This window comes from Narcine bancroftii, chromosome 7 (genome assembly GCF_036971445.1).
Source record: "Narcine bancroftii isolate sNarBan1 chromosome 7, sNarBan1.hap1, whole genome shotgun sequence".
NCBI lineage: Eukaryota > Metazoa > Chordata > Chondrichthyes > Torpediniformes > Narcinidae > Narcine > Narcine bancroftii.
In genome coordinates this window covers 25431925-25492872 of record NC_091475.1, presented here as the reverse complement: position 1 = coordinate 25492872, position 60948 = coordinate 25431925, and the positions used below count along the sequence as shown (strand labels likewise).

General features: G+C 42.5%; 1 long non-coding RNA gene across 1 annotated transcript; it reads right to left on the bottom strand.

The window, feature by feature from the left end:
• Window positions 1-10990: 10990 nt before the first annotated feature.
• LOC138738607 (uncharacterized) lies at window positions 10991-49500 on the bottom strand. The gene is made up of 2 exons (XR_011341620.1): window positions 49342-49500; window positions 10991-11285 (listed from the first exon to the last, which is right to left on the bottom strand). It is a non-coding gene; the product is annotated as an uncharacterized lncRNA (long non-coding RNA).
• Window positions 49501-60948: the final 11448 nt, after the last annotated feature.

The following is a 60948-nucleotide window of genomic DNA, read 5'->3' as shown; positions in this document are numbered from 1 at the left end:
TCTATATTTTGTCCATCTGTTTTACCTTCTATTTCTCTGTGAAGATCTTGGTCTTCTTATTCCTTTTCTTCTGTGTCTGTACCTGTGTTTGTGTCTTCTTCTTCTTCTTCTCTTCTTTGTATCTGTGTCTCTTCTGATTCTCCTGATGAGTTGCTTGTATCACTTTGTCAGGCCTCTTCTTGCTTGATCCTCCCCTCCTGGGCTGCTCATCTGTCGGGCCTCCTGCAGCTGCTCCTCTTGCCTTTCACCCCATCGACTTTCTTCCATTTTTACATTTTAAAAAATTTTTCACACTATGAACCATACTGACCAAAATTCACACAAACATTTCCCTCTTGAATATACACAGTGTCATTTTCTCCCCTCTTTCCCCCCTCCCTTCCCTCCTTCCTTCACCACCCCTCCCCACTCATTCAATGTTCAATATATATGATACATTAAACAATGACATCACACAATGAAAATAAACAAGAAATTTGTGTCTTCTACTTTTACATACTGGGTCAATTCATTTCATCTTCTTCTCTTGCTGTCATTTTAGGCGGAGGAGGTCCGCGATAGGACTTCTCCGTTGTGTTCCATGTACGATTCCCAAATTTGTTCAAATACTGTGATGTTATTTCTTAAATTATATGTCATTTTTTCCAATGGAATACATTTATTCATTTCTATGTACCATTACTGTACTCTCAGGCTCTTCTAATCTCCAGGTTGACAGAATACATTTTTTTGCTACAGCTAAAGCTATCATAATAAGGCTTTTTTGTGCTCCATCCAAATCGAGTCCAAGTTCTTGACTTCTTATATTACTTAGAAGAAAGATCTCTGGATTTTTTGGTATGTTGCTTTTTGTGATTTTATTTAATACTTGGTTTACATCTTCCCAAAACTTTTCCACTTTCTCACATGCCCAAAATGCATGTACTGTTGTTCCCGTTTCCTTCTTACAATGAAAACATCTATCTGATACTGTTGGGTCTTATTTATTTAACTTTTGGGGTTTGGTGTATAGCCTGTGTAACCAATTATATCGTATCATGCGTATCCTCGTGTTTATTGTATTTCTCATAGTTCCGGAGCATAGCTTTTCCCATGTGTCATTCTTTATCTTTATGTTTAGATCTTGTTCCCATTTTTGTTAAGGTTTACAGCTTGTTTCCTCGTTCTCTTTCTCTTGCAGTTTGATGTACATGTTTGTTATAAATCTTTTAATTATCATTGTGTCTGTAATCACATATTCAAAATTGCTTCCTTCTGGTAACCTCAGTCTGCTTCCCAATTTATCCTTCAAGTAGGTTTTCAGTTGGTGGTATGCAAACATTCTACCATGAGTTATACCATATTTGTCCTTCATTTGTTCAAAAGATAATAATTTATTTCCTGAAAAACAATTTTCTATTCTTTTGATCCCTTTGCTCTCCCATTCTCTAAAGGAAAGGTTATCTATTGTGAAAGGGATTATTTGATTTTGCGTCAATATTAATTTTGGTAGTTGATAATTTGTTTTATTCCTTTCTACGTGAATCTTCTTCCAAATGTTGAGGAGATGGTGCAGTACTGGTGAATTCTTATCTTGCACCAGCTTTTCATCCCACTTATATAGTATATGTTCAGGTACCTTCTCCCCTATTTTATCTAGCTCTAATCTGGTCCAATCTAGTTTTTCCCTTGTTTGATAAAAATCTGACAGGTATCTTAATTGTGCTGCTCTATAATAATTCTTAAAGTTTGGTAGCTGTAAGTCCCCTTGTTTGTACCATTCTTTTAATTTACCTAGCGCTATTCTCGGTTTCCCCCCTTTCCATAAGAATTTCCTTATTATTTTCTTTAGCTCCTTGAAGAATTTCTGTGTTTGGTGAATTGGTAATGATTGAAATAGGTATTGTATCCTTGGGAAGATATTCATTTTAATACTATTTACCCTTCCTATCAGTGTTAGTGGTAAGTCTTTCCTATGCTCTAAGTCGTCTTGTAATTTCATTAATGGTTGATAATTTAGTTTCTATAGATGGGCTAGATTATTATCTAGTTGAATACCTAGGTATTGGATTGCTGTGTTTGCCATCTAAATGGTGATTCTTTCTTAAACTTTGTGAAATCTGCATTATTCATTGGCATCACTTTACTTTTATTTGTGTTGATCTTGTACCCCGATGTTTCTACATATTCCTTCAATTTCTTATGTAATTCTTTTATTGATATTTCTGGTTCTGTTAAATATACCATGATGTCATCTGCAAATAGACTGATTTTATATTCCTTCTCTTTTATTTTTATACCTCTTATTTTCTGTTCTTATCAGTTCTGCCAGTGGTTCTATAGCTAACACGAACAGTGAGGGAGATAGTGGACATCCCTGCCTAGTTGATCTGCTTAATTTAAATTGGTTTGATATATATCCATTTACTGTCACCTTCGCCAATGGTCCCTTATATAATGCTTTAATCCAATTAATATATTTCTCTGGTAGGTTGAATTTTTGTAGTACTTTGAATAAATAATTCAATTATACTCTGTCAAAGGCTTTCTCTGCATCTAAGGCAACCACCACTTTTGGTGTCTTGTTTCCTTGTACTGCATGGATTAAGTTAATGAACTTACAGATATTGTCCGTTGTTCATCTTTTCTTAACAAATATAGTTTGATCTAGTTTTACTATTTCTGGTACACAGTCGGCCAATCTGTTTGCTAATAGTTTAGCTATTATCTTATAATCTGTGTTAAGTAGAGATATTGGTCTATAGGATGCTGGTGTTAGTGGATCTTTCCCCGTCTTTGGTATTACTGTAATTATTGCTGTTTTGCATGAATCTGGTTTTGTGTTTCTTCAATCTGGTTCATTACTTCCAGGAGAGGAGGAATTAATAAGTCTTTAAATGTTTTATGGAATTCTATTGGGAGTCCATCCTCTCCCGGCGTTTTATTGTTCAGTAGTTTTTTAAATATATCCTGTATTACCTCTATTTCAAATGGTTTTATTAATTTATTTTGCTCCTCATCTTGGAATTTCAGTAGTTCAGTTTTCGCTAGAAATTCATCTATTTTGTCTTCTTTCCCTTCGTTTTCAGTTCGATATAGTTGCTCGAAGAATTCCTTGAAGTTTTCATTGATCTCCGTTGGGTTATATGTAATTTGTTTGTCCTTTTTCCTTGATGCCAATACCGTTCTTTTAGTTTGTTCTGTCTTAAGCTGCCAAGCTAGTATTTTGTGCGTTTTTTCTCCTAGCTCATAATACTTCTGTTTTGTCTTCATTATGTTCTTCTCCACCTTATATGTTTGTAGTGTTTCTTATTTTTTTTTGTCCGCCAATTCTCTTCTTTTTGTTGTATCTTCCCTTATTCCTAATTATTCTTCTGTACTTGCTATTTCCCTTTCCAGCTGTTCTATTTCCCGATTGTAGTCCTTCTTCATCTTAGTTACATAACTTATTATCTGCCCTCTGATGAACACTTTCATTGCAACCCATAGTATGAACTTATCTTTCACTGATTCCGTATTTATTTCAAAGTACATTTTAATTTGTCGCTCAATTAATTCTCTAAAATCCTGTCTTTTAAGTAGCATGGAGTTTAATCTCCATCTATACGTTCTCGGTGGATGTCCTACAGCTCGATTGCCAATAACAGCGGTGAGTGATCCGATAACAATCTAGCTTTATATTCCGTTTTCCTAACTTTCCCTTGGATGTGGTCTATCCTTGAGTATGTTTTATGTCTTCCTGAATAATACGTGTATTCCTTCTCCTTTGGGTGTTGTCTCCTCCATATATCCAAAAGTTGCATTTCCTGCATCGATTTAACCATAAATTTGGTTACTTTGTTTTTCCTGCTAGTCTTTTTTCCAGTTTTATCCATCTTTGAGTCCAAATTAAGGTTAAAGTCCTCTCCTATCAGTATATGCCCCTGTGTATCTGCAATCTTCAAAAAGATATCTTGCATAAATTTTTGATCTTCTTCATTAGGTGCATAAACATTGAGCAAATTCCAAAATTCTGAATATATCTGACACTTTATCATTACATACCTCCCTGCTGGATCTATTATTTCCTCCTTTATTTTGATTGGTACATTTTTATTGATTAATATAGCTACTCCTCTGGCTTTTGAATTATATGATACTGCCGTTACGTGCCCTACCCAATCTCTCGTTAATTTCTTGTGTTCCACTTCAGTTACATGTGTTTCTTGCACAAATGCTATATCTATTTTTTTCTTTTTTCAGTAAATTTAATAGCCTCTTCCTTTTAATTTGGTTATGTATTTCATTAATGTTTATGGTCAACGTGGCCATCTTATATCTTGTTTACACCTCTTTTCCGCTTCCACACACCTCCATCCCCCTTTTCATCTCTCAGTTTTCCCTTTTTAAACTCAATGTTTGACAGCACATTTAAAACATAAAATACTCCAACAATTCCCACACCCAATATTACCTTAACCCCAAATGTCCCGCTCCCTGCCTCTCTGAGTTTCCCCTTATCCCTTGCTGGGTGACCACAACTTCCCTTTCCATTTAGGTTGTGAGCTTGCTTGCAAGTGTCAACTGATTTCGCTGTGACGGTTATTCTCTCCCCACCAACACCCCAGAAAACATTTTTTTTACACATGTAAAAAAGCTCTCCCTTTCCCCCCCCCTTACTTCTTTCCTTTCCCTCTATTTTCCCTCTTTAGTTCTTTACATATATATTGTTTTTACATCTTTATATATACTTTATCACCTTTCTTCATTCTTATTACATCTCTTCATCTCTCCTATTCTGCAAATGCTCTGCGAATTCTTGTGCTTTGTCCGGATCCGAGAACAGTCTGTTTTGTTCCCCGGGTATAAATATTTTCAGCACAGCTGGATGTCTTAACATGAATTTATAAGGTTTCTTCCATAGAATCGATTTTGCTGTATTAAACTCTTTCCTCTTCTTTAAGAGTTCAAAACTTATGCCTGGGTAAAACATTATTTTTTGACCCTTGTATTCCAATGGTTTATTATCTTCTCGAACTTTATTCCTTGCCCGCTCCAATATATTTTCTCTTGTCGTATATCTCAAAAATTTTATGAAGATGGATCTTGGTTTTTGATGTGTCTGCGGTTTCGGAGCTAGTGCCCTGTGTGTCCTTTATATTTCCATTTCTTCCTGCATTTCTGTCACTCCCAGGACCTTCGGGATCCATTCTTTTATAAATTCTTTCATGTCTGCGGCTTCTTCACTCTCCTTCAGGCCCACTATTTTTATGTTGTTTCATCAACTATAATTTTCCAACATATCAATTTTCTGAGCTAACAACAGAAGAGTTTCTAATTTTTTTGTCATTTTTTTCCAATTTTCCTCTTAAGTCATTTACTTCCATTTCTATAGCCATTTCTCGTTCTTCCACATTTTCTACTCTTTTCCCTATTTCTGTCATGATCCGTTCTAAAGTTTGGATTTTATCCTCAGTTCTTTTCATTTTTCTTTTAATTGCACTAAATTCTAATGACAACCACTCTTTTAATGCTCTCATTTGTTCTTCAAAAAAGGCTTTATCTATATTTTGTCCATCTGTTTTACCTTCTCTTTCTCTGTGAAGATCTTGGTCTTCTTATTCCTTTTCTTCTGTGTCTGTACCTGTGTTTGTGTCTTCTTCTTCTCTTCTTTGTATCTATGTCTCTTCTGATTCTCCTGATGAGTTGCTAGTATCACTTTGTCAGGCCTCTTCTTGCTTGGCCTCTTGTGGTTGATCCTCCCCTCCTGGGCTGCTCATCTGTCGGGTCTCCTGCAGCTGCTCCTCTTGCCTTTCACCCCGTCGACTTTCTTCCTTGCCTGGTTCCTCACTTCCTCTCCTGCTGCCTTCTTTATCTTCCAGCCGAGAGTCCTGGTGTCAGGGGTCCCTCAGCTGGTTGCGCTGTGGTTGCCCACTCCTTGGCTGAGCCCCCCTCCCATCAGTGTTTCCTTTTACCTTTGATTGTGCAGATGAGAGAGCCATTTTTGCAGTCCACTGGTTGGGGGGGGGGGGGGGCGGTCGCGACTCCGCGGGGCCGGCACCAACCTTGGAGATCGGGTGCTCTTCGCCACCATAGCTCCCTGTTCCTTCGGTGACTTTTCTTCTTCTTTTTCCCCGTTTGTTTTTACTTTTTCCTTCTTGGGTGCCATCTTCTTTCTCTTCTCTGCAACTTTATCTTCTATTTCTTATACTTTATATTTGTTAAGATTTGTCTTTTCTTTACTTTTTTTTCTTTTTTTCTGGAGAGGGCTGGTTTTACCCTACCGGCCACTACTCCATTACGTGACTCCCCCCTTTCTTTTTTTCTGGAGAGGGCTATTTTTATGTATGGATGTTCTTAACACAGGTGCTTCTGTTGTCTCTGCTGGTCCACTACTGTCTAGCACTGGTGGTGTTTCCTCTGCTGCTGTATAGGCTGGATTTTCTGTATTTGTCCGCTCTTGCAGTGTCTCTTCCATTTTCAGCAGGCCCTTTTGATTCCTTCTCAGTATTTGACCCTTCTCTGCTCTGACAGTGTAGGATCTTGGATTTACTTCCTCCAGAACAATAGCCTTTTTCTCCCAAGTGTTGGAATCTCTTGAGTCTCACTATGTCATGTTGTGCCGTGGACCTAAGCTTCTTGTTGACTTTCCATAGTTTGCTTTTTGGCTCCATTGCAGATGGTTTTGTTTCTGTTCGATATCTTCGACATCTATATTTTTGTTTGGGTTTGCAGAGTAGGGAAATGTGGTGCATAGTCTATGTCCCATCAGAATTTCAGCGAGTGACATGACATGTTCAAGTGGTGAAGCTCGATATAACTGAATAGAGCTAGGTATGGATCTGAGCCACTGTCTCGTGCTTTCTTCAGCAACTGTTTAACTATGTGAACTCCTTTCTCTGCTTTGCCATTTAACTGTGGATGCAGAGGACTTGAAGTCACATGTTGAAAATCATATTCTTCTGCAAAATTCTGAAACTCTCTACAGCTGTAGCATGGTCCATTGTCACTGTTGAACATTTGAGGAATTCTGTGTCTTGCAAAGATTGATTTCATATATTTGATGACACAAACAGCAGACATGCTAGGAAGCAACACATGCTCTGGATAGTTCATTAGATAATCAATACCCAGTAAGTAATTATTCCCATCCATGTGGAACAGATCAGTCCCAACTCTCTGCCATGGTTCTGCTGGTATGTCAGTTATTATCATGGGTCCTTTTACCTGCTTTGTTTCAAACCATCCTGTCAATGTCAGCATTTATTCCTGGCCAATAAACAGCAGTTCTGGCCCTCCTCTTGCATTTTTCCATTCCAAGGTGCCCCTCATCCACCCTTTTCAGCATCCCTGTGATTGAGGAATGACAATTCTGCACTGTCTGAGTAGAAGCCAATTGATAACATTCAGCTCAGCTCTGATGTTGATTTATGGCTGACATTCACCTCTTGGCCATCCCTTATTCAGATTCTTGATGACCCTCTGTAGAACTATGTGCTTTTCTCTTTCAGCTGCGATCTGCTTGGATTTTATGTCAGATACGGGATAATGCATCACCGAACATAATAGGTTTCCCTGGTGTGTACACCCTCTTGACTAGGCTTAAGTTTTCACATGCTTTGTCACCCAACAGTGATTCATGTCCATCTGGGTCTACTGTGAACCTGAGGTGATGCTCTTTATCTTTAACTTTCACCTTGAGTTTACAAATACCTTTTGTGCCTATGCTCTGACTATTGTAGGCTTTGAGCTGTACAAGGTTTGCATGGATGTATGGCTTTATCTTCACTGCCCTGATGTCGTGCTTACAGATCAAATTGTCCTTTGCCCATGTCCAGCTTGAAAGGAATATTTGTTACATTTGTATGCAATGACTCAGTCCTCTTATCCTGCTCAACTCTGTTCAGACTTGGCTGTTCAGTGTCTATTGGTTTTTAATCTTCCTGCATTACCTTGCCAACAAAAAGTGTATCACTAAGGGCAGTTTCTTCTATAGTATATATACTGTGTGTGTGCTTTCACTTCTGTTTTTGTTTCCTTTTGGAAAAACATCACTTTGCATAGTAATTCTTCCCTTTGCATTTATTACAGATGTTTCCAAATGTGGGGCATTGTTCTGGTGCACGATCAGTGCTATATTGTTTACATTTGAATGGCTCTCTATCTTTTTGTTGTTTCCTATATCTTGTTTTTTGTTTATGGATATGTATATACACTATGGGTACGCCCATACCTTCGTTTTCTCTGGCTTTTGCACTCTCACTGAACTTTTTCACAGAGCTAATTCACTGGCATGGCATATCTTCACAGTTCCAGTTAAGGTAAGCTCTGTCCCACACAGCAACCTCTCTCTCACCTTCTTATCAATAATCCCAAACACAATTTGATCACGGATCATTGAATTTTGCAGCGATTCAAAATTGCATATTCCTGCTTTTAATTTCAAGTCCGTTAAAAAGTATCATTGCTCTCTCCCTGCAGCTGGGTGAGTGAGTGAAACATATTCCTCTTGAATATTTCAGTTTTCTTTGGTGAATAGTGTTCATCAAACATCTCAATAATCTTGTCAGACTTGCCCTGGTCTTCTGTCTTGGCAAAACAAATGGATTGAAAACCTCTCGTGCTTGAGGTCCCACCTTAGTTAGTAGCAGTTCAATCTTCCATTCATCTATTGAGTCCAGTGGCTTGCAGGTACAGCATAAATCTTTGTTTGAACAGTAAGTTTACAACTTACAACTCTCCATATCTCTGCTAATAGTGACTAATACCAAATGATGTTTCATTTATTGTAATAATAAAGAAACTTGGGTTCTTTTAAAACAACTATAACTTATTAGTTAAAGCACAAGAAAATGTGGAGGTACCCATCTTGAATCCAACCAAAGCTGCCATTAATTAGTCTCCGACTCTCTCTAGTGGTCAGGAAGATCACTAACCCTCTATTATGACACCCACCACCCCTCCCTCATCCCTGTAATCCCTCCACCTTAACTCCTGGAACCCCTCCACCTTGACTCCTGGAACCCCTCCACCCACCCTCACCCTGTTATCCCTGACACCTGGAACCCCTCCTCCCACCCTGCCTCTTTAACAGCCTCACCCCACCCTGATCCTGAAGAGGAAACAGTAAAACACATTGGGATAGACTCAAAATAAAACACACACACACGTGGGGTGCAAGGGCACACAGACAGGGCGTACATTATATGCACACATGGAATACAAGACACACACATGGGGTATTCAGAAGACATACATAGAGTGTGCATAATACACGTGTATTATAAGACACATATATGGGGCAAACAGGACACACGTGAGGAGTGTTCAGGATCAGAGACACTGGGACCCTGCTCCACACAGGACAAGGATGGAGTGCACTCTCCTTTCTGTCCTCTGTGGTCAAGGCAGCGTTGTTTCCATGACAGGAGAGGTCCCATGGCCAGTACAGGAGTAAACGCTTCCTAGCTCTCTGGTTTAGAATGAATATTCCTTCTGATATTCTTGAATATAGATGTGCAAAGATATTTGTCAAAAAGTTCAATGCAACCTATTCTGAGCTACTAGTTTCAATTAGCTCCACTCATAAATAAACCCGTCTCAAGTGGGAATTTATTCAGTGTTAGGACACTATGCAGCATCTGAATAAATTGGTTATATTTTTATCACAAACAACATTACTTTTGCTAAATATATCGCAGTGTCTGATCATACATCAACAGAATGCTCACCTTATTGTCAGTGACCTTGTAATGTTTAGAAATGAGGAGGGGAGAGTTCAGAGCAGCATGTTCCTGTCCAAGAGAAGGGCTGGGATGGCAGGGGTAAAAATCCCTGTGTGACCAGGGATTTCAAAGCTCAATTTAGCGAAAAGGACACACACATCAGGTATCAGTTGCTGGACCAGACAAACCCCTTGAGGAAGTGCAATGTTAGTCAGGGTGCACTCAAGAAAATCAGGAGGGCAAATGAGGTTATGAAGTAGCTTTGCCAGAGAAGGTAAAGGAGTGTCCTGAGGGATGCAACAGAGTATAAGAGTAAAAGAATAGGTTGGGGAAAATAGATCCCAAACAATCAATGTGGAGTACAGGAGAAGAGCATAGTCTCAAGTGAATATTTCTTTCTGTATTCACTGTGAACAAGGCCATGGATGTTTGGGAATTGAGGAAATAAATAGTGACATCATGAAATGCGTCCATTTTGCAAAAGATGGTCTTAAAGTGGATTATGGTGACTAAATCCATGGAGTTTGATGAGGTGGGCCCCAAGGTCCTGTGGGAAGTGAGGGTAAACACTGCCTGGGCTCTCTGGGTGATGTCTGTCTCATCTTTAGCATGGGGGAGGCACTGGAAATAGACAGGGGAGCTTATGTTGTATTTTTATTTAAGAAGTGGGTCATTGGGTCACTGAGGAGCAGATAAGTTAGCAGATTTTGGAGAGGTACGAAAATAAGAGGGCTGTTGTGATGGGAGACTTCAACTTCCCTAATATTATCTGGCACCATATTACTGCAAGAGGGATAGGTGGGGCTGAATTTGTCAGGTGTGGGTTGGGCTTCAGTCAGACAGACAGGTCAGAGTGGGAGCTTTAAAGGGACAGGAGGCTGGGAGCTCAGGGTCTTCTTTTGTCTTGAGAGTTCAGAAGAATGAAGGTGGGTCTGAGTGGAACCTACGAATACGGTTAGTGGGTCAAGAACCGAGGGCACCATCTCAGTACTGAGTTCAGGAACCTGCGGATGGCTTTAACTGTAGTTCTAGCATCAATCCCTCTCTTATAGTAAAGCCAAGTGACCCACCTGGCTGCTCAACCATCGTATTATCACGTCCTTGTACTTCCAGTGAGCATTGAGATTCTCGTATACCTTTGTATTTCCTCAACAAATCACTTCCAATAAATGTAAGTACAGTCTTCATGTTAGCAGGGGCCTGCTACAAAAATGTTCTGTAATGGATTTCCTGATTTACAGAACACACAGGAGATTATTAGCTCACAAACCCTCTTTCATATCTATTGTAATTTAAGGGATAAACTGTTTACTTGTCAATATTTATTTATTTGCTTGCCTGGATTAGCAGGGAATCCACCAGATGGCAAATGTTGAACCAATATTGCTCGTACAATGGTCAAACACACAACTGGAGCCTGTCATTTCAGAGCATCAAATGATAAGGTGGCTTCTTTATGGTGCTTCATGGTTGCTCCTGCCTGTGTCACCACCAAATGATGCTGTGTCCTTCTCAACTCAACCATTTGTTCTGTAGAATTCTCTCCCTGCGGGGAACTGGTAGATGAGGGAGGGAGCTCCATCAGGACCACACGTATCACATCTGACAACAGGGAAACAACAGGTCTTATTCATTCATGAACAAGGAGTAACAACATCCTCGATCCAATCACAATCTTCCTCTAGTCAACAGGATATATTTTATATTTTAATTGCAAATTTATGTACTGTCATTCCATTTTCTCTCCTCAAAAGTAGGCAAGTAAATTTGTTGATTTGAGGCAATGCAAAGTGACCACCCCCCTCAGTACTGCCCCCTTTATTTTGCCTTTTTGGTAATAAATCAATACCACCCTATTATTAATCTAGCAGTTACAAATAGTACATTAGTTTACAATTCAGACTATTCATAAAACATACGTTATAAACTGAAACATGATTATCTCTATTGATACTGTCAAAACCTTGGGGAGCCAACCATTCCCAGAGACCCTCCAAACTGCCCATGAGCATTGAGTGCTCTTTCTCCAGGGATACAAGGGCACAAGGGTGTCCTCAGAAGAGGGGCTGAACGCTTGACTGCCCACTACCAGGACCCATGGATGGTCATCTTGGCCAGGCTCAGTACCAGACTGATAAAGACAACCTTCAACCAACCATCTCTCCTCAGTAACCGGGTGCCAAAAGATCAAAAGCAAGGGGGTGAAATGCAGCCAGAGCTTGAAGAGCAACCCCTTTAAGCATGTGAGCAGGGGCTGCACCCTCACACACTCCATATTTCTGTGAAACACAGTCTCAACCAAGCTGCTAAAGTGACAGACGGCTGGATTGACTCAACTTGTGATTAGACCCACCGCCTTCGTGTTTTGTAGGCACATCATGGATTTTTACAGTCACTGTAATGACCAAGATGCCATCACCACCCCCCCCCCCCCCCCACCAACTATTGCCTTTGTACATTTTCACTGTGATAGTTGGGGATAAGTATCATGACTGCATTCTCATCTTCCAGTGATGCAAATTAATTCCTGGCCACACAGGTCATTGAAGTCGCTGGCCCAGATCTCTTGGAAGATGGGTCTGGCATATTTATAAAAAACAAACCAACTAGACTACTGTATAAAACAATAGTCCACAACAGAAGAGGGCAAGTCTCATGTTGATTGAAGTCATGCCCCACCCACTGAGGGAGCTCCCCAGCACTGCTCCTCCCACTGAGGGAGCTCCGCATTGTCAGAGTGAACAGTCAGGTGTCCAGTGAGGATCAGATGCGAGCGGGTGTCCATGATGTCACTGTGGCAATGGACTGATGGGATGTTGGGGGAGCAAAGCCCTATGATGGGGTCCAACCATGATCCTAGAACTAACACATAAAATGAAAAATCCCCCCATTTATCTTTGACTATTTGTACCCAGATTTGCTGCAAAATTGCTAACTTACTACATTGGCTGTTGGTGCAAAATGATTAAATTAATATGTTCATTCTCTTTCTGCTCTGTGCTACCAAAGGCTTGCTGATCTCAGGCTGCCATCCTCTCCCTCCACATCGATCAGAGTATGCTTGAGATTGGCCATCGCTTGCATCTTATAAACAATTAAAAACCCAAACAGGCACTTAATAGACCATAAGGGAAACTTTTCATCATATTAGGAATCACATGCATGAGTCAGTTAATTGTTCTAATAGATTAAGAAAAGTAAACAGCACAAGCCAGCAGAATATTGATGAAAATCTGGTGTATAAAGCATTTGTTTGGGTTTAGATTTAACCCAACGTAGGCTCAAATATTGTCCACAGCTTCTAGTGGAAGAGAAAGGTAAATGAAGCCGTCTGAAAGCAACATCTGGATCACAAAGGTCAGAGGATGTCAGTGAGAAGAGTAGAAATGAGGGAGGGGGGAAGGAGGAGGGATTGGAAATGAGAGAGGGGTTAGGGAAGGGCGGGATGTGGAAGGAGAGGGGAATGGGGAAGGGGAGAAAGGGTGGGGGGCATGGGAAAGGAGGGGTGTTGGGGTGGGTATGGGAAAGGGAAGGAGAGGGATGGGGAAGGAGGGGGATGGGGAAAGGGAGGACAGGAAAGAAGAGGGGATGAGAAAGGAAGAGGAAATGGAAGGAGGGGGATAGGGAAGAAGGGGGGGACAGGGAAGTGGAGGAAGAAGGGGGGACAGGGAAGTGGAGGAAGGTTGGGGATGGGGAAGGTGAAGGGGATGGGGAGTGAGAGAGATGGGGAAGGTGGGGAATGGGGAAGGGAGGAGGGGGAAGAGGGGAAAGAGGGGGAAGAGGGGAAAGAGGGGGAAAAGGGGGAAAAGGGGGAAAAGGGGGAAGGGGAAGAGGGGAAAATGGGGAAGAAGGGAAGAAGGGGGAAGAGGGGGGAAAATGGGGAAGAAGGGTGAAGATGGGGAAGGGGAAGGAGAGGGATGGTGACAGGGAAAGTGGAGGGGGAGGGAATGTGGGGCATGGGGAAGGTGGGAGGGATGATGATAGGGAAGTGGGAGGGTGGTGATGGGGAATGAAGTGGAAGGATGGGTAATGAACAACCTTGAGAGTGAGAGTATGTGCATGGTATGAAGAAACATCTGTGAACTAATGTGATGGAGAGAGAGGGAATAATTCTGGAAGCAGTAATTAAATATAAAACTGACAAGCACTGTTGGAAATTTTGACACAAGTTTTATGTCAATGTCATTTGAGGCAGCTGAAATATTCAGAGCTGAGTCTGTGTGAATCTGCCTAATACTTGATTTGATTTATAATGCAAATAGAGTGACTCTTAATAGTGGAAAATCTGTGAAAAGAAGGACATATAATTAATGTTTGATATTTGGAAGTTCCCATTAGGCATTCTGCAATTGTTCATATCACTCAGATGTTTCTCCCAACAGTGTCTGAAGCACTGGCCAACAGTGTTTGCAACAAAGATTACTTCACGTGCATCTGTCTGAACCCCTCATACAGGCAGGAAACCAATTTTCTGAGACAAGCAGGCCATTCACCTCACATGCCAGCACTTGGCTTCATACATCCAACAATCACAATGACATCCACCTCGAATTTCTTCATGTTCATATTTATCCCTGTGCTCCCTTCACTGTGACCACCGGCTTTGGGAGTGAGGTTCACAATCTTCCCACTCTCTAAAGCTTGCTTTCAAATTCCTGTTCGGATGGATCCATGATGACCTTGGACTGAATCATGAAGAGCCTTGATGAGGGAGGTTCTGGATGGTTTTACCTTAACCAGGTCACTCTGACCCCAACCCCTCAGACCTTGTCCATATGGATGACAGCAGGAAGCGTGATCTCATGGGTAATCTTGTGGGCTGGTGGCAGCTGAGATAACTGAATCCAATCCCTTGCCTCCATGTTTCGCAGTGATCTACACTTGGCATTGATGGCAGCACAGCCTCAATCTGTTCCTCTGTCCACATGGAGTAATAGAGTTGTTTTGCATCGATGCAATCTATGCTGACCATAAGTACCTACCCACACTAATCCCATTGCAAACACTTCATCCGTAACCTCCTCTGCTTTGAGGTGTTGAGTGTCTCTGTCTCCCCGACCCCCTCAGGCAGTGTATCCCCAACCACCTCAGTATTTCCCTCATCCCCTTAGGCAGTGTGTTCCAGATCCCAACCCCTCCTTGGTGAATAGACACTTCCCTAGTTCCCGTCCAAATCTTCAACCCCTTCTCTCAAACTTACACCCTCTAAGACGGGGAAGAGTTTCCAATTCTCCACTCTACCTCCCACTCCATTTGAACATCTCCATCAGGGACCCTTCAGCCTTCTCTACTCCAGGGAAAACAGATGCAGCCTCTTCAGTCTCTCCTCATCGCTGAGATGCTCCATCTCAGGCACACCCTCTTCTTTTTCAAACTTTTTTATTATAATAAATACAGTACAATGAAGAAAAGGGAAGGAAATTGAAAATTCTATCACATATATATGTATATTGAGATAAAACTTCAAATAGTATAAACTCAGTCTCCCCTCCGCTTCATTGGGTGAAGACAGAAAAGACATCAAAAATGTTATATATATAAAACCCACCTAACCTATTCTATTTAAAAAAACAAAAAAAACCTGAGAAGCTTATCCAGAGGGTCACATATATTTTGTAGCTTTTGATTCATACGTGAATCAAAACACTATAATAAGACTATAATATCATCTGGAAGAGTGAATACATCTAATCACATTAAAAACATTTATATCAAATGAAAATAAGGTATAAAAGGTTGCCATGTATCTTCAAATTTCACTGATAACTGGGACACAACCTGGTACACAAAATGGCTGCTGAATACGGTGACTGCGCAGACCCCGCAGGGGCCAATGACCTTTATTGCAGATGATCACCTGCATGGTGGGAAACAGCAAGAAATGGCGGGAACGTTGCCCATTCAGAGATCAGGGCTTCCGTGACGTCATTCCTGACATCAGCAGCAAGGAGTGGATATAAACAGAGCTGCCAGTGCAATAAATCAGTCTTCAACTTCGACTCCTTGTGTGTGTGTCTTCCTTCAATACTTCGCAGTAGCGTGCACGCTACACTGGTGACCCTGACAGGTCCAACCAGCAGTTAGACTATTAATAGTGGAATAGTGGAATAGACTATTCTGCCCTAGCCAAGGCACAGCAGGAGGCGGACATCAAGGTGGAAACGCCACCCAGTCAGAAATCGGTGCTGCCATGATGTCACTCCCAGTGTTAGCAGTGAGGAGTGAATATAAATAGAGCAATCAGTGCAATAAATCAGTCTTTAACTTCAACTCTTTCCATGTTTGTGTGTCTTCTTTCCACACCGTGGTAGTGCGCAAGCTGCAATAAATAATAAATACTTTTTTCTGAACAGGACATAATATGAGAGAACCATTGAAACATTGTTGGAGGTCTAGAGTCTTTCCATTTGAATAAGATGGCTCTTCTAGTCAACAATGTAGAGAAGGCTACCTGTTGCACAGGTACAGAAAAACTCCCTATGCCTAGTTCAATAGCCCCAAAAAGAACAGTTATTGGATTGGGTCAAAGCTCCACCTGAAATACAGTTGAAAAGATATTAAAAAATTATTTCCAATAGATTTCTAAGGATGGACAAGACCAAAACGTGTGTCAAGCAATGCCCTCTTCAATGCAATCATGTCCTTTTTGGAGTGTGGTGACCAGAATTGGCCACAGCTCTCCAACTGAGATCCAAACAAACCATGCCATAACCTTGTCATTGAATCTCACTGGATGACTGAGCAGAGAGGGTATGGGGAATCAGCAGTGATGCAACCCCTTGTGCATGTGACAACAAACTCCCATCAACACAACTTTGGGGAAATTTATGTCATCTACACAACTCAACTCACACTCGCCTGCTTCCACTGAAACTCAATGTGTTCAGCTGAAGGTAAATGTTGATGCAGGAATTTAGATTTGGAGGGTTTTCTGAGGTGGTGTCAAACATCATCATTTTCTGCACATTCAACAAGATCAATATATTATGTACAAGAGCTGGAATGTTATGGTAAAGTTGTATAAGACATTGGTGAGATCAAATTTGGAGTATTGTATGCAGGTTTGGTTACCTAATTACAGGAAATCTATAAAAAAAGATAGGAAGAATTCAGAGATGATTTATTGAGATGTTGCTCAGACTTCAGGAACTGAGTGACATGGAAAATTACATTTTAAATTAGACATACAGGACTGTACAGGCTAATTTGGCCCTACGAGTCTGTGCCACCCATTTAACACCCCAGTACTCTTTTGAAGGGTGAGAGGAAACTGGAGTCCCTGGAGAAAGCCCATACAGAAAGGTTAGGCCTTTATTCCCGAGAGCGTAGAAGAATGAAGGAGATTTGATAAAATTATGAGGGAGATAGACAAGAGTAAATGTAGATAAACTTTTTGCACTGAGGGTAGGTGATAAATAAACCAGAAGACATGGGATAAGAGTGAAAGGGGAAAATTTTGGGGGAACATAAAGGGGAACTTCTTCACATAGAGTGGATGGAGTATGGAATGAGTTGCCAGATGAGGTGGTGAATGTAGGCTCATTTTTTAAATTTAAGAAGAATTTGGACAGGTACATGGATGGGAGGGCTGTGGACTGGGTGCTGGTCAGTGGGGCTAGGCTAAAAAAAAGGTTTGACTCAGACTAGAAGGGCTGAAGGGGCCTGTTTTTATGCTGTAGTGTTCTATAGTTCTAATGCATAAAATATCACTGAGAATGTGGACATAAACAGCTGGATAATCCACATCTCAGCAAGAATCAATTTTTGGACAATCAGAATAAATCCATGCACAAACCCAATCCAACCGCTCTCTGCAAAACCCCACCCTAGACCTCTCTCCACTTTCCCTCAGCTTCCCAGTACAGAAATCCAGTGGTCTCCATTCTCCCTGTCTGCCAATCTTACCTCTCTCCCCACCAGATTTACACAAGGATAAGCAGATTTGGAAACGTGACCTTTTTTCCCCTGTCTGAATTGTGGATGTGGATTGCACATTCCAACAAAAATCAACAAATGATGAATTTATTGTCATATATTCAAGTGCAATGTATAGATATACCAACTTTCTTCCTGTGTAAGTTACAACTGCTGTAGTAAAAATTAAAGACCACAAAATGCCAAGTCAGGAAAAGAGATTATAAATTTAAAAGGATAGATAAATGACTTTCCCCAATGCAGTCAAATAGCTTGGCCCAGAATACTGTAGGCTGGTGATGGATTGGCAGCTGGCATGTGGCTTTGTGCTGTCCACAAGTCCAGCCAGAGGGACCACCGGGCTGGGTGAATGAGCGATGGAGAAGATCGACATCACGCCAAGGGAATGGTAGAGAGTGAGAATAGAGAGAGGTTGATGAAGGGCTGAATGTCTACTCCAATGTGCTTATTTCTCCATTACCCACATGGGGGCAGCTGGGCAGACACATGGTGTGGCCCAGATTGTTCAAAATCAATGCAAGCACAGGCAGTGGGCAATTCCACTGCAACACAGGGCTTGAGTTATTGACCAGAACCTGTTAGTTATTGTGTGAGTTTGTCACTGAAGGCAGCTCTCTGCTTTCCCTGTGTGAACAAGGAGCCCAAGATCATCAATCCTTCCCCAGGTATCCACACTCACAAACACACCTTAACAGGCCTAGTTCACCCCTCCCTCTTGTACCCCTCCCTTCTCTCCTTCCTCTCCCTCTACCCATTCCATTTGTACCCCTCTCTCCCCCTCTCCATCCACCCCTTTCACACAAAGGTTCCAAATTTAATCCCTGCTCATAAACCTCATCATAAATGTCATCCAGTGTTTACTGGGACCCATCTCGTGTTTACTGAAACCCACTCTGTGTTCATCAGATCTCCGGACTCACTTGGAACTGTTTCTGTGCCATAGAATTCTATCACACGCACAAGCAAATACCAACACACACACACACACACACACACACACACACCCACACCCCTACACTCCACATCCACACCATCACACACACAAGTACACACCAATACACAAACACCAACACACTCACCACACACACACACCCACACTCCACATCCACACCATCACACACACAAGTACACACCAATACACAAACACCAACACACTCACCACACACACACACCCACACTCCACATCCACACCATCACACACACAAGTACACACCAATACACAAACACCAACACACTCACCACACACACACACACCATCACACACACAAGCAAGCACACACCAACACATAAACACCAACAAATGCACACTCACCCCACACATACACACGCAATAAAACATGCATCCACACACACCACCATACACATATACATTGAATTACACAGAAAATCATTCACAAATGTTCCTACTTTCACACAGTGAAAACTGTGTAAACTGCATTGTGAACCTGTCAGCTGTAAACGTGTTGAATTTACAAGCTACATTAACATCAACATTGTCACATTGTGTGATACTAATTGCTGAAATTTACATTCTCTTTAATGCTTCAGATTTACATAATTGAAAATGTCATGTCTGACCTTGTGATGTCCCATCGTGCTGACAGTGGACAGTACAGCAAGTTCTATTGAAGATCACAGAGCAGGTGGAAAACCTCACCGTTGGAGGAACTCTGTGGGTTAAGGAGATTGGTGGGTATGAGGGGGAGGAAGGAACTGTCAATGTTTCAGGTTAAGATCCTGCATTGGAGGAGAGTGGAGAGGGATTACAGAAAAGGAGAGGGGTGAGACAGAAGTCAGTTGGTGATTGGTGGACTGAGGAATGGTGAGGAATGATGGGAGTTGAGGGATGCTGCTTAACATGCTGGGTTCCTCCAGCAGATTGTTTTTCATTCCAGATTTCAATACCTGCAGGGACTGTGTTTATGAGGTTTCATCTCCCTCAATGATTCCCATGCTCACCTTCCTCAATGACCCAGGAACCTTCTCCTCCAGTCTCAGTCCTCCCTTTCACCCTCCCATCCCCCCATTTGAGGATGACCTGTCCCTCCCTCCAATGAGTCTTGTTTGATAGACATGACCTCCCCTGCATAAAGCCATGTACCCATGCCTTTCACATCTGAGGAATCCTATCCAAAAGAATCCTCTCCAATAGTTTCCCATCACTGATGGAGGCTCATCATAATTTCCTGGATCATCCAATGGCTCTTCTTGAACAAAGCAACAACATTGGCTACTCACCAGTCCTCTGGGACCTCTTCTATGATCTAAGAGGAGTATAAACATCTGAGTCAAGGTCCCAGCAATTTTTTGCCTCTCAATAACCTGGGATATGTCCAATCAAGTACATCTTAATGTTCTACAAAAGACCCAATAAACTTTCCTTCTCGATATCAACATGCCCATAAATCTCAGCATCGCACTGTCCTCCAGGTCATCTCCCTCATTAACACTAACACAAAGTATTCATTTGATACCTCACCCACTTCAATTAACTCCAAACATATATCTCTTCTTTGTCCTTTAATGGTCCAATCCTCTCCCTTGTCATCCTCTTATATTTAATTCAACTACAAAATGCCTTTGGATTTTCCTTATCCAGCTCACCAAGGGCATCTCATCATCTTATTTATCCCTCTTGATTCCTTTTGTAAATCACCTCCTGTATCCTTTATATTGCTCAAGGACCCCATCCGACACTTTCTGTGGGAAGCCAATGTCATTAGATTTCATCTATATTTTCAATTCCATGCACTGTTTCCATCAGTACAGAGGGTCCCACTGTGGGACTGGCAGTGGTAAGGGAAGGTTCCACTGTGTGTGTGAAGGGTATGAATGAGGTAATACCGCAGTGTTGTGAGGCCAGAACTTGGTTGACATCTAACTCAGAAGGACAAAACATTCATGATCATCATGCCTCAGCTTTCTTCCCTGCAGTTCCTGTTTATGAGTTCTGGGGAACAGAACAATGGTCCATTCATCTTTTGAAAGAGGATTTCCAATACTTTGACCAGAATATTTGCACAGTTCTCCCGTTAATGTTTTTCCACTCCGTCCAGGCCGTTCCACATAACCTGCAATACCACTGACCATGAAGTGCCTCAAGGATTCAGGGGACACTGTGATCTCCATTTCCAGGGGCTCACTGGCATGGAGATAGCCTCAGAAGAGGGTAGGCAGGAACCCTCAAGCACCTTCTGTCTGAACCACAATGATCACTGTGGAGCAGAGGGAGAGGGTGAACTCCATCCTTGGTCAGAGTTTATCCCTGATTAGCCCAGAGAGGAGAGGATCACCATGGGAGGTCTGGACTTATCCCATCCCAAACTAAGATTCCTAACCCCCATCCCAAACATCTCCAGCTCCTCCTACTTAGATCTCATGATATCTTCCCTCTTTCCACATCAGTGCAAATAGCGGTTTAAGTGGCTCAGAAGCAAAGTGGGACATTAAAGGTGCAAAATAAGTTGTTGTTATTGGATCAACTGGTGCTGTAACAGTGATAGGAAAATATCATGAATTGCATGGTGGTTACAATCAACTATCTGATACATCCATGACAACTTGTTCATAGGGAATTCATTCATGTATGATAATCTCATTAAATTGTATTAACAATCTGGAACAGAGTGTAGTGCCTCTAAGTAAAATTTTCTAATGTTACATTGTGGGATTGTTCCTGTGGGAATGTTCCCGTTGGATTTTTCCCATGGGAATATTCCTGTGTGGTGGGGTCTACCAGTAAGAACCCCAAGAGTAGGTTACCCTCTCCACTCACTGGTCCGTGGCTCCAGATCTGTTCTGATCTGCATTGTGTGGACTTCCAGTGGAACCAGTGCTCAGATGTAATATCTCTGATTGGCACTCATCAGATATTTTCCTCCAGGTCATCTGTTATCCTCATTCACTACCCAGTTACCTTGTTTGAGCCCTGGCAATTGGATTGGTTGGATTTGATCATGAATTTCCTCACACCATTAGAATCAAATTCTCAGGAGTGTCCATTTTCTTTGTCCACTTCTGCCCAGATGTAATACAAACCCTGAGGAGAAGGGGGCAGGTAGTGTGAATGGGCAGTGCACAGGGATGGCTGATGAGATCTGTGGGATGTGGACAATCTGAGTTGGTGGATTATTGGCCACCTTTAGTTCTTAGGGAAAGATCATGTGCTGATGGGAGCTCAGAGGTTGGATGAACAACAGCTATGATACAGTTTGGGTGTAGGCTGGGGAGAAGAGCACCAGTTCCTGAATAACTCTGCAGCATTTATAAGGTTGATTGCATGTGAGAGCACATGAACACACATACATGCGCATGACTTGACTATGCATATACATACATATGAACACACAGCATGCATACACACTCACATGGCATGTGTACACACATATGTGTATGGACACGCACACACACACACACACACACACACACACACACACACACATTCACACAAATGTCCACATGGCATGCGGATGCAGACACTCATGCGCGCGTGCGTACACACATGTACATATGCAAGTGCACACACATACAAGCATGCACACACACACATACAAGCATGCACACACGCACGTGTAAAAGCATGCACAAATACAAACACACACACAAGTGCACACATATGTACATGTACATATGCAAGCACACACACATATAAGTACACACACATACAAGCATGCACACACGTACATGTAAAAGCATGCACACATGCATATAAGCATGTACACACATGTATAAGCACACACATGCACCATAGAAAAACATACACACTTGTACAAGCACACACACACACACACACACACATGTACACACACACACAGACACACACACACATACAAGCACACACAGACACACACACATACATACAAGCACATATGAGTGCAAATGTTGTGCATGTGAACAGGCCTACATCGCATGGGCACACGCACATATACGCTCATTAAGAAGGATGGGAATTTTTAACCCCATTCCTCCTTCCTTTCTTCCCCTTCACCTTCTCCCCTTACACATCTCTCAACCTTCTGTTGACCCATCCATCCTCTCTCCCATTCCAACCAATATTTTTTATTTTCTCCATCTCCCCTCTCTCTAGCTGCTAAACCTTGCTTCCCCACACATCCCTCCCAAGATATACCCTAGGTTACTGCAGAAATTGAGGGAAGGGATTGCTGGGGTATTGTTTATGTTCTTTGCATCCTCCCCAGTCATAGTAGAGGTACCAAAGGTTTGCAGAATGGCAAATGTGGTTACATTGTTCAAGAAAGGTAACAGGGAGAATCCTAGGAATTATAGGGCAGTGAGTCTTATGTTAGTGGTGGGAACTATTTGAGAGGATTCATAGAGATAGGACTTACAACATTGGAGAAGTACAGTCATATTAAGGATAGTCAGCATGCCTTTATGAGGGGCAGTTTGTGCCTCATGAACCTAATTGAGTTTTCCAAGGAGGTGGCAAAACAGATTGATGAAGGTAGAATGGTGGATATGGTGTATATGGATTTTAGTAATATAATTACCCATGATAGACTCATTCAGAAAGCAAAGAGGCATGTGGACAATGGAAATATTGCTGCATGGATTCAGAATTGGCTTGCACACAAAAGGCAGAGGGTGGTAGTAGATGAAGAGGGCACTCATGATAAGTTTTGCAGGGATCTGTTCTGGGACCCCTGTTCTTTGTGATCTTTATAAATGATGGACAAGGAGCTGTAGCGATAGGTCAGTAAGTTTGCAGATAGTATGGAGCAATTGAGAATAGTGCAGAAGGCTGTTGTAGGTAAAAACAGATGTAGACAGGATGCAGAGGTGGGCGGAGACACAGCAGATGGAGTTCAATCCAAATAAGTGTGAAGTTAGCCTTGAAGGTGGAGAACATGGTTAATGGCAAGGTTCCTAGCAGTGTGGAGAAACAGACGGATTGTGGGGTCAACTCCAAAGATTCCTCAAGGTTGCCATGCAAGTTAATTGGGTGGTTAAGAAGGCATATGATGTGCTGGCCTTCATTAGTCAAGGAATTGAGTTCAAGAGGCATGAGGTAATGTTTCAGTTCTATGAAACTCTGGTTGACCACACTTGGAATATTGTGTTCATTTCTGGTCACCTCATTACAGGAAGGATGTGGAAACTATGAAGAGGTGCAGGGGAGATTTACCAAGATATTGCCTGGATTTAAAAAAAAAACATGCCTTGTGAGGGAACTTTCTCTTTGGAATGACAAAGGATGAGAGTCAACAATTGAGATGTACAAGTTTATGAGGGGCAAAGACAGAGTAGCATCCAGCACCCTTTTTCCTGGTGATAATGACCAATAGCAGAGGATATCTGTTTAAGGTGAGTGGAGGGAAATTTAGGGAAGCATCAGAGGTAAGTTTTTAAACACAAAGAGTGGACGTTGTCTGAAATTCATTGCTGGAGGTTGTGTTGGAAGCAGGTACAATTGAGAAATTTGAAAAAAACTTGATAGGCACATGGATGTAAGAGGAATGCAGGGTTATGAGTGTAAGATAGGGAAGGGTGAGATTGATCATGGAGAAGGTTCATATAGATAGAACAACATTGTGGGCCAAAGGGCTTTTACTGTGTAGCACTGTTCAATGTTTTTTTGCCTCCTTCCTTACTGTCCACACAATTCATCTCCATATTCAGGGGAAATTAGTTGACAAGACTGGTTCCACAGTGAACTCTGTTGAACATTGTTTGGATTGTATTATGATGTCTGAAGACTGTAAGCTTTGAATAATGTTATCCCATTTCGGCAGCTTGTGGCCCAGTTAGCCTCACTTTCAAAGCATGTGGATTGAATTTTTCTGTGATATAAATATTTCAAACCATATTGGATTTTAAAATGATAAATATTTTTAAAGATGATTTAAGATATTTCAGTTTCTAATTTAATACATGGTTATGTTCCAATTTTTACTTATTGCTTTGTAAATTGTTTTAATATGTAATTAAAAATTGTTATTTATTTTCTGGTTGACTGTGAGAGAATTCTTCAATATGATTAGTCATTGAATCAATGAGATTCCAAATGAAATCTGTATAGATTCCATTGATCTGAGTCCAGCAGCAAGTGATCTTTCCAGAACTTCGATGCACAGAGATTGCTGGTTCTCCAGGATGCAGGGAACAATGTTGCTTTGTTGCCACTGTATGATCAGGGCCTCTGTTCTATCAAAGTGGATTCTTCATGTTATAATTCAATTTAAACCTGCCTGTCTACCCAAGCATGCTTTCACACTGCCCCTGAAAGCCAGTATTTAATCCTCTTTTTACCATTTCACTTACCTATGTGAACATGACCAATACAGTATGGGGGGCCATTTTCATCCCAGTAATTACCTGCCAAGGTAGGTAGAATCAAGAGCCGAAGCGTTTCGCAGCAGCTCCAGTGTAAATGTCACACTGAACTGATTTTTATTGGTTCAGTGTGACCACTCCAATCCAACCTGACCTTAAACACAGGTCATTGACACGCCATTTTACTGGGATCTCAGTGTGAAAGCAGCTAATCTATCTCAGTGCAGAGTTTGTAGCCTTCTTTTGCACCCAGTGCCATGATGTTCCACAATGTTCCACAGGCCAAGGATGCAATTTCCCACCTTGAGATCAGCAACGCCTTCCTGCATTAGATAGACAGTTACAGAATCCCATCCTGCAGTAACCACTGCAGGCTGGATGAAGGGATTCAGTGGGTGATGGAGAGAAGTGGTCAGTCAACGTTTCCATTTAACACATGAATAGGCCCTTCAACCCACATGTCTGTGCTGAACATGATGCCCAAGTTAACCTGAAACTCTGATGCTTGCACCCGAGATATCCCTCCATCCCTTCATATTTATGTGTCTATCTAGAAGCCACTTGAACATAATCATTGTATCTGCTTCCACCACTACTCTTGGCAGCCCGTTCCAGGTAGCCACCCTTCTCTTTATAAAATATCCACCCAGCACATCTCCCTTAACCTTTCTCCCCCTCACCATAAGCATATGGCCTTTGGTGTGTGATACTTTTACCCTGGGAGAAAGATTCTGACTGTTTACTCTTTCAACACCTGTCATGATTTTATAAACTTCTATCAAGTCTTCCCTGAGGCTTCTATGTCCCAGAGAAAACAACCCAAGTTTGTCCAATCTCTCCCCATAACTCATGCCCTCTAATCCAGGCAACATCCCAGTCAACCTCTTTTGTACCTTTTCCAAAGCCAACACATTCTTCCTGTAAAGGGTCAACCAAAATTTAATGTGTGGTTTAGTCAATGTTTTACACTGAAGATCCTTTGTCAAGACTGGAATGGGAAGGGTAGATAAGTAGCATGAAAAGTGTGGGGTTGGAGGGGCTGGGGTAAATGTTCACACCTGTAGGCACCACAGATATCAGGTATCTGATTTGTTTCACTCTGCATGTGGTTGATTCTCGGATGGACCAACCAGAGAGTTGAGACCGTTCCCATCCTGGCTAACTGCTAAAACTACCATGAACTGGCAATCTTCCTTAAAATTCCTAAATTTGGCATCTGGAGATTGCATTGCCCCACCTGTCCTTACCCCAATCTTTAGTCTACAGGACATACCCTCAGCAGAGTTTTTGGACATTGAAGCCGATATCCTTTCTGACCTCTCAGTGACCCCTGATAGCCCACCTGTGGGCAGAGAGGAGGGCAGTTCAGGTCAGACCAGGAGATGTGGGGTTTCTAGCACACAACTCATGTTTACAGTTACTGAAGATAACTGTAACTCCCCAGATGAAGATGGTGGGATTTGAACCCAAAGCTCCAAGTAAAAAGTTCTACCTCTTCCCGATGAATCTTGGAACAGTCCACCCCAGGGGCTGAGATGGGAGAATCAGGAAACTTTGGGCATAGAAGGAATTAGGGAATACTAAAGCTGAGCTTGAAATACTAACAAGCAGGGAAGGCACAAAGGGCTGAATGGCCAAATCAAGGTCTTTTTAATTTTATTGTGAAGACAGTGCATTTGAACTGGTGCCAGTCTAACAGACATTTCTGAGCAGTGTTGAAATGATGCAGACAAATGGGATGTCAAGTGGTACCTATCCACCTTCGAGCAATGGTTGGTGTCAGGGTCACCCCCACACCCACCTTGAACTTAGGGAAGAGATCTGCTCCTTGCAGATGGAGTGGATAAGAAGCTGATCCTGTGGACCTGAGGCATTATGTGCTCCTCTGCATCCACAATCCTCTCATTGTTCCCTTCACTTTCATTCAATCTCTCAGCAAATGTCAACTTCTTGTCTGCAGCTCAAATCTTTAACATTAGCAAAATGAACATTTATTACCAATTGCTTTGTGAATATTGAGGCAATGGTATTAAATACTTAAGCCACACTTTAAAATGAAGATACAAGTCAAAGGACACTGTGACTTTTAATTTTATAAATGTTCATTCCTTTGTGGTTTCCTTTGATTTCTTATATTGAACACCATCCCACTCTTGTCAATCACTGTCTCCTGTTCTCATACATATGGAAACATGGGTGAAAAATATCATCTTGTTGGTATCTCCACTGCCAGGAGATTGGAACCAAACCCCAATCTCATGTTCAAATACCGAAGGGGTGCAGGCTGGCACTGCCTTTGCAGTCACTGGACTGGGTGCAGCAATGTCAGTTGCAATGTTCTGATGAACCACATTGGGACAGAAAGAGTTTACCAGGGTATTGCCTGGTTCAGAGTGGTGGGTTATGGGGAGAGTTTGGACAAATTTGGGTTGTTTTCTTTGGAATGTGAAAGGCTGAGGGGAGTCCTAATAGAGTTTTATGAGAGAAATCAATAGGGTGGACACTCACAATCTTTTCCCCAGGGCAAAAGTGTCACACACAAGAGGATGTGGGTGGGTGGGGGAGTTTATATGGGGTAGGCTTTTTACTTAGTGAGTGGTGGGTGCCTAGAGTAGTGGTGAAAGCAAATACAATCATTGTGTTTGACAGACTTTCAGACAGGCAGATGAATATTAGTTAGTTTAATTTGGACATCATGTTCAGGACAGACATGTAGACTGAAGGGCCTATTTCTGTGCTATCCTGGTCTCTGCTCTTCCTCGTCGGCAGCAGAGAAGAAGCATTCACTAATGACCGCCTCAAACTAACACACTTGGACCCAGCTGGCCGATCACCCCAGCACCTCCATGACACAGAGGCAGGATGCCCAAAACCAAGAACAGTGCCCGGATCACTGGTTCTGGGAGGGTCATGTGGTGGCCAGCTACCCCGTAGGCGCCCGGGCTCACAAGATGGAGGCCAAACGTGGCGATCCTGCAAGGACCATGCCAACTAAATGGCCTTTCTTCATGGGCTGCAAGCCGTACAGGAAATAGAGAGCACTGGCAGAGTTGCTGGCCTATGAGTGGCCGGCAAGCCAGTGACGTCATTTCCAACATACGCACAACGACCTAATGGGCCTATATAAGGCAGGGAAAACCATCAATAAATCAGTATCAATTGTACTCACCTCGTGTAAGTGTCTTGCTTTCAAGCCCTACCTTAGCACGCGCAACATACCTTCGCTTTTTCAGTCAATGCAACAAAGCTCAATGTCAACTTCACACTATGCTGACCATCAGACAACTAACACATATCATGATATATAGCAGGTAAAGTAATCATGTCTACCTACTCAACTTCCCACTTCACTCCAACAAAGCTGGAAACAAAATCATTTTTATACAATTGAAGCATTTTGTGGGCAACAATAATTAACATCAAAAAGCAAACTCTTGGAGGACCTTGTCCTGAGTCTCAGAGTTCCTCCAGCAATTTGCCTTTTGCTTGAAATTCCAGCATCAACAGTCTCTTGTGTCTCCATCGATTCACACCAAAGCAATGATGCATTGAACAACAACATGTGTTTATTAGCAAATTAACTTCGAAATACTTGTACAATATCTGGAAAAATGATAACTTGGCTAATCCCCCATGAGGTAAAATATTGCTGATGCTTTAACTCCCCCACAAAAAACAGCCAATAAGGGAAATACTCAGCAGGTCAGGTAGAATCTGTGGAGAAAATGATCATGACATTTTCAGATCCATTACTTGTACAGACCAGTGAGAGGAGGAGGAATGTTACAATATTTGCTTCAAAGTGCATGTGGCATGAGCTGCATAATTCAGGAGGGAACTGTTCATGTTCATTCAAAGATAGATATGTTTAAAAAAAAAATTAATCAATTATTTAGATCACTATTTTAGTCCATTATCACTTCAAAGTGATGTTGTTGCCATGGCAAAATGTCTTGTAAGGTCACCCACCATGCTGCAAGACAGAGCCGAATGCAACAAGTGACATTTTAGTTCAGTGTGGAGTTGTTATTCCTCTGCCCATTACATATATGGTCAAGCAGAGAAAAACAAGGTTGTTTTAAGTTGTTGAGAAGGTAAGGATATATTGAGTGTGGTAATATATATATATAATTACACCACTTGGTCACCAGGGGTCATCCCGGTGACCTTGTATATTAAGCACTCCAGAGCTACAGTCTTGCCTTCCAGGTTCGTCTTGCAGAGAGACACGACCTCTTAGTGTGCATATTAGTTTATTAAAGCTGTCTTATACTCGCACTGCTGTTGTGTCAGTACAATTCAATAAACTAATATGATAGCTACTAGGATGGAAGCTGCTTTTGCTCCAATGCGCATTCCCGACCACTTGGAGACTCTTCCTGAGGAATGGAATTTGGGGATGACTAACATGCACATGCTTCCGAGGACAGAGACAGCGAGGGACCGCTGTACTGGAATCGTGGTGGAATGCAGGGAAGACCACCGAAGTACGATAGGGCAGGTAAGAAATGGCCAAGAGCCCTGCCTGCCCGTGGGTTCGCTGGTACAGGCGCCACTGACCCTAAACCTTGGTCTGATCAGAAAGGGGCCACGACAAGTGCGGGTGGAAGGATTTCCACAAATTGTGCTCCCGATCGCCATGTATGTGCAGAATTCCCAACCACTCCAGAGCCAGGGAAAGCAGACACCGCTCACGTCACTCCCCCAGCAACAGCTTCCAATACCTCAGGGTCCACCTTTGCTACACCTAAGGGACCAGGGACTGCGGCTTAGCCATGTGCTGCGACCAGACAGGCTGGAGCTCGACCCCAGAAATCCCGGAGCCAGCTGCACTTCGGCCGTTGGCACAGATGCTTTCTGAATTACGTGGAGGGTGCTGAGCTATCGGATAGAGAGCTATTAATGCTGCTGTTAGCCCAGCTGGGAGACCACCCTTACTCCCTTAAACAGGATGCCAGGTCCTACCAAGAGGCAATGAGCATTTTACAGAGGCATTACAGTAAGGGGCATAGTGAACTCCACTCCCGGTACAGACTCATGACCAGATCACAACAAGTAGGGGAGTCTGCCAGAGACTTTATACTCTCTCTGAAAGACCTGGCGAGAGGCTGCAACTTTAAAGCAATATCAGCTCAGGAGTATGTGGAGGACTTTATTAGGGACAGAATTGTTGCGGGCATATGGTCCACTGAGACGAGACATCGATTGCTGGAGAAAGGAATGGTGGGGCTAGATGAGGCAGAGACCATTGCAGAAGCTTTAGAAAGCATCAGGAAAGAATTGGAGGAGTACTCACAGGACCCTGGGGCTTGAACAAACGTCACACTGCTGGACTCTCTAGCCCCATGAAAAGAAAAGTGTGCTGCCTCACAGGAATTCACAGCAGTGGCAGCACACCTTGAGGGTCCCAAGTGCTTTTTATGTGAACAAAGATAGCACCCCAGAGTCCTCTGCCCTGCCAGAAAAAATGTCTGTTCCAACTGTGGAAAATGTGGGCATTATACAAAAGTCTGCAGATGCCCCAAGGCCACAGCCAAGGCCCATTCTCATGTTAATGAGAGGCAGGAAAGCTCTTCTTTCTCCACAGACAAACAGAAAAAGAAGAAAAATGCCATGTGCAGCTGGCCATCTTGGACAAATGCTACGGAGCAGAGGACACAGTCTTCAGGAGATGAATTTGATGTCGAGTACTATTGGATGGAAGGACATGAAGGACATGCCAGACTTGCTTCCCTACGCATTAATCAGGCGAGTCCTCACAATTTATCTGACGCCACTGTGTGCATCAAAATTAATGATGTGAGGGTAAGTTGCTTCATAGATAGTGGAAGCATTGAAAGTTTTATTGACCAGGGGTTAGTCAACCACCTTGCCCTCCCCACATGCCCGAGTGAGCACCAGATCCTGTTAGCAGCCTTGAGGCTGAGGTAAAACAGTTTTGCTGGGTTACTCTAGAAATCCAGGGCACAAAGTACGAAGGGTTCAAATGACTAGTACTCCCTCACCTCTGTGGCCCAGTACTATTGGGGTTAGATTTTCAGTCCCAGTTAGAAAGCATTACAATAGTGCACAATGGGCCTCACCCCCCACTACACCTTACGAAGAAACAACACTGCAGCCTGTCTGTCCTGAACATAGAACCCCCTCCGCTGTTCACACACCTGACCCCAGAATGCACACCAATAGCCACAAAGAGCAGGAGGTACAGCCCGAGGAATAGAGCCTTCATTAGGACAGAGGTCCGCAGGCTACTACAGAAGGGCATCATAGAGCAGAGCACCAGCCGCTGGAGAGCCCAGGTGGTTGTAGTAAAGTCAGGAGAAAAACTGCGCATGGTAGTGGATTACAGCCAGACAATCAACAAATTTACACAACTAGATGCCTACCCCCTGCCATGCATAACAGACATGGTCAATATGCCTGAAGGCAGCATACCACCAACTGCCCATTAGAAACAGCGATCGCATTTACACGGCATTCGAGGCAGACGGCAGGCTGTATCAATTTCTGCGACTTTCCTTCGATGTCACCAATGGAGTGTCCCTGTTTTAGAGAGAAATGGACCGAATTGTAGATGAGTTCGAACTGAAGGCGGTGTTCCCCTACTTAGACAACGTGACAATCTGTGGCCACACTCAGGAGGATCATGACACGAATTTAAAATGCTTCTTTCAGGCAGCCGAGGAAAGGAACCTAATGTACAACAGGGACAAATGCGTCTTTGGTGCCAGGAAGTTGCCAATCCTGGGCTACATATTGCAGAACGGGGAAGTCAGCCCAGACCCAGCCCGTATGCTCCCTCTCCTTGACCTCCCAGTGCCACACATGCTGAAAGCACTAAAAAGGTGTTTGGGGCTGTTTGCTTACTACACCTAATGGATCCCCAACTACGCCGACAGGGCCCGCCGACTTATAAAAGCCTCAGTTTTCCCACTGTGCCCAGAAGCCACCAGAGCATTCAGAGACATTAGGGACCATATTGTTAAAGCTACCATGTGGTCCATAGATGAGTCGATCCCGTTTCAAGTAGAAACTGATGCATCCAATATGGCTCTGGCATCCACTCTAAACCAAGATGGACAACTGGTGGCCTTTTTTCTTGTGAACCCTACAGGGGTCAGAGGTAAGACACTCAGTAGTAGAGAAGGAGGCCAGAGCCATTGTGGAAGCAGTAAGGCAATGGCAACATTATCTGGCATGCAAACATTTCACCCTCATCACGGATCAACGGTCTGGGGCTTTTAAGTTTGATAACCAGAACAGGGGGAGAATAAAGAATGACAAAATCCTGCATTGGCAGATAGAATTGTCTACATTTAACTACAACATTCTATACCGCCCCGGGAGACTCAACGAGCCCCCGGCCGCGCTGTCCAGAGGCACTTGTGCCATCCTTAACCATACATCCCAGTTGCAGAGCTTGCACAATGAGCTGGGCCACCCGGGGGTCGCTAGACTGTTTCACTTCATTAAAACCCAAAACCTCCCATTTTCGGTAGAGGAAGTGAGGTCAGTGAACAAGAGCTGCCCCATCTGTGTGGAATGCAAACTGCAATTTTACCGGCCAGACAAAGCCACCCTGATAAAATCTACCAAACCTTTTGAGCGCCTCAGCCTCGATTTTAAAGGCCCGCTCCCGTCCAATGATAGAAATGTCTATTTCCTAAATGTAATAGATGAATATTCCCATTTCCCCTTCGCAATCCCGTGTTCTGATGGATCAGCAGCCACTGTTATAAAATTCCTCCAATCCATCTTCAGCATATTTGGGTACCCGAACTACATACACACAGACAGGGGAGCTGCATTCATGAGTGCAGAAGTACAGCAGTACCTGCACGAGGGAGGGATTGCTACCAGCTGCACTACAAGTTACAATCCCAGGGGGAATGGACAAGTCAAAAGGGAAAATGCCACTATCTGGAAAACGGTCCTCTTGACTTTAAAAGCAAAAGACCTGCCTGTTACTAGTTGGCAAGAAGTGTTGCCAGAAGCCCTACACACTATACATTCTTTGTTGTGTACTGCCACTAACATGACCCCAGATGACCGTATCTTTTCTTTCACAAGGAAACCCACGATGAGCACAGTGCTGCCTAAGTGGATGATGACACCGGGACCTGTTCTCCTTCGGAAGCACTGCAGATCCCACAAAGCGGACCCGCTGGTGGATCAAGTGGAGTTGAGGCACGTGAACCCTCAGTACGCCTTCGTCACATTCCCAGATGGAAGAGAAGACTAGAAGACTCGGTGGCCACCTGGGATCTCGCACCAGCCGGATGTGCGAACAACGCGGAGGAAACACAGATGTCTATGGATCAACAGGAGCGCAGCAACAATCACCAGAACAGTCGTCCATCGAGTCACCCCAGAGGACTAGACCACCCACCCCGGAAATCAGGACCCTGGGTGCGCCCGCCCCACAAAATATCACCACCCTAGACTTGATGGCAGGACCTAATCCCATACAAGAGGATCCCCAGCCCACACGGCTCCAGGACCAACCAGTACTTCCCATTCCCACACCTCCACCAAGAAAGGCAGACCGCACTCCCCACCCCTATACCACTACCAAGGAGGTCCAGAAGGCAATGGAAGCCACGAAAAATTTTGCACTTATGAACTTACAAACAAGGGAAGGAGGACGGGGGGGGGGGGGGGGGGAGAGGTGGGGATAAAACAATTTTTTTAAATGGGGGTGAATCTGATGATATGTAATTACACCACTAGGTCACCAGGGGTCATCCCAGTGACCTTGTATATAAAGCAGTCCAGAGTTACCGTCTAGCCTTTCAGGTTTGTCTTGCAGAGTGACATGACCTCTTAGTGTACATATTAGTTAATTAAAGCTGTCTTATACTCGCACTGCTGTTGTGGGTATTGTCAGTACAGAGAGGACAGAGGGAATGTCCCTGATAGGGTGAGGCTAGACTTGCCTTGGGGATAAGATGCTGATGAAATAACCTGGTTGAAGGGTGACAGAGGACAGTGAGAGAGAGGTGCACTTCCCTGGTCCACTCTCTCAACTTCAAAATCCTCTGCCCTTTTTGTGGCATTATACCACACACACATCAGAGTTGCCTCACCTGTCCTTTCACTCCCTTTCCATCATACAGGGATATCAGGTCCAAGTTGAATGTGTCTGACTCTCTCCTTCCTTTGTTATGTGGTATGGGAAACAGCAAGAACTTTTCAATCTGCTTGGCATAGGGACTGTTAAATTTAATACTTTCTGTGTAACCAACACAGTTAAAAAAAACACTGGCTAATCTGTTAAAACACTTTAATTTCAAGTTTGTTGATTGCAGTAATTTGTCTTGTGACAGGAAAAGTTTGTCATGTGACAGGAAGTGTTTGATCATGCAAACAAAAGAAGATCTCCCACTGATTGGGAGGATTTCACCTTTGTACTGGAATGCTGAATGAGGCCAGGGATGAGAAAGAGAGAAGATACATTTCCCCATCATAGTTGCCAGAAATGCAGAGAGTAGAAGGGATGCAAGAATATGATTTTGCCTGGGATCTGTTTGTTTTTTGGGCCTCCCTTTTGAATTGTAATCATGAGTGGTATAAAGGGGGATTGATAACTGTTACCATTGTCATCACCCAGGTTTTCACTGGCTGTCGCCCCTGAGATGTGCTTGCTTTTTAAAAAATATTTTTGATTTTCCAAAGACTCCTGAAAATCCAATAAACAAAATATTACATTATTTTTCCATGTAATATGATTTACAGAGTCCCTATTTCCCCCTCCTTACACCCTCCACATCCCTTAAATACAAAACTACCTAAATACCAACAAAGGCAATGATTCTTCTTGAAACTGGAGGACCTCAGATATTAAAACAGGTGGGGGCAAAAACACACATCGTCTGCACCGCATTCCCCTTTTCATACTGTTAATCCTTTACCTGCTGGGATAGATGTTTCTTTTCTTTTATTCGGGGGTGGGGGGGGTATGAATTATATCTTGCACCTATGTGCCTCAGATATGGTTGCCACACTTCAACGTATATGTCATATCTCTTCTGTAAATTATAGGTGATTTACTCCAGGGGAATGCAACACTGTATTTCCATATTCCATCATGTGATTTAAAAAAAATATTTTATTTTAGTTTTTACAGACTTACAAAATCCAATAAACAAAGCCATTCATATACATATGCATACCCAAAGTCCATATTTGTCTCAACACCCCCTGCCCCTCACCACAGCAAATACATTCCAAAAATGTATCTCGATCCCAATCATCGTGGGGCACACAACCCCGATCAAGACCATTCAACACCATTCAAAGAAAGCACTAAAAAATAAAGAAACTCAAAAGAAAAAGAAAACTAAGAACCTGGGATAATTTTACCTTATCCCTTTTTAAAAGAGGGGAATCAATCTATCTGAGAACCAATGTACTGCAAATAAGGCTGCCATAATCTTACGAAAATGTCATGTTTGCTCCATAGGTTATAGGTGATTTTCTCCAGGGGAATGCAACTCTGCATTTCCATATTCCATCATGTGGTATTTAGCTGGGAGTCAGACTTCCATAAAACCGCCAATGTAACCTTCACAAATGAAATTTGGAATTCAGTCAGTTTAAACTGCACTTTTCCAAAAACCCCAAAAGCCCATTTAGCTAGGAGTCCACTGTCTATGTAACCGAAATACACTTTCTGGCTAGTGACAAGGTGCCCTTCACAAACTGAATTTAATGTTTGGACAGTCTAAACTTCCCCAATGTCCCCTAGAAGAAACAAATCCAGATCCTGTGGAAAATCCACCTTTGGAGATGTGCTTTAACTGAGTAAAGTGTTTTCTCCCTTTTCCTAATTACTTAATGAACACACTTTCTCAGATGCTGATTGGATCTGGGTCTTTCTGTAATACATCAAAGTTTTACACCAGCTGTTCAGCTCAATCAGTATGAGCAAGGATTCAAATATCTGAATCAATGGGTTGCCATTTTCACACTGATCTGCATGGCACAATGCAAGTTCCTGCACATTGTCAAGTGAAGAATGAGGGGAGATTGGTGGTGGTAGAGCAGAATAGGGTGAGGAGAGCTCCTCCGTAGCAAGATTTAGAAAAGATAATAAAAGTAGATAAAAACTCATGCAGAAATCAGCAGAATATAGACTCTAGAGTAAAGAAAATATAGAGAAAAAAAATGAAGAAAACAAAAATCGACAAAAGAGGATGAGAAGAACCTACCTCATGAGAAGGGCTCGCCGCGTGGGGAGCAGGAGAAAGACAGACCTATCGGGTTTACGGAAGCGACAGCGATGGCAGTGGTGTTGATGGAATCCTGGAACCCTCTGAGTGAGTAGAGGTCCCTGAGGAGGTCGAGGTTGGACAGCCCCGAGGTGACAGGATTGTGGGGGATCCTTGAGGAGACCGCGAGGGAAGTTGGCAGGAGAGGGCCGTGATTGGAAGAGGGAGAGTGATGACACGGGAGCAGCGGCAGCAATGGGGACCCGAGGTTGTCGAGGTAAAAAGATCACCTACCTGGTAGGGGAGAGCCAAGAGGAATCTGGGTGCAGAGCATTGGCAAGGTGGTGAAGAAGGACAGAAGCACCAGGTGCAGCGGGCATCATGTTTCATGGAGAGAGGACTGGTCAGAGGACATGGGCAACTCCAGTCAGGAAAAGTTGGAGGAGGAGGAAGAGGATACAGAGCGAGAAAAAAGAAGAAACAGAAAAGAAAGACTGTGGGATCAGAAAAAGGGAGGGAGGAGAAAGGGAGGGAGGCCCCTTCAACAAAGAATTAATGGTTGCTCTTATACATTTAAAAAAAATCAATGTTATTAAAGAAAATTAAAGAAAAGATTTTAAATTGAACCACAAGGGTTACAGTGGTAGAGAGATTGGAAAGGAGGGACAGTGAGTGGGACCCATGGGAGGGGGAGAAGGATAGAATGTGGCAAAAGATGGATGCTTTGGAGAACCAGAGTAGGAGGAATAATATAAAGGTGATGGGGGTGAAGGAGGATGTTGAAGGGAGACACCCGGTGAGTTTCTTCAAAAGTGGATAGTGCAGGTGCTGGGAAGGGATAGAATTGGCAATTTTGATATAGAGAGAGTCCACTGGTCTCTAATCCCCCATCCGGCTCCAGGTCAAAGGCCCTGTTCAGTCCTGGTCAAGCTTCTTTGCTACCAGGACTGGGAGTGAATTTTATGGGAGGGAGTGAAAGAGAGGGGGGTGCCCAGCGGTGTGGGACAGAGATAAGCCTTTTTCCCCGATATTAGCAATGCATTTCTTAAGCGCAGAAAGAATTTGATACAGTATAAAAAAGTTGCAACAAAAAGGGATAGAGTACTTCCTCCTCCACCCTGCCATCTTAAAAATAGTAAGGCCAGGAGGGAATAAGAAGGACACCAGGGAGGCGATGGAATATGCCAAAAATGAGATATCTTCATGGGACTAAATGTAATTAGTACTGGGAAGAAAGTAATGGATTGTGGGGCTGTACATATTGTATATATTGTGTATGATAAGAAAATGGAGGGGATTGGTTATGTGTTATATTGTTAAGATACTGATGTTAAATTAATTTTAAAAGTGATAGGGGAGATTGGAGGGGAAGGAACCGATTAGGAGGAAGATGGGTGCGTTGGGCACTCTTGACTAGAAGGGGATAGTTGGCATCAGTCGCACAGGTATGGGTGGTGGGAAGGGAAGATAGAGGGAGAGAGGAGTTGAGGGGTATTGGGCAATATTTTATTTTTTATGGACGTTTTAGCTTCTTTAGTTTAAGTTCTATGTTGAGCACAGATGCCTGCATCAGAGTCACATGGAAGAGAAATTGGACAAAAGTTAAGTATCAAAGAAAGAGAAGGAAGGGGGAGAAAACAATGGAAAGGTCTTGGGGGTTATGGATAAAACAGTCAAATTCATGAGTTTTAATGGAAATGGGTTAAACAGGACAAAAGAGAAAGAGAGTCTTGGCACCCCTTAAGAAAATGCAGGCCGACATAATGTTTTTGCAGGAGACCCACCTCATGAAATAAGAACACTTATTAAAGTTAAAGAAGGGATGGGTGGGTCAGGTGGCAATGTCCTCCTTTAACTCCATAGCCAGGGGAGTGGCTATCTTGAAAGCGTGGAATGTTCCAGTGATGGTCCAAGAGGACACTCATGAATATATCTGCCCTAAATTTCGATGACAAAAATATATCTTCATACAAGATATATTCTTGAAAGTAACCAAAGGGTGTGAGAATATCTTGATTGGAGGGGATTTTAATTTTTGTCTGGATCTGGTCATGGATAAATTGGCAAAGAAGGTAACAAGGGCCAAGGCGGCTAAGTCCACCCTGGCCTTTATGAAGGAGCTAAATCTCATAGATGTCTGGAGGAGGCTGAATCCAAGAGAAAGGAATTACACCTTCGACTTGAGACAACACAATTCCTGCACCAGAATTAATTTATTTTTTGTGTCAGCTAAATTGGAGGGTAGAATAGTGGAAACCGAGTACACAGTCTGACTATTGTTGGATAGCCAATGCAAACAAGACTGGTGACCATGGGCAGCCCTGCTGAGTTGAACGAGTCAACTTAAATGGTAAAGAAACTTGACCATTTGTCACCACCCTAGCAATCGGGTTTGTATATAAAGCTTTAATCCAACCAATAAAAAAAGGGCCAAATTTAAACTTTTCTAACACCTTAAATAAAAAATACCATTCAACCGTATCAAAGGCCTTTTCTGCATCTTATGCATCTGCTGTCAATAAGTATTGACCAATGCAATCAATCAAAGAATATTATCTGATGCACTCTTATTCTTAATAAAACCTATTTGGTCAGCAGCTATCAACTTAGGTAGATACTTGGCAAGTCTATTAGCTAACACTTTTGCTTTAATTTTATAATCTACATTTAATAGGGAAATAGGCCTATATGAAGATACTATCAATAGATCTCTATCTTTTTTCGGAATAACAGTAATTAAAGCACTTGAACAAGATTCCGGCAACACCTGATCTTCAGTAACTTGTTGTTACACATCTCTAAATACAGTAGATAAATCGTCATAAAAATTTTATAAAATTCCACAGAAAATCCGCGCCCCCCCATCAAATTTTATAAAGAGTTCAAAGATCTCTTTATATTACTTCTTATGAAGGTGGAAGATCAGGCAGCAGAGACGCATACCTTCCTGTAGTCTTTCTCAACAGTAATTATCATGGTGATTCCCAAAAAAAAAGGCACCCATTATTGACTACAGACTATAAAATTATTGCAGAAGTATTGACCAATAGGTTGTCAGAATATTTGCCGAGATTAACGATCCCAGATCAAGTGGATTTTGTAGAAAAGAGGCAATCGGCAAACAACATAGGTAAATTGCCAAATCTGGTTCATTTGGCACAATTGAGGGTGGACCCAGGAGTAGCCGTAGCTTTGGATGCAGAGAAGGCCTTTGACAGATTTGAATGGGACTTTCTATTCAAGGTACTGGAGAAATTTGGATTGGGACAAACATTTATTAATTGGGCTAAGGCACTTAACCACAAACCCTGAGTGAAAATTATAACAAATGGGCAGTTGTCTCCAGTATTTTGATTGAGCAGGTCAAGTAGGCAAGGTTGCCCATTGTCCCCAGCGCTATTCATATTAGCCATTGAGCTGCTGGTGGAAGCCATTTGGTGGGATCCAGACATAAAGGGGTTTAAGCTGATGATGTATTGGTATATTTGATTGGGGGGGGCATAGGGTGGGTTTGTAGGCCAGACCAAGGATCACTGGAGGATAATGGGAAAGTTTTGGGGTAAAAGGTAAATTTGGATAAAAGTGAGATAATGCTTTGGTCGAATGGGGATTATGGGCTGTACCAATAAGGAAGTCAATTCAAATGGCTGCAAGAAGGCATTAAATATCTGGGGATTAAAGTAGATAAAGATTTACATAACTTTTACAAACTTAATTATCTCCCTTTGCTCCAGAAGATTGAGGAGGACCTGGTTAAATGGAGGACTCTGGCCATAACATTGATGGGCAGAGTCAACAATGACAGAATGGGTCGGAGTTACATGATGTTGAGAGGCTGTGAAGCCTGTGATGTTCAATCAGCGGCCTGGTTGCTGGCAACCTAAATTGGAGGTCTGGAGCAATGACTGGACACCAAACTAAAAGAGGTCTCTGAGGGCCTGCTCAACCTGCAGACTTCAATTGGGGCTCTGACAAATCATGTTGGGGTCCTGGAAGGCAAGATGGAGGATGTCCAAGATAGACAAGAAAAACTGGAAAACACAGCTGAAGTGTGGGTTGTTGAAAAAACAACTGATAGATAAGTTAGACTATCTGGAAAACTACTACAATCAGCACAATAACATTAGTCTACTGGAGCTGAAAGAGGGGGAGGAAAGGAAGGATGCTGTGGAGTTCTTTGAACACTGGATCCCTGAATTGTTGGGAAGGGATTGATTTAGAGCCCCTAACCACAGAAATGGACCATCAAACATTCAGCCCCGGTTCCACCCCAAATCAACACTCAAGGCCAGTTCTGATCTGGTTTGTTAGTAGCCAGGTCTGGGAAATAGTGCTAAGGGCAGTGATGATCCAATCAAGAGAAACAGGGGAACTGGTGGACTTCCAGGGTGGGGGGGGGGGGGGAAGAGACTGATGTTCTTTCCTGACCTGAGTCCTGCAATGCTAAAACAATAAAAAGAATTTGACCAGGTCAAGAAAATATTGAGAGATAAAAAAGTAGAGTATGTGATGCTGTACCCGGCCACTCTAAAAATCATGCTACCAGGAGAGGTGAGGAAACATTTTAAGGAGCTATGGATCATTATGTTATGCGCCCAGGAATTACCAGAAAATATGTAAGCTTGAAAGAATATAGGCTGAATCAAACCCCTGAAGGAACCATGGACGGAATGCCTGAGAAGCTATGGAACAAAGTTGGGGTGGGGGTCATTACAGTATTATAACTATTAATTCACAATAACAATCAAAATGAGGCTTTTGTTGTACATAGTTGCCAGGGTTTTGATAAAGTGATATAATGATTGGAGGGAAGGGAGGGCTAAATATTTCTTTTTTAAAATAAATGTATAAATAGGGCAAATAATGGGAGCTTGAGAGAGAAGAGGCTACACAAGGCTGCAGTGCAGACCAGGTGAGAGAGAAGATGGCATGTAAGAAGACTTGAAGTAGGTGGGAAGATGGCGTAGGAGCAGAGAGGAGAGGTACCAAAACAGAGGATGGGAATATTTTGAATGTTTCGCTTGTTAACTTTGATATATTGGGGTTTTAAAAGGTTTATTTTATTTTATCTAGGTTTATCTATGGGGGGGGGCAGGAATTTTTATCTTTTTCATGCTTATTTTTATTCTCCTTTTTCCCTTTGTGGTTGGTGTAGACATCGACATGGAGAGACCATGAAAGGTGTGAGGAGGGTGCTTTTCAAGACAAACAAATTGGGGTGCTGTGAAGGTGAAAAGATAAGATATAGAAACACAAATTAATAAGACTATCAAATTTATTAGCATCAATGCGAATGGTTTAAACAACTCCATAAAGAGGAAAAAGGTTCAAGCTACCTTAAAAAATTGAGAGCAGATAAAATATTCTTACAGGAAATGCACTTAACTAAAAGGGAGCATGATGAACTTAAAAGGGACTGGGTGAGGCAGGAATTCTCTTCCTACTTCAGCTCTAAGGCAAGGGAGATAACCATTTTAATACACAAAAGAGTTCCAGTGGTGATGAGTGGTGGAGCTACAGACTTGGCCAGGAGATTTGTAATGGTACACTGCCATTTATATTCAAAACCATGGACACTGTTAAATCTCTATGCACCAAACTTTGATGATGAACAGTTTATGCAAAATGCTTTGATGAGGGCTGCAGAGTGTAAACAGAAAATATTAATTAGAGGAGATCTAAATTCTTGTCTGGATCCTTTTCTAGATAAGGCAACAAAGGCATTGATGAGGTCTAGAGCAGCGAAAACCACTCCAGCCTTTATGAAATAATTAAATTTGATAGACATTTGGAGGCAGAGGAACCTGCAGGCTTGCACTACTCCTTTTACTCGAAGTCCCATGAATTTCATACCAGAATTGATTATTTTCTGATGTCTGCCTGGTTGGAAGACAGAGTGCTTGAATGGGAATATTTAGCAAGGCTAATATCAGTCCACTCACTGTTGACCAAGCAAATAATAATGCCTGAAAAACAGGCAAATGCTTATAGGTGCTGCCTTAATGCTATGCTGTTGAAAAAATAAAACTTTTATACTTTTATAAGGGGTCAAATTGCTCTGTTTTGTGAAATAATATTTTTTTTTAAATCTGGACACACTAAAGGCCTAAGAGGGCAAATAAATTCATATCCAAAAGTATTAAAAAAACAATTGACTGAGGTAGAGACATTGGAACAGGAGATCACAAAATTGGAAAAAGAATATCAAAACCTGGGATTGAATGAGCAATATCGGGAATTGGAAAATAAGAAACTAAAATACAACACCCTGCAAACATACAGAATGGAAAAATGCTCTTGCAATCTGAGCAAAGATATTATGAACTAGGCAAAAAAAAACATTAAAATTTGGCATAGCAACTGAGAACAGAGGAAACTTCAAGGATGAGATTAATGTAGTTCAGTCAGGGCAGGGCTCAGTAACAAACAATCCAGGAGAAATAAATTACACCTTTAAAACTTATTATAAGAAATTGTATAAATATGAGGTGCCAAGAAACTTAAATAAAATTGAGGAGTTCTTGGCAGGGATTGAGTTGCCAAGATTGACCCAGGAGGACCAGATGGAATTAGATGCCACATTTTCCAGTGAGGAAATTGAACAGGCCTGAGAAACATTACAAACAAGTCTCTGGGAGAGGATGGCTTCCCCCCTGAGTTTTATAAGGAATTCAAAGACCTATTAACCTGATGTTAATGGGTGTAGTGAACCCCCAGGCAGTGGAGTGACAGACTCTCCCTGAATTTTTTTCAACAGCTATCATTATGGTGATACCGACAAAGAACAAGGACCCATTGAAGCCATCTGTATACAGACCTATCTCACTATCAAATACAGATTGCAAAATAACATCCAAGGGACTGGCCAATTGGTTGGATCGTTACCTTCCCAAGTTGATAGATCCCGATCAAGTGGGCTTCATCAGGAACAGGCACTCTGATAACAACTTGAGCAGACTATTTAACATTATACATTTGGCACAGGCAAAACGTGATCCAAGTATAATAGTTCCATGAGATGCGGAAAAGGCCTTTGATCGGCTAGAATTACCTTTTTTGCTTTAAAGTTTTGGAAAAATTTGGAATGGGATAAATGTTTGTTAATTGGATAAAGACACTGTATGACAAACCATGGGCAAAAGTCAGTGCGAGTGGACAAATATCACCGACATTCTCCCTCAGTAGGTCCAGCAGGCAGTACTGTCTTCAATCTCTCGGGCTGTTTGTCTTATCAATTGAACCATTGGCAGAGACCACCTGACAGATCCAGTCAGGTCTTTGCCAAATTTGCTTATCACACTGGAGGATTATGGTACAATATTGGGCTATAAAGCCAAGAATAGCAAAGAAACTGCAATTTCAGTTGACATGCAGGAGCTGTGAAATACCTAGGAATCAAGATTGATAGTAATCTGGAAAATTTATATTAACTCAACTACCCTCCCACCCCCCCCCCCCCCCCCACCATGCTGGAGAAGTTCAAAGGTGACTTAATGAGATGGAGGGATCTGCCCATCACCTTAATGGGAAGGAACAATTGCATAAAGATTAAGGAGATGTCGGGACTCCAATACTTCTTCCAGTCTTTGCCAATTCCATTGCCACAATCTTTTTTTTTAAGGTGATGAATGATAGCCTAAGAAAATTCATCTGGGATGGGAAAGTTCCCAGAATATCCCTGAAAAAAACTGACATGGGACTACACCTTGGGGAGGGAGTGGAGGGGGGGTTGATCCTAAGGTTGCCTGATTTTAAGAAATATTTATCTAGCAGCTCAGTCAGGTTCCTTCTTTGAGGAGGGGGTACCACGCACCTGGGTACAAAAGGGATTTCATGCAATGGGGGAGAGGATGGTGAAGGATTTTATATACAAATGTGGATGCCAAATTAAAAATGGATCAATGCATACTGAAACATCTGATTAAAATCTGTTACGAGATCAATTAACGTGTTAGAGAGAAAGTGGAAATATCGCCAAAGGTGCCACTGACTCATAATGAATTGATGCCCATGAACATGGGCAATAAAATCCTGGAGATTTGGCATCAGCAGGGGATCCGACATATTGAGAACTGCTATGAGGAGAGACAGCTTATGTTCTTCAAGCAGCTAAAGGGTAGATATGATTCGTCTTATTGGACCTTTCACTCTTTTCTCCAGTTAAGATAATTTCTAAGGGATAGTTGGGGCCCTACAATGACCCTGCCTACACCTAGAGAAGTTGAAGGGTTATTTTGACTGGGAAACGCACCCAACTTTGTATCAAGAATGTACTTGGTACTCCAAGATGAAAGCCCCAAGGAGGGCTTCGCAGATCAAGAGAGAGATGGGAGACAGACCTGGGCATCACAATTGACGAGAAATATTGCTTGGATGCTGTGACAACAATGATTAATTCTAGATACAGACTGGTTGAATCCAACTTTCTGCACCAGCTCTACTTCACACCACAAAAGATTCACAAGGCAAAACCAGAGGTTCTGGGGACTTACTTCAGGTGTAAACCAGAATAAAGAAGGTAACCTTTACGCCTAATCCAACATTGTATCTGGTGGGGTACCTTATGGACATAAGCTACAAATTAGCCAAATTCCAAATTCAATTCGTATTTATTTCTTTGTCCATAGCAAAAAAAATGCATAGCGATGACCTGGAAATCTGACTCCTATCTTCTTTTCAGTAAAAGGATTTCTGAGATGCATAGCTGCATTCCCATGGAAAAAATTATTTATAATCTTAGAAACCAACACAGCATCTTTGTTTAAAATATGGCAGCAATATCTGACATACATGGGAGCACAGCTGTAGCCACACCCCAATAAAAAAACTTACAGAGATTTACCAATAGATGGATTAATAAAAATAATTATTCAAGGGGGTGGCTCCACAGCCTCTATGGACACTTACTGGAAGCACAAACACCACATCCACCCTCCCTTTTTTCTTTTTTTTTCTCCTTTTCCTTTTTTCATTTTCTCTATCTTTCCCTTGTTTTGGGGGGGAGGGGGTAGGAATGGGAGGGGGAGAAACCCCACATGTATGTAGATTTCTGGGAGATATTGATATATTATTAGCAATGTACATTGCTGCGCATGTGCAGCCATTACATCCATTGACTTGTGAGGAGCAGCACGTGTTTCTTGGCAAAGGAGTAAGAAAGTGCTGAATTAGTGGGGAATCATAGTAGAGCAACCCCAAAAGAGTGCAAAATAGTGGGCCTGCAGGAGCAGAGCCCTGAGGGAGATTGCTGGAGAGCGATCCACAAAAATGGAATCAAATTCCTGAATGAGTCCTCTGGAGAAGGAGGTGAGTGGTAAAAATTCTGGTATTGCCAGTGGGAGGATCCCGGGTCCTGATGAGGAGCCAGGTGCATTTTTCATCCCAAAAGGCATAACATTATACTCATACAATCCCGAAGGTGTAACAAATGCAGAAATCTCCCTGCCTTTCTCTGTCAAAGGAACACACCAGTTTCCTTTTAAGAGATCAATCTTTGTAAGAAACTTAGCCTTCCCAACCTTTTCTATACAATCATCTGTTCTGGGGATAGGGAATGCATCAGTCTTTGTCACCATGTTTATCTTTTGATAATCTGTACAAAACCTAATTGAGCCATCTGGCTTAGGCACCAGAACACAGGGTGAACTCCAATTTGAACGATATTTGGATGATGTCATTTTTGAGCATATAATCCACCTCTTGATCCAACAATCTGCTCTTTTTCTGATTAACTCGGTAAGGATGCTGCTTAATAGGCTTAGCATCACTGACCTCCACATCATGACAAGCTACAGTAGTTCTTCTTGGAACATCTGGGAATATATCCTTAAATTTCATAAGTAATGTCTTCATTTCTTCCCTTTCTGATTTAGTCAAATGGATTAACTTGGGGTCTAAGTTTTGCAAAACTATAGAATTTTCCAACCTGGGGCTTATCACTTTCTGTGCTCCATGACCTTCCACAAAACTTATCTCCTCCTTACTTTCATCTATAACTAGAACCTTGGTTGGAATCCTAGTCTCCCCCTCAGTCATTTTCTCAAAGTAAGGATTAAGCATGTTCACGTGACAGACCTGTGTCTCTCTTCGATGATCAGGCATCTTAATGACATAGGTGACCTGGTTAATTTTTGATTTCACCTTATATGGTCCTGAAAACTGAGCTCTCAAAGGGATTTGAGAAAGCTTGATGTAATCTGTTTTTAAATTTGAAAATGTAATCCAACAGATTTGATTGTATATCATTATGTATCCACTGTTCCTTCAACAATAGTAATGGACCCCTGACTTCATGACCAAACACCAACTCAAATGGACTAAAGCCAAGAGACTCCTGAGTTGCTTCTCTAACAGCAAACAATAACAAATGGATTCCTTCATCCCAATCCTTAATATTTTCCATGCAATAAGCCCTCATCATATTTTTCACAGTTAAATGGAACCTTTCTAAGGCCCCTTGACTTTCAGGATGATAGGCAGATGACACAATTTGATGGGCTCTCAATTCATACACCACCTGTTGAAATATTCCAGACATAAAATTACTCCCTTGGTCTGATTGAATTTCCCTTGGTAGGCCAAACAGTGTGAAAAATTTTAGCATAGCCTTCACAATCATCTTTGCTTTAATGTTTATCAGGGGAATAGCCTCTGGAAACCTTGAAGCTGTGCACATGAGTGTTAACAAATATTCATTTCCTGCCTTGGTTTTTGGCAATGGGTCAACACAATCCACTATCACTTTCGAGAAGGGGTTCCTGAAAGCAGGGATGGGTTGTAAAGGTGCCACTGGTGGTCTTTGATTAGGCTTGCCCACCAGTTGACAAGTGTGATAGGTTCGACAAAAGTTCACAACATCCTTTCTTAATTTCGGCCAATAAAACTGTTGCCTTATCTTTTCTACCATCTTCTTCACTCCAAGATGACCTCCTAAAGGTGTATTATGAGCCAACTTTAATATTTCATTCCTGTAAGTTTTGGGAATTACTACTTGCCTTATTACCGCCCAGTTTTCACTGTAAGTGGTCTCCACTTTCTCATTAATATTCCATCCTGAACAAAGTAACCTACTGGCACAGTTTCAATTTCCTGGTTAGACAGAATCATATCTCTTATCCCAGCAAGATCAGGATCATGCTTTTGTCTGGCTATTAATTCTTCTCTTGACAACAACAAAGCTGGATCCTTACATTTGTCCTCAATGCTTGCCTCCACTTCAGGATCATCACAGATTTTCTCTACCTCTACCTTTTTTCTTGATATGGCTCTAGTAATGGCATACACAGGGTAGATTTCCAAATCCTTGCCGGAATCATAAACCAATAACTTACTTGTGAATTTCACCGCAGGTATGACTTTATCCTCTGTTAAATCATTCCCTAACCAAAGAGAAACTCCATTCACTGGCAGACTTGATCTTATCCCTATCATAACCGGGCCATTAACTAAGTCTGATTTCATCACTATTCTATGCAAAGGTATAGGCTCTGCTTCACCACCAATGCCTTTAATTAAATTCACATCTCCAGTATCGGTCTCCTCACCAAAATTCAAAACATTGCTTAATACAAACGATTGGGCTGCTCCAGTATCCCACAGGACTTCAACTGGCACTTGATTGTATCCTTCTTTAACTGAAATGAAACTTTCAGTCATGAATGGTTTAAAAATATCCCTAAATTTCTTACTCTGAACACAGGTGGTTGGTACCACCCCTTTCCCCCTTTTCAGTACAGGACAATTTGCTATAATGTTCCCTGGCTTCTTACAATAGTGGCAAATAACACTCGAAAATTTTTCCTTCACCCATTTCTCTTCCTCTCTTCCTTTAACCTCACTTTTAGATTTTCTTTCTACTCTACTTGGATTATCAGCAGTATTCCTTAGAAAGGTTTTCCCTGGTGTCCACTTAGGCTTGTGGGTTAAAGCATATTCCTCTGAAAATTTAGCCAATTCTTGCCAAGTTTTTATATTTTTATCTGCCAAAAACACTCGAATATCGTCAGGAACAGAATTTTTTTATCTCCTCAATCAGAATGATTTCCCTCAATAAATCAAAGTTATTTTCTACTTTCATTGTGGCACACCACCAATCAAAACAAACAACCTTCCTTTAAGCAAAATCCAGGTAAGATTGGGTTGCTGCTTTTTTAAAACTCCTGAACTTTTGTCTATAAGGCTCTGGAACTAGTTCATAAGATCAGAGTATAGCCTGCTTTACGAATTTGTAACCAGCTGCTTGTTGTACAGCGAGACACGAGTACACCTGTTGGGATTTCCCTTTAAGAACACTTTGTAGCAGGAGTGATCACTTGTCTGGTGGCCATTTTAAATTTACAGCTACTTTCTCAAAATTCTGAAAATACTGGTCTATTTCAGCTTCCTAAAATGGAGGAACTAACCTCACTTCTCTACTGACCAGAAACCTCTCCTCCTGACCAGCACGTGGGGTTTGGGCTTCTCCCTCTCCCTGCATCAGGGTTAGCTTTAATTTAGCTAGTTCTAGCTCATGCTTCTATTCTTTCTCTCTCTCCTCCATTTCTGCCTGCCTTACTGATTCCCATTCAGCTTTCCTTTCTGCCTCTCTTTTTTCTCAAAACCAACTTTACTTCCTCTGAAGTTTTTTCCTTTGGAAACTGTTCTAATGGAGCATCGTCAACTACCCCCTTTCCTACCTAGTGCTTAACAATCTTTCAGGCAATTTCCTTTTTTTTCATCCCAGTTCTTACTGTAAGAAGTTTTAACTTGCCAACTATAACCATCAGTTCTAACTTTTTAGCCATTTTTAAATTTTTAAATTGACCACTGGTCAATATTCATTGTTGCTGGCTTTTCTGTTTGTGATTTATACACTCACTGTTTATTCTTAATTTCAAGCTGGAGGGTGAGTCAAACTCAGATGACTGATAACTAAGCACAAGTCAATTTCCCCTAAAGCTTCCAAATTGGTTTGATCCCGGACAATTCCCCCAAATTATGTTACAAGATCAAACCAGCAACCACAAAGAAGGGATATCACACAGGGGTAAAGATGAACAATTACGTTATTAACAAAAAATTCCCCCCTTTTATAACAATGCCCACTTATTACTATGCAAATTTCTATAACAGTGTAAAACTAATAAATTCCCCAGCCTAAATATAACATATGTAATTAAAGTCTAAGTTATATTTCCAACCAGCCCACAGAAAAACTTAGACACAAAACACACAAGACTCACAAAAATTCGATCTCAACTGAAGCAAAGATCATAAACAAAATTCAGTTTGTTTGGTAAACTGAAGCCAAAAGATCTTTGAGAGAGAGAGAGAGAGCACAAACTTCGAAGTTGTTTTGTGTTGCTTGCAGAGAGAGGAACCACTGGCTTGGTCTGGATCCTTCTGGCTGCCTTCGGAATGTTCATCCTTTTTGAAATCCCAACATTCTAAACTATCCTCCAGACCATGACTCATGCTCTGGGCCTTCTTCCACTCCACAGCACCCCCAGTGGTGGTTTATCATCCAAGTCCAGAAATTTTTAGATCATTTTCTGCACATGCTCAGTCCGTCTCCCACTCTCTCAGCAGTTCACCTTTACTTTGGCTTTCTAAGGCAAATGTCACTTTTTAACATAAAACCACATAACACATAGGCCAATACACAACACTGAACTCTGTAACAATATGTCTTGTACAGGCATTTAAAAATGGATTATGTATATTCTGTAATGCCTGTTACATAAGGGCTGTTACATGGCTTTGATAGATCTGCAAGATGCATACTATTTGGTCACGATCTGCCCAAAGTACAGGAAGTACTTGAAATTTTCCTGGAAAGAAGAGCTATGGCAGAATAAGGCTTTGCTGAATGGGCTGAGCTCAGTGCCCAGGGCATTTACCAAGTTACTGAAGCTGGTGTATGCTTGGCTCAAGAAAGAGGGGCATATGGTAATGGGCTACCTAGATGACACCCTTATCATGGGCAGATCATTCAAGGAAACAAAAAGAGCAGTAGCAGCCACCTTGAGATTATTAAGCCACGTGGGTTTCTTATACATCTGGAGAAATCAGTATTGGTGCCTACTAAGAAGTTAAAATTCCTCGACTTCATTATTGATACAGAAGACATGAAAGTTACCCTGTCAGAGGATAAATTGGCAGAGATTAGGACAGCCTGCAGAGGAACTCATAACAGAGTATCGTCCCTCCATAAGAAAGGTGGCCAGGTTGATTGGAAAACTGGTGGTGGCTTTCCAGGTGGTACAATATGGCCTGCTAAATTATAGGAAAGAGACAAAATATCAGCTCTTAAGGCAGCTTAGTGACATTTTAATAGGCCCATGAGGCTAACAAATTAGGCCAGATCCAACTTGGCATGGTGGATTGAGTATATCCCGAGAGTTTATGTGAAGATTGAGCTCAGAAAGATGGACCTGGAGATCAGGTCAGATACCAGTGGTGAAGCTTGGGGAGCCATAAATCTCAAGGTCTCTACTGGAGGCAGATGGATGGATATCGAGCTCAGGGATGCTTCTAAATCAGGCATCAATTATTTGGAAATGCTTGCGGGGTTTCTAGCACTAAAGTCTTTCTGTGTGAGGGAAGCTGACATTCATGTACTGCTGAGGTTGAATAACACTTCAGCAGTGTCCTACCTCAATAATATGGGTTATTGCCGCCTATCTTCTGGGTCGGATCAACATACGGGTGGACCTGATGTCCAGAAAATTCAATGATAGCACTGAGTGAACTCTGGGTAAGAAATATTTTATACTGCTAGCATGCCGGAGATAGATTTGTTTGTATTCAGGCTTAATGCCCAGGTTCCGAGGTTCGTATCCTGGCTGCCGGATCCCCAAGTGGAGGCCATTGACGCCTTTACCCGAGGCTGGTCAAAATAAAACTTTTATGTGTTTCCTGTTTGCCTTGGTGACGAAATGCCTGAATAAGATACTGAAAGACAGTGCCTCTGGATTGCTGGTAGTGCCTAATTGGCCTTCCCAATGCTAGATTACTGTACACCTTAGGCTTATGGTGGGGATTCCGTTGGTATTCATGAAAAGCAGAGGTCTGCTAATCCAACCAATGTCAAAGATATCTCATCTATTGTCTCACTTAAGTCTGTTAGGTTGCAGGATCGGAGAGCGAGGACCGACATAAACGCTCTGCAGTCTAGAACTCTGGACATCCTGCAGGCATCTTGGAGAAAGTCTACTCAGAACAATATGCTTCGTATGTGGGGAAGTGATAAAAAGTACTGTTCCCAAATCGGACTGAATGAATAGTCAGCCTCTATCGGAGTTTTCTAACTTGATATGTTCTATATGCAGGGGGCCAGCTACAGCGCGGTGAATACAGCAAAGAATGCACTGGCTGCTTTCTTGACGTTCCAGGACTCTGAGCATGAGATGACGAACCACTCCCTGATCAAAAGATTTATGAAAGGAGTGTTCAACTTGTGTCCTTCAGTACCCCAATATAAGGAAATTTGGGACGTAAAGATAATTTTGGACTATTTAAGGCTACTGTCACCTACTTCCAGTTTGGACATACTACGTAGCCTGTCCCATAAGCTGATAATGATAGTGGCCTTGACATCGGCTCAGAGGGTACAAACTTTGTCTCACATTCATATGGACTATATTCATTGGGAGAAGAACTGTGTAAGCATTCAAGTTGCAGACATTTTGAAACATAACAGGCAAGGGAGAATTGGGACAAAGTTTTCATTGTATGCATACGGAGAAGATTAAAGATTGTGTATGTTGGATTGTTTAAAAAGATATGTTGTATGTACAAAACATATTAGATTAAATGAGAAATACCTCTTTATATGTTATAAAAAACCTGAATCAGCAGGCTACCCCCTAGACATTGGCCAGATGGCTGTGGGAAGTTATGAAAGTTGCTGGAGCGGATATTTCTCAGTTTGGGTCCCATACAACTAGAACGACGGCGACCTCGGCAGCCAATAGGGCCGAGGTCCCGATATGGGATATCCTTAACCAAGCAGGATGGAGTAATGAGAAAACCTTTAATAGGTTCTACAACAAATCTTTAAATTCAGAGGGGCATAGTTGTACGGCTTCCATCCTACACACGGCAAATTAAATAAAGCCATGGAAGGGGGACCCATTGAACTGATTAATTTCTGTCAAACCACCTGAAGGGGATAAGCCACTGAGCTACAAACTCTCATGGTGGTAAACCAACATATATTGTGAAGACTAATGGAACATAAAATGAGCACTTACCTGTGCCAAGTTTGATGATTATTATTCAAGCAATGGGAGTTGTTGAGTCGACGTGCTCACCTTTCCCTCCCCTCCTTTTTGCTTGTTTATGGATAAAGATGTTTTGGTTGCAATAAATATCTTCAGTCACAGGTTCGTGTGATGGTTAGTTCATTTAGTTTAGCTCATTTAAGTTCAGTGGCTTCTGCCCTCTGGACTGTAAAGGAGTGGCTGCTCATGTGTGGATGGGATCTCATGTTGACTCACCAACTCCCATTGCTCGAATAATAATCATTAAACTTTGCATAGGTAAGTGCTCGTTTAATGTTCCTCTTTGTAACAGACAGTGATGTTATCTCCTTGTTTATTGATGGAAAATGAAAAATAAAATATATTTAAAAAACACTGTCAGAATGGGTCATGTGAAGGTGGATGGCGAGTAGGAGCAGAATCCTGAAGCTTCTCTGAAATTTATTTTTAAAAAGTTTAAATTAAGTTTTCCAGCAGAATAAAGAAAAAAGAAAGATGTAGATGAAAGACAAAAAGTTCACAACAAGATGTGTAGCCCTAATGAAGCCCCAGGATGTTGGGCTTGCAGGACTTTGTGGCGAGGAGGTGAGTGGTGCCCACTCAAGGCCACCAGGGAGGAGATCGCAGGCGACTCTCCATCAAAAGAGACTCATCCAGAGTCAAGTTGGGCAGGCAGTGAAGAGCCTGTGAGCAGTGACAATGGCTGCGGGACGTTGCGTCGATGGGAGGGGGCGGGAGGAGGCAGCAGCAGCAGCGGCCGTGGTGGCGGCAATGTTGAACAGGTTGGTGGCAGCGCAGGAGATTGAGGGCTAGGGGCAACGGATGGGAACAGGATCGCAGATGATGTTGGGAGAGCGACCCAACCTGTGGCCTAAGTGGACCCCCACGGGCAACTGGTGACGAGAGGAGGCTGTGAATGGCGAGAGGAGCAGCTGAGATATCAGGGAGCAGTGGTGTGGAGAGCGATGGTAAAGTGGAAGAGGAGAAAGGTGGTAGGAAAGTCCTGTTGTCGTGACGGGTAAAGGAGACAGAGAGAGAGGAGAGACTTATTGTAGCGTGCATCAGGGTTGTGGTGGAAGCAGTCGAGGAGCCCTTGGAGGCCAGATTAAGAACTGTTTTAAAGGGACTTTCGAGAGAAAGAGTGCAATGGCAGATCTGACAGATCTCTAGTGTGGAGGATAGAATAGAGAGGGTGGAGGATACCGTAGAATGCCTGGAATGCCAGAGGGATGTCTGGAATAAGGAAAGGAAGGAAATCATGGAGACATTAGACAGATTTGAAAATTTTAACAGAAGAAAAAATGTTAAAATTGTGGGATTAAAGGAATGGGTGGAGGGGAATGATTTGATCAAATTTATTAAGGATTGGATATCGGGGGTTCTGAGCAAGGACAAGGTAGGGGAGGATTTGAGGAAAGAGTGGCACGCAGGTATTTGTTTTCCCAATTCGGGTCCAGGGCAACGGCATCAGTTGGTCTTGGAGAAATTTGAGAATTTCTGGGACAGGGAAAGGGTTATTCGAGCACCAGCCAAGGTGGTGAGGACCAGAGGGGGGAATCCAGCCGTTTAGGGGTAGCAAGACCCTTTTCTTTCCAGATATCAACGTGATGTTGCTGAAGTAAAGGAAACAGTTTGATGAGTGAAAAGGGTCTTGCGAGGCAAGGGGGTGGAAAACAGACTATTACACCCGGCGACGTTAAAGGTGATATTGCCCGGGGGTGAGGGGGGGATGTATAAAAAGTTTTACAGAGAGGTAAAGGTGACAATGAGATCCACCAAATCCCTAGAGGTCACCCGGGAGGAGGGGCAATAAACTGGGGGGGAGAGGATTGCTGCTTATATGTAAATATACTGTATTGTTTATTAAGTTCTGTCTAAAGTTATGATATTTGAGGATGTATATATGAGAGGAGTTCGGGGATGACATGGGAGTGGAGGGAGTAAGATGGGTGCTGCGGGCAAGCATTGGTTTGGTTTCATTAGCCGTTGTGTGCCCCACGATGATTGGGATCGAGATAAATTTTTGGAATGTATGCGCTGAGGAGGGTGGGGGGGGGGGTGGGAGGGTGGAGGCAAATACTGACTTTGGCTATGAATATGTACATGGTGGCCTTGTTTATTGGACTTTGTAAGTCCATGAAGACTAAAATAAAATATTGTTAAAAAAGTGTCAGAATGAAGGTGATCCTAAGACTCCAATAACTTTTCCAATCATTACCTATTTCATTGCCTCAGGGTTTTTTTTAAAAGTTCTTAACAAGTGTGTCAGAGATTCCTGTGGAATGTGAAAGTGGTTTGAATCTCCATGGAGAAGTTGACATGGAATTACAACTTTAGGGGGTTTAAAATTACCCCGATTTCAAAAAGTATTACTGAGCAACCTAAGTGAGGTTTATCACCTCACACCTTTGGGGAGGGGGCTCCCCCTTCCTGGGCACTTGATATGCAAAGAGATAGCCAAATAATTAATATATAAGTGGGATACCAAATTACTCTCTTAGAAAACAGATAGCCCCATCCTAAAGCATATACTCCAGACATGGAAAAGAGTAAAACAATGTATTGGATGCAAGGTGGGGATATTCCCCAAAACACCCTTGACTCAGAATAATTTAATACCCTTAACTTTGGGTTATAAAATTCTGGACACCTGGTGCCAGAAAGGGGATCAGGTGTATCGAGTATTGTTACAAAAGGGGGTATCTTTTGTAATTTGAGTAGTTGAGAAACAAATACGATTTGTGCAACAGAACGTTCTTCTGCAATCTGCAAATAAGATCTTTCATAAGGGAAAAATTGGGACCATATAAAGATTTTACATAAGGGAAAATTTGGGACCATCTATGACCTATCTAAATGTAGTGACATGGGATTCTAATTCGAAAATGGAATGTGTGTAAATTTATTTCTATTACATATTCCAACATGAAGGCCTGAAGACAGGCTTACACAGGTCGAGGGAGAGATGGGAGTCTGTCTTGGGCACAACAAGAAGAGTGGTGGGAAGACCTGTGTCTGGACATTATGATAGGGGTCATCAATGGCAAATACAGGATGGTGCAGTACAATTTCTTGCACCAGTTGTAGCTCACACCACAAAAATTACACAAATCAAATCCTGATATTTCAGAAATGTGCTTTAGGTGTGTTGTAGAAGTTGGAACTTTTGTCCACTCCACCTGGCTATGTACAAAGGTGAAACTCTTCTGGGAAGTCCTGGAGGACATTCTGAAAAAAATTACAAAAGTGGATTTTCCACAGGATCCAGAGTTGAACCTTCTGGGAGATGTGAGCTTTAGACTGACCAAAGATCAAATTCCATTTGTGAAGATTGCCTTGGCAGTAGCCAGGAAGTGTATAGTGGTTATGTGGAAGTCCAGCTTCCAACTAAATACCACGCGGTGGAATATGGAAATTCAGAGTTGCATTCCCATGGAGAAAATCACAGATAATCTAAGGAAGAAACACAATACATTCGGTAGAGTGTGGCAACCTGACTTGAAATATATTGGCACACAGATTGATAAGCCCCCCCTTCAAAATTGGGGTACATTAGCAACCATCCTAGCAGGGTGACTAAAGTGACCAAGAATGTGGGACATGGTGCAGTTGGTGTGTTTTTTTTAAAATTTAATTTTAAGTTTTTTTCATTTTAATTTTTTTCCTTTAGCCTTTGTTATTTAGCCATACTGATTTTTTTTTTTTCCCTAGGTTTTGTAGAGTGTCTAAGACTTCATGAGAATTTGAAATTGAATTTTTTTCAGTAGGGGAGGGGGTGGGGGGTTGGGGAGATGGTGAGGGGAGTGGTGTAGAATAAACACAGACTCTGTATATTGTATGAATGTTGTAAGATTATACTGTTTAAATTTTGCAAGTCTATGAAAATAAAATTAAAGTATTAAAAAAAGAATGAGAGATATTCAACATTATGCAGGATATAGATAGAGTAAATGCAAGCAGACATTTTTCATCGAGGTTAGGTGAGATACAAAAACAGAGGACACAGGTTAAGGGTGAAAGGGGAGACATCTAGGGGAAACATGAGGGGCAACTTCTTCACACAGAGAATGGTGGGAGTGTGGAATGAGCTGCCAGCTGATGTGGTGAATGTAAGTTCATTTTTAACATTTAAGAAAAATTTGGACAGGTACATGGATGGGAGGGGTATGGAGAGATATGGACTGGGTGCAAGACAGTATATTTAGGGAGAAAAATAGTTTAGCACAGAATAGAAGCACCGAAGGGTCTGTATTCTGTGCTGTAATGTTCTATGGTTCTATGGTCAAAATTTGTGGACAAAGGTAAACTGAGGTTCATGAACTTTCAACTTGATATTCACAAGATATAACTGTGAACAAGGAGGAACTGAGGGGATTCAGTCAGTCAGGCAGCTCCATAGAGAGAAATGGTTAGTCAATGTTTCAGGCCAAGACCCTTTGCAGAGACTGAGGTTGTGGACTAATCCCATCAAGTTCGACAAAAAGCTTAGAAACAAAGTGAGAAAGTTCTTGACATTAACAGCTCAGAGAAGCTGAGTGAGAAGTCACCTGCTCTTATTGCACCAGCCTCCCCACACAAACTTTCTGGACACCTCTCTTTCCAATGGGCTCAAGGCCTGAAATGCAATTCCAGACATGAAATGTTTCCAGAGTTTTGTCATTGTTGGAGGTAATCCTTCCTGCACAACATCAGCACTTCCAAACATGAACCAAACAACTCTGGGAGGATGCAAATTTCTCAAAGGCAACATGTTAACTCCTTTTCCAGGTGAAGCTGAGTTACGCATTGAACAAACTTCTCCAACCTGTATTTTCTCTGTTTTATTGATCAGCAGATGTTGTCTCTGCTTCTGACATGGAGCATCCGTTGTTCTCAGTCTTCCCACCAAGTGGATGTCCCAAGCCAGGAACAGGCCAAGGTGGAATGCCAGAGTTTTCATCACTGGTGGAGCATTCTCAGACTGAAGTGGGGGTGGAGGAGGGCAGCATAGAGTATGAACTGCTGGAATCCCTGTGCTGATCCTTGTGGTGCCAGAAAAGGAGCTCATCCTTCCTCCTCTGCTTTCAGTTGTCGCTTCATCCTCAATCCACCAGCTTTCATTGTCACATCCATTGGTTCTCCCTCATCTCTTCTGTGAGTTACATCCTCAGACAATTCCCATGGATTTATCAGCCTGATTTCCCTTCAACAGATCCCGGCAGACTTTAAACAAACCTTTCAGTTTTCATCAAGTTCTCCATAACAGACCAGTATTTTTTCCACTACCATCAGGCGAACTGTTCTGTAATTCCCTGGAGGTCTCTGCAGTGTCCTGGCCAATACGAAACCACATGAAAATAAATCACCCACCCAGTTTGTGGTGCTTTGCTTAAACCAGCAACCATGTTTTCTCTGTTCCTCTGATGAGCCCCTATCAAGAGAGACTAGACAGTCAAGTGCTTCTGGATGTTCAGCATTAGTGCAATATTTTCTTTCCCTTGAACATAATGCAGCTCATCCTCATTTGCACCTGAAATACCATGACAAATTTTCTTACATCCACACTTTTAAAGGAATGCCAAATCCTTGACGGCATCCTCTTGTTGCATTGGAAAGGATTGTTTACTTTTTCATGGGAGGCCAGAGACAATAATGTCAGTGGGCTGTATCCTCATCAGCATAGTATTCTGCTTCAGGGCCATTGAAGGGTGGAGAGTAACCAGGACAGGATCCAATCGGACAGTTCCAGCCTGCTAAGGCAGTAATGACAACCCTTCACTGGATAAACAGGCAGACTGCAGTGGATCTACATACACGGGCATCAAGGCCTGACACTGAAATGGAAATATCCTGACGTACATGATCTGACCATGCTCAGAAGCTACAGAAAAATTTAAAAAAGGAATCAACCTTTTATAATTTGTTCACATTGCCTTACAGGGCTTTGCAGCCATGGAATACTTGCATAGAAATAGTCGCACTGCTGTCACACAGGTCCAGCTCACACCTAGAATACCTCTGCTGCCAAATCCCACTGCCTCTACCCCATACCACCATTCTTTACCCTTCCCTATCCCCTCACACCAATCCCCATTCCTCATCCCATCTATTCCTTTGAGCTTCCCCTTTATCCCCACCCCTTAGCCTGCTGGCCGTCTCATCTCCCCCCCCCAACTCCCTTCTGAACCCCTCAACCTTCCACCTCCCCCCTGACCTCCCCAACCTTTCACCTTACTCCTCCCTATCTGCCAAGCCTCCACCCCCCTCTGACTGCCCATCCTCCAGCTCCCCCTTCTGACCCCCCTCAACCTCCCTCCTCTCCCCTCTGACCCATTAACCACCAACAACTACCATTCCCCCCCAGATCTCCCAACCCTCCAGCTCCCCCAACCCATCAACCCTCCACATCCCCCCTCAGACCTCCCTCAACCCTCCACCTCATCCCTTGAGCTCCCCAATTCCCCACATCCCCTCTGACCCTCCTCCCCCCACCAATTCCCCACCTCACCCATCTGATCTGACCTCACTCTGGTCTTCTACCCACTTTGGATATTTTTATTTCCAACTGTGGCTGAGCCATCAACTGCCTCTACTTCACCACTCCCCTCACTGATTCAAATTTCACCCCATCTCACCTCCTCTCCCTGCATGCCAATCCCATCCTGACTGTCAAATCCTAACTTCTTCACACCCTGTCCCCTGTAAGGATTCTCTTCCTTTCTCAAAATTCCTCCATCTCTGTGGCATCTGCTCCCAGGATGGGATCCTCCATTCCAGTTCATCCAAAATGTCCTCCTTTTGCTTATACCTTGAAGAAGGGCGCAGGCCTGAAACATTGATAATAACCCTTTGCTTCCGATAGACAGTGTGACCTGCTGAGTTTCTCCAGCGCATTTATGTATTGCACTACAGTCACAGCATCTGCAGACTTTCATGATTAACACTCTTTCTAGAATTACTTTCAATCTCTGGGGTGGAAACTCCAGAGTTCTTGCCCTAAATTTTTCCGCCTCTTTACATTGCCCTCTAAAGTCCAAACCATGGTTCTATTTGAATAGACGATGAGAAATCTGTTGCTGGGATCTCGATGCTGGTTTCGAAAGCTAAAATGTGACCTGCACTCCAGGGTTAAACACCACAAGCAATTAATCATGTGGTTAGCTGCGCCAATACACTGCATTGGTTTTATATGGAAGCTAATATATAAGTGTGGTATTAATTTACTGATGATTGTGATAAAATAGATCCTGTTGAGAGCTTTGATATTTTCATCAATATTCCGAGCTACTCCACTGATCAATATCCTACTGGCATGGGATAGCAGTAGCGATATCAATTAAAATGAACAGAATATGTCTGTCAGTAACTCTGTAACACTCACCATCGCATTGTCATTTTATTTGTAGGTTCCTGTCCAACATTGCAGCAGGCTAACTGGTAACGTGAAATGTAAACTCACCAGCTGTACTGGAGAACTTTTGAGATGAAGAGGGTGGGAGATGTTCTGGAGAGACAAGGGCCTCTTGCAGTGGATTTAAATAGCCTGTGGCAGCAACATCCCCACAAACCTGGGGATTATATGTCCATCAGGCATATTAATTTCCATGATAACGGGAGAAAGTAGTCTGATATAAGAAAAACATGGTGGAGTCTGCCAGAAGGTTCAGCAGCAGAGGCAAGAAGCACACCAATTACTTCATTCAGCCAGTAAAAAGGGAGGCTTTTGATGAACAGATCGGATCAACCACTCACATCTTTCCTTATCTCCACCTCACCTTGCAGGAGTTCCCACCCTTCTCTGTCTGATTCACATCTCTGTGCATCGAATACCATTCACACATCCTTGTGCAACAGCATGCCTTTTCCCTCACCACTGTCCATCCATCCATCTGTCCATCTGCCCATCTGTCTACGCATCCATCTGTCTATCTGTCCATTCATCCATCCATCCATTCATCAGTCCCTCTATCAGTCCATCCTATCCATCTGTCCATTCATCCATTCATTCATCTGTCTGTCCATCCATCTGTCCATCTATCTGCCCATCCATCCATCATCATTCAGCCATCCATTTGTCCATCCATCCATCCATCCATCCAGTGAACAGATTCCATTCCTCCTTTCGGCCTCTACATTCCTTCATTTCAGGAGAAGAGGGCAGAGAACAGTGGAAAATACAGCAGTCCCCCATACATTTCTGCACTAGCTTCTGCAGAGGATGAGGTGCAGCGGTGACTGGGTGAGAAGAATCTCAGCATTGCCCAATTATCATAGGTGGGTGCCAGAATCCACTGGTCATCAGTCGATCGACAGGATAACTTCATGGCCAGAGTCACTGAAATCTGGTCAAGTGCATGATGACAATAACCTCACCGTCAGAATGCTCAGAGGGGGCTTTGTCTCCTCCAGGATGTGACACTTTGGCAGGAGTTGTCCACAACGCACAACGATAATTTTGATTCCTCAGAGTAGCTCAAACCCTGTGATACCGCTGTGTCACAGGACTCGCACAGACCCTGCAGCAGATTGAATGCCTACTTTGGGGAGATAGCCTGCACATGTGAATCAAGGCAAAGGTGGAAATCTGAACAGCAGATGGAAGTCCTT